Below are 71,203 nucleotides of genomic sequence, written 5' to 3' on the forward strand. Positions count from 1 at the left end.
CAAAAGGTGAAGTCACGCGGGATCAGGGGTGAACTGGCAAGGTGGATACAGAACTGGCTAGGCCATAGAAGGCAGAGGGTAGCAATGGAGGGATGCTTTTCTAATTGGAGGGCTGTGACCAGTGGTGTTCCACAGGGATCAGTGCTGGGACCTTTGCTCTTTGTAGTATATATAAATGATTTGGAGGAAAATGTAACTGGTCTGATTAGTAAGTTTGCAGACGACACAAAGGTTGGTGGAATTGCGGATAGCGATGAGGACTGTCTGAGGATACAGCAGGATTTAGATTGTCTGGAGACTTGGGCGGAGAGATGGCAGATGGAGTTTAACCTGGACAAATGTGAGGTAATGCATTTTGGAAGGGCTAATGCAGGTAGGGAATATACAGTGAATGGTAGAACCCTCAAGAGTATTGAAAGTCAAAGAGATCTAGGAGTACAGGTCCACAGATCACTGAAAGGGGCTACACAGGTGGAGAAGGTAGTCAAGAAGGCATACGGCATGCTTGCCTTCATTGGCCGGGGCATTGAGTATAAGAATTGGCAAGTCATGTTGCAGCTGTATAGAACCTTAGTTAGGCCACACTTGGAGTATAGTGTTCAATTCTGGTCGCCACACTACCAGAAGGATGTGGAGGCTTTAGAGAGGGTGCAGAAGAGATTTACCAGAATGTTGCCTGGTATGAAGGGCATAAGCTATGAGGAGCGATTGAATAAACTCGGTTTGTTCTCACTGGAACGAAGGAGGTTGAGGGGCGACCTGATAGAGGTATACAAAATTATGAGGGGCATAGACAGAGTGGATAGTCAGAGGCTTTTCCCCAGGGTAGAGGGGTCAATTACTAGGGGGCATAGGTTTAAGGTGAGAGGGGCAAAGTTTAGAGTAGATGCACGAGGCAAGTTTTTTACGCAGAGGGTAGTGGGTGCCTGGAACTCACTACCGGAGGAGGTAGTGGAGGCAGGGACGATAGGGACATTTAAGGGGCATCTTGACAAATATATGAATAGGATGGGAATAGAAGGATACGGACCCAGGAAGTGTAGAAGATTGTAGTTTAGTCGGGCAGTATGGTCGGCACGGGCTTGGAGGGCCGAAGGGCCTGTTCCTGTGCTGTACATTTCTTTGTTCTTTGTTGTTCTTTGAATATCTGGATGGCGTGACTGGCGAGGAGCTAAAATGTGGAGGCATTGCATTCTTAGTTAAGGAGTCAGTTACTGTGCATAGAAGAGGTGATATATTGGGGGTGGGGCATCACATTAAACATTGTGGGGCGTGTTTAGGAATAATAAAAAGGTGCAGCGACATTGCGAGGTGTTTATAAAATACCTCCAAATGTGCAGCGGGATTCTGAGGAACAAATATGTGCACAATTCACGATGGGGCGGGCGGGGGGGGGGGGGGTTGTAAAAAACAACAATATTAAGGGACTTGAACTTTTCCAACATTAATTTGGATAATCATAGTGTTAAGGGCCTTGGCGGGTTGATTTCTGAAATGGTACACAGGACAGTCTTTTAGGTCAATATGCGGAGAATCCAACAGGGGGTCTGGAAAAGCTGGACTAATTCTTCGGAATGAAACTGGACAGGTAGTTATGGTGCATCATAATTATAGCGACCGCTATATGGTACAATTTGATTTTTTTAGGGACAAAGAAATAAACAAGTTGCTAAAATAAGTTTTGGTTTGGGGAAGAGGGAATTTTAGTAAAGTATGGTAGGATCTGGCCAAAGTAGACCGAAAATAGCGTCTTTTGAGGAAATCTAGAGAAGAGGAATCGGGGCGTGGGTGATATGTATCCAAAAATGAAATTGAGCGGGTACAGGGACAAACTACTCCCTGCCGCATTATAGGAGGGGCTAACAAGCCCAGAGAACCATGTATGACTAGAGATATTCAGGAGATATCGCGAGGGAATAGATAAGCTTTTAGTGAGTACAAGGGTTGAAAATCAGCGGCGGCATTAGTGGAGTACAGCAAGCGCAGGGTGGAGCTTAAGAAAGCAATTAGGAGAGCAAAGAGGGTATATGAGAATGTCCTGGCTGGTAAAAGTAGGGAAAATCTCAAGATATTTTGTGAGTTCATCAATGGGAAGAGGATAATCAGGGAAGTAGGAGGGGCTATTAGGGCCGAACGGAAAAACCTGTGGGTGGGGCCAGTTGACATTGATAGGATGAACGAATACTTCGCACACGTTTTCATCCAAGATGATGAGGATATAGATATGGATCTCACGGACCGAGACTGCGAGAGCCTTGAGCAAATCGACACAGGGACTGACAAGAAATTGGAGGTGTTGACAGGCTTAAAAGTGAACATATCTCTAGGACCGGATGAATTGTCCTAGGCTCCTGTGGGAGTCGAGGGAGGAGGTTTCAGTGACTCTGACCCCAAATTGTAATGCCTCACTGGCCACGGAGAGGTGCCAGAGGATTAGTGAACAGCGAATGTGGTTCCATTTGTTAAAGAACAAAGACGAAAGAACAATGCAGCACAGGAACAGGCCCTTCGGGCCTCCAAGCTTGTACCAGTCATGATACCAACCTTGGCCAAAACCCTGAGCAGTTCCTTGTGCCATATTCCTCTATACCCATCCTATCGATAAATTTGTCAAGATGCCTTTTGAACGCCGTTTAGGTATCTTCTTCCACAACCTCCCCTGGCAACACGTTCTAGGCACTTGCCACCCTCTGCGTAAAATACCCGCTTCTCACATTTCCACTAAACTTTGCCCCACGTACCTTAAACCTATGTACCCCATGGTGACTGACCCCTCCACCTTTGGAAAGAGTGCCTGCCCATCCACTCTATCCATGCCCCTCATAATCTTGTAAACTTCTATTAGGTCACCCCTCAACCTCCGTCTTTCCAATGGAAACAGTCCAAGCCTATGCAGCCTCTCCACATAGCTAACACCCTCCAGACCAGGCAACATCCCGGTAAACCTCTTCTGCAATGTCTTCAAAGCTTCCACATCCTTCTGGTAGTGTAGCGACCAGAATATGTGCGCAATATTCCAAGTGCGGTCTTACCAAGGTTCAATAGAACTGTACCATAACTTACCAGTTTTTATACACATTCTGTGTGCTTTCATGACTGCCTTGTCCACTTGTGTTGACACTTTCAAAGATCTGTGGACCTGCACGCCCAGATCTCTCTGACTTTCTAGATTCTTAAGAATTTTGGCATTTACGGTATATTTTCCCCTATGTTAGCCCTACCAAAGTGCATTACCTCCATTTTCCAATCTCTGCCCAAGTCTCCAACCTATCTATGTCCTGCTGTATCCTGTGACAGTCTTCAACATTATCTGCCACTCCACCAACCTTGGTATCATCCGCGAACTTACTAATCAGACCAGCCAACTTTTTCTCCAAATTGTTCATGTATACTACAAACAACAGAGGCCCCAGCACAGATCCCTGTGGAACACCACTAGTCACTACCTTCCATTCAGAATAACACCCTTCGTAACTACCCTTTGCCTTCTGTGACCGAGCCAGTTCTGTATCACCCTTACCACCTCAGCTCTGGTCCCCGTGTCTGCACCTTTTGTACCAGTCTACCATGAAGCACCTTGTCAAAGGCTTTACTGAAGTCCATGTAAACATCCACCGCCCTCCCCTCATCAATCATCCTTGACACCTCCTCAAAAAACTGCGTCAAGTTAGTGAGGTACGATCTCCCCTTCACAAAACCCTGCTGGCTTTCGCTAATCAGTCAATTTATTTCAAAATTGGTGTAAGTCCTGCCCCTGAGAATTCCCTCCAATAATTTACCTACGACCGACGTGAGGCTCACCAGCCTATAGTTCCCAGAATAGTTAAGAAGACTTGTGGGGATAAGCCAGGAACTACAGGCCACTGATTCTCACGTCAGTTATAGTGAAACCATTGAAGAAAATTCTGAAGTAGAGAATCAATCTCTACTTAAGAGGCAATGTTTCATCAGGGATACAGTAAGACGTCTTACAACACCAGGTTAAAGTCCAACAGGTTTGTTTCAAATCACTAGCTTTCGGAGCACTGCTCCTTCCTCAGGTGAATTCCCTGAGGAAGGAGCAGTGGTCCGAAAGCTAGTGATTTGAAGCAAACCTGTTGGACTTTAACCTGGTGTTGTAAGACTTCTTAGTGTGCTCACCCCAGTCCAACGCCGGCATCTCCACATCATGGCTATCATCAGGGATAATCAGCATGGCTTCCTCAGAGGGAGGTCATGCCTAACACAGAGGACTGAACATTTTCAGGTGACCAGGTGTGTAAAAGAGGGTATTGCAGTTGGGTAGTTTACATGGATTTCAGCACACCTTTGACAAGGTCCGACATGGGAGACTTATAAAGAAGGAAAGTGCAGATGTGATACAGGGTAATTTTATCAGGTTGATTAAAAATTTGATTAGTTCTGGGAGACAACGCGTGATAATACCGCAGAGCAAGAGTTATATCTGGGGGAAAGGCAATTATGATGCGATGAGGCAAGACTTAGGATACATCGGATACATTGGATGGAGGGGAAAACTGCAGGGGATGGGCACAATGGAAATGTGGAGCTTGTTCAAGGAACAGCTACTGCGTGTCCTTGATAAGTATGTACCTGTCAGGCAGGGAGGAAGTGGTCGAGTGAGGAAACCGTGGTTTACTAAAGCAGTCGAAACACTTGTCAAGAGGAAGGAGGAGATTTATGTAAAGATGAGGCATGAAGGTTCAGTTAGGGCGCTCGAGAGTTACAAGTTAGCTAGGAAGGACGTAAAGAGAGAGTTAAGAAGAGCCAGGAGGAGACATGAGAAGTCTTTGGCAGGTAGGATCAAGGATAACCCTAAAGCTTTCTACAGATATGTCAGGAATAAAAGGATGACTAGAGTAAGAGTAGAGCCAGTCAAGGACAGGAGTGGGAAGTTGTGCTTGGAGTCCGAGGAGATAGGAGAGGTGCTAAATGAATATTTTTCGTCAGTATTCACACAGGAAAAAGACAATGTTGTCGAGGAGAATACTGATTCAGGCTAGACTAGAAGGGATTGACGTTCATAAGGAGGAGGTGTTAGCAATTCTGGAAAGTGTGAAAATAGTTAAGTCACCTGGGCCGGATGGGATTTATCCTAGGATTCTCTGGGATGCTAGGGAGGAGATTGCTGAGCCTTTGGCCTTGATCTTTAAGGCATCTTTGTCTACAGGAATAGTGCCAGAAGACTGGAGGATAGCAAATGTTGTCGCCTTGTTCAAGAAGGGGAGTAGAGGTAACCCTGGTAACTATAGACCAGTGAGCCTTACTTCTGTTGTGGAAAAAAGCTTGGAAAGGTTTATAAGAGATAGGATGTTTAATCATCTGGAAAGGAATAATTTGATTGGAGATAGTCAACACGGTTTTGTGAAGGGTAGGTCGTGCCTCACAAACCTTACAGAGTTATTTGAGAAGGTGACCAAACAGGTGGATGAGGGTAAAGCAGTTGATGTGGTGTATATGGATTTCAGTAAAGCGTTTGATAAGGTTCCCCATGGTAGGCTACTGCAGAAAATACGGAGGAATGGGATTCAGGGTGATTTAGCAGTTTGGATCAGAAATTGGCAAGCTGGAAGAAGACAAAGGGTGGTGGTTGATGGAAAATGTTCAGACTGGAGTCCAGTTACTAGTGGTAGACCACAAGGATCTGTTTTGGGGCCACTGCTGTTTGTCATTTTTATAAATGACCTGGAGGAGGGCATAGAAGGATGGGTGAGTAAATTTGCAGATGACACTAAAGTCGGTGGAGTTGTGGACAGTGCGGAAGGATGTTACAAGTTACAGAGGGACATAGAGGGACATTTGATAAGGTTCCCCACGGTAGGCTATTGCAAAAAATACGGAGGCTGGGGATTAAGGGTGATTTAGAGATGTGGATCAGAAATTGGCTAGCTGAAAGAAGACAGAGGGTGGTGGTTGATGGGAAATGTTCAGAATGGAGTACAGTCACAAGTGGAGTACCACAAGGATCTGTTCTGGGGCCGTTGCTGTTTGTCATTTTTATCAATGACCTAGAGGAAGGCACAGAAGGGTGGGTGAGTAAATTTGCAGATGATACTAAAGTCGGTGGTGTTGTCGATAGTGTGGAAGGATGTAGCAGGTTACAGAGGGATATAGATAAGCTGCAGAGCTGGGCTGAGAGGTGGCAAATGGAGTTTAATGTAGAGAAGTGTGAGGTGATTCACTTTGGAAGGAATAACAGGAATGCGGAATATTTGGCTAATGGTAAAGTTCTTGAAAGTATGGCTGAGCAGAGGGATCTAGGTGTCCATGTACATAGATCCCTGAAAGTTGCCACCCAGTTTGATAGGGTTGTGAAGAAGGCCTATGGAGTGTTGGCCTTTATTGGTAGAGGGATTGAGTTCCGGAGTCGGGAGGTCATGTTGCAGCTGTACAGAACTCTGGTCCGGCCGCATTTGGAGTATTGCGTACAGTTCTGGTCACCGCATTATAGGAAGGACGTGGAGGCTTTGGAGCGGGTGCAGAGGAGATTTACCAGGATGTTGCCTGGTATGGAGGGAAAATCTTATGAGGAAAGGCTGACGGACTTGAGGTTGTTTTCGTTGGAGAGAAGAAGGTTAAGAGGAGACTTAATAGAGGCATACAAAATGATCAGGGGGTTGGATAGGGTGGACAGTGAGAGCCTTCTCCCGCGGATGGATATGGCTGGCACGAGGGGACATAACTTTAAACTGAGGGGTAATAGATATAGGACAGAGGTCAGAGGTAGGTTCTTTACGCAAAGAGTAGTGAGGCCGTGGAATGCCCTACCTGCTACAGTAGTGAACTCGCCAACATTGAGGGCATTTAAAAGTTTATTGGATAAACATATGGATGATAATGGCATAGTGTAGGTTAGATGGCTTTTGTTTTGGTGCAACATCGTGGGCCGAAGGGCCTGTACTGCGCTGTATTGTTCTATGTTCTATGTTCTATGTTCTAGATAAGCGGCAGCGCTGGGCTGAAATGAAAATGAAATGAAACTGAAATGAAATGAAATGAAAATGAAAATGAAATGAAATTAATGAATGAAATGACAATGAAAAATAAAAATGAAATTAAATGAAAGGTGGCAAATGGAGTTTAATGCAGAAAAGTGTGAGGTGATTCATTTTGGAAGGAATAACAGGAAGGCTGAGTACTGGGCTAATGGTAAGATTCTTGGCAGTGTGGATGAGCAGAGAGATCTCGGTGTCCATGTACATAGATCCCTGAAAGTTGCCACCCAGGCTGAGAGGGTTGTTAAGAAGGCGTACGGTGTGTTAGCTTTTATTGGTAGAGGGATTGAGTTTAGGAGCCATGAGGTTATGTTGCAGCTATACAACACTCTGGTGCGGCCGCATTTGGAGTATTGCGTGCAATTCTGGTCGCCGCATTATAGGAAGGATGTGGAAGCATTGGAAAGGGTGCAGAGGAGATTTACCAGAATGTTGCCTGGTATGGAGGGAAGATCTTATGAGGAAAGGCTGAGGGACTTGAGGCTGTTTTCGTCAGAGAGAAGGTTAAGAGGTGACTTAATTGAGGCATACAAGATGATCAGAGGATTGGATACGGTGGACAGAATGAGCCTTTTTCCTCGGATGGTGATGTCTCGCACGAGGGGACATACCTTTAAATTGAGGGGAGATAGATATAAGACAGATGTCAGAGGTAGGTTCTTTACTCAGACAGTAGTAAGGGCGTGGAATGCCCTGTCTGCAACAGTAGTGGACTCGCCAACACTACGGACATTCAAATGGTCATTGGATAGACATATGGACAATAAGGGAATAGTGTTGATGGGCTTTAGAGTGGTTTCACAGGTCGGTGCAACATCGACGGCCGAAGGGCCTGTACTGCGTTGTAATGTTCTATGTTCTACGTTCTATAACAGACATCTGCTTTAGTGACTGGGATTCACTGTCCCTTGATATAATACAGGGATCTGTGCTGGGTCCCCGATTTGTCATATGTATAATAGACATAGATGATTATGTCAGGGGTAGGATCAATAAGTTTGCAGATGACACAAAGAATGACCACATAATTAACAGTGAGGTTGATTGTCTTGGGTTACAGGAAGAAATAGACAGGATGATCGAAGGGGCAAATAAGTGGCAGATGGAATTTAACCCTGAACAGTTTGAGGCAATACCCGTGGGAATGAGTAATTTGATCAGGCCGCATTCAATGAATGGCATGACACTAGGTAGTTGTGAGAAACAAAGGGACCTTGCCGTATGTGTCCATAGATCCCTGAAGGTGGAACAGCAAGTGCCTTTATCAATCGACACATAGATTACAAAGGAAGATAGGTCATGTTGGAGTTGTACAGAACTTTGCTGAGGCCACAGCTGGAGCACTGTTTGCAATTATGGCTGTGACGTTACTGGTATAAGATTCACCAGAATGTTCTCTGGAAAATGTAAGTTATGTCGAAAGGTTAGATAGGCCTGGGTTATTTTCGAGCACAAAAGACTGAGGAGCAACATGATCGGCATGTAGAATATTATGAGAGGCATTGCCAGGGAGGATAGAAAACCTGTTCCCTGAGTTGAGCGGTTAGATTCACGAGGGGACACAGCTTTAAAGGGCAGAATGTAAGGGGAGGGGGGATGGTTGTGAGGATTTCTTTTTTTACCCAGATAGTGGTGATGATGTGGAATATAGCGCATGGGCGAGTGGTAGATGTGGGTTGCCTCACTTACATTACAAAGTCTGGGGATGAGCACGTCATAATATTCAAGGCTATGGACCAAGTGCTCGTAAATGGGATTAGTTAGGTAGGTCGGGTGTGCCCATGTCGGTGCAGACTCGATGGGCGAGGCGTCTCTTTTGCTGTGTGATTAGATGATTCTTGAATGTGTCGTCTGGTCAATATCGACTGTGATGCTGAAAGAAAGTTTTTTTTTTTAAATATTTTTATTAAGGTTTTGCAGAATGTTTCAGAATAAAACAATAGTAACAATAATAACAAAACAAACTAGAGTGAACATTTACATAGTGCAAAAAGAGAATATACAATAACAATTAAATAGACATAACCCCGCGTCACTCAGCCTTCCCCCACCATCCCAATGAAGCACTCACCCCATCCCCGACCCAGCCCCCTCTACGGATTGCTGCTGCTGCTGACATTTTAATTTTCCCTGAGGAAGTCGACGAACGGCTTGCCACCTCCGAGAGAACCTTAACGTGAACCCTCTTAAGGCAAACTTTATTTTCTCGAGGCCATGTAATTAACCCAAGTCTCTACACTCGGGGGCTTCGAGTCCCTCCATATTAATAAAATCCGTGTCCGGGCTACTAGGGAGGCAAAGGCCAAGATGTCGGCCTCTTTCGCCCCCTGAACCCCCGGGTCTTCTGACACTCCAAAGATCTCTATCTCTGCACTCGGCTCCACCCGTGTGTTAAGCACCTTGGACATTGCCCTCGCGAACCCTTTCCAGAACTCTCTAAGCTCTAGGCATGTCCAAAACATGTGGACATGGTTTCCAGGGCTGTCCTTGTACCTCATACAACTGTCTTCTACCCAAAAAAACTTGCTTATTGACGCTGCCGTCATGTGTGCCCAGTGGACCACCTTAAATTGAATTAGACTGAGCCTGGCACATGATGAAGAGGAATGAACCCTGCCCAGGACCTCTGCCCAAGGACCCGCTTCCAACGCCTCACCTAGCTCCTCCTCCCACTTGCCCTTGAGCTCCTCCACCGGGATTTCCTCCGCCTCCTGTAAGGTAAATGTGAGGTCATGCATTTTGGAATGTCTAATGCAGGTAGGGAATATACAGTGAATGGTAGAACGCTCAAGAGTATTGAAAGTCAAAGATATCTAGGAGTACAGGTCCACAGGTCACTGAAAGGGGCAACACAGGTGGAGAAGGTAGCCAAGAAGGCATACGGCATGCTTGCCTTCATTGGCCGGGGCATTGAGTATAAGAATTGGCAAGTCATGTTGCAGCTGTACAGAACCTTAGTTAGGCCACACTTGGAGTATAGTGTTCAATTCTGGTCGCCACACTACCAGAAGGATGTGGAGGCTTTAGAGAGGGTGCAGAAGAGATTTACCAGCATGTTGCCTGGTATGGAGGGCATTAGCTATGAGGACCGGTTGAATAAACTCGGTTTGTTCTCACTGGAACGAAGGAGGTTGGGGGGCGACCTGATAGAGGTCTACAAAATTATGAGGGGCATAGACAGAGTGGATAGTCAGAGGCTTTTCCCCGGGGTAGAGGGGTCAATTACTAGGGGGCATAGTTTTAAGGTGAGAGGGGCAAGGTTTAGAGTAGATGTACGAGGCAAGTTTTTTACGCAGAGGGTAGTGGGTGCCTGGAACTCGCTACCGGAGGAGGTGGTGGAAACAGGGACGATAGTGATATTTAAGGGGCATCTTGACAAATACATGAATAGGATGGGAATAGAGGGATACGGACCCAGGAAGTGTAGAAGATTGTAGTTTAGTCGGGCAGCATGGTCGGCACGGGCTTGGAGGGCCGAAGGGCCTGTTCCTGTGCTGTACATTTCTTTGTTCTTTGTTCTTTGTCCTGGTAGATATCCGACACATCCAGGTGCCGGAGACCACCCTGTCATGTATCCTCAGTGGCGGCAGCGTCGGAAAGGCCACGACCTGTTTTTTCAGGAAGGCTCGTACTTGCAGATATTTAAAGGCATTTATAGAATATATAGAACAGTACAGCACAGAACAGGCCCTTCGGCCCTCGATGTTGTGTCGAGCATTATCCGAAACCAAGATCAAGCTATCCCACTCCCTGTCATTCTGGTGTGCTCCATGTGCCTATCCAATAACCGCTTGAAAGTTCCTAAAGTGTCCAACTCCACTATCACAGCAGGCAGTCCAAACCTTTATTGGCGGCAGATTAAATTTGTCCTCTAGCGCCTTCAAACTGGGAAAGCTTCGGTCTATGAACAGATCTCCCATCCTTCTGATGCCTGCCCTCTGCCAGCCCTCGAAGCCACCCTCCATCCTACCCGGGACAAACCTGTGGTTGTTACATATCGGGATCCAAACGAACGCTCACTCCACCTTCTTGTACATCCTCCACTGTCCCCAGATCCGCAGTGTCGCCACTGGACCTGTGGAGTAACGGGTTGGTGAGAACTGCAAAGGAGCCGCTATCAAAGCTCCCAGATTAGTATCTTCACATGACGCCGCCTCCAGCTGCTCCCACGCCACCCCGCCCCCCCCCCCCCCCACCCCATCGGCCACTTCCTAATCATAGCTGTATTGGCCGCCCAGTAGTAGTTGCGAACGTTCGGCAGAGCAGACCCCCCCCCCCCCCCCCCACCCCGACTGCGCTCCAACAGCGATCTCCTTACTCACAGGGTCTTATTCGCCCACACAAAGCCCAAAATGATTCGCCCGCTTAAAAAAGGCCTTAGGGATGAAGATGGGGAGGCACTGAAAGACAAACATAAATCTCGGGAGGACAGTCATTTTCACGGTCTGCACCCTCCCTGCCAGTGACAGCGGGAGCATGTCCCACCTTTTAAAATCCCCTTCCATTTGCTCCACCAACCGGGTCAGGTTGAGCCTGTGCAGGGCATCCCATTTCCTGGCTACCTATATACGCAGGTAACAAAAACTTTCAAAGAACAAAGAACAAAGAAATGTACAGCACAGGAACAGGCCCTTCGGCCCTCCAAGCCCGTGCCGACCATACTGCCCGACTAAACTACAATCTTCTACACTTCCTGGGTCCGTATCCTTCTATTCCCATCCTATTCATATATTTGTCAAGATGCCCCTTAAATGTCCCTATCGTCCCTGCCTCCACTACCTCCTCCGGTAGTGAGTTCCAGGCACCCACTACCCTCTGCGTAAAAAACTTGCCTCGTACATCTACTCTAAACTTTGCCCCTCTCACCTTAAACCTATGCCCCCTAGTAATTGACCCCTCTACCCTGGGGAAAAGCCTCTGACTATCCACTCTGTCTATGCCCCTCATAATTTTGTATACCTCTATCAGGTCGCCCCTCAACCTCCTTCGTTCCAGTGAGAACAAACCGAGTTTATTCAATCGCTCCTCATAGCTTATGCCCTCCATACCAGGCAACATTCTGGTAAATCTCTTCTGCACCCTCTCTAAAGCCTCCACATCCTTCTGGTAGTGTGGCGACCAGAATTGAACACTATACTCCAAGTGTGGCCTAACTAAGGTTCTATACAGCTGCAACATGACTTGCCAATTCTTATACTCAATGCCCCGGCCAATGAAGGCAAGCATGCCGTATGCCTTCTTGACTACCTTCTCCACCTGTGTAGCCCCTTTCAGTGATCTGTGGACCTGTGCTCCTCTACCATCCTGAGCAGCAGCTCCTTCAGTCTCTCCTCCTATCTCTTGGCCTGGATCAGAAACAACTCGCTCTTTCCCATGTTCGGTTTGTACCCAGAAAAACTACCAAAATCTCTCAGGATCCGTAGAACCACCCCCATCCCCTGCACAGGGACCGAAATGTACAGGAGCAAATCATCCGCGTATAGGGAGACCCGATGTTCCACCCCCCCTTCCGAACCAGTCCCCGCCAGTTCCTCGAGGCTCTCAGCGCCATAGCTAGCTGTGCTTTCACTAGGGCAAATAGTAATGGGCAAAGGGGACACACCTGCCTCATTCCCCGGTGAAGCTCGAAGTACCACGACCTCAGCCGGTTTGTACATACACTTGCTACAGGCGCCTGGTACAGCAATTTCACCCAGCCAGTAAAGCCCTCACCAAACCCGAACCTCCCCAGCGTTTCCCACAAGTACTCCCGCTCCACCCGGTCAAAGGCTTTCTCTGCGTCCATCGCTGTTACCACCTCTGCCTCCCCTCAATCTGAGGGCATCATAAAAATATTCAAAAATATCCGGACATTAGTATTGAGTTGTCTGCCTTTAACAAACCCAGTCTGGTCTTCCTCTATCACCCTTGGGATGCAATCCTCAAGTCTTGTGGCCAGAATCTTGGCTAGCAATTTGGCATCCACGTTTAAAAGCAAAATCTGCCTGTATGACCCGCAATGTTCCGGGTCCTTCCCTCATTTAAGAATGAGTGAGATCAACGCCTGTGACATTGTTGGGGGGGGGGTCCTTTTTCTCTAGCCTCATTGAAGGTCCTCATCAGGAGTGGGTTCAGTATTTCCGAACATTTCTTGTAGAATTCTACCTGGTAACCGTCTGGCCCCGGGGCTTTGCCCAATTGCATGCCCTCTATACCCTTGACAATCTCCTCCAATTCAATCGGGGCCCCCAGCACCTCCACCAGGTCCTCTTCCACCTTTGGAAACCTCAACTGTTCCAAAACTTGCCTCATCCCATCCGCTCCCGTCAGGGGCTCCGACACGTATAGTTTACTATAGAAATCCTTAAAGACACCGTTCACCACCACCCCCCTCCCCGGATCCAAGACCACGTTACTCTCCTTATTCTTTACTGCCCCGATTTCCCTGGCCGCGTCCCTCTTTTGTAGTTGCTGTGCCAGCATTCTACTCGCTTTCTCCCTGTACTCATAGACTGCCCCCCTTGCCTTCCTCAGCTGTGCTACCACTTTCCCTGTGGTCAGCAGTTCAAACTCATAGACTTTACAGTGCATAAGGAGGCCATTCGGCCCATCGAGTCTGCACCAGCTCTTGGAAAGAGCACCCTAACCAAGGTCAACACCTCCACCCTATCCCCATAACCCAGTAACCCCACCCAACAATAAGGTCAATTTTGGACACTAAGGGCCATTTATCATGGCCAATTCACCTAACCTGCACATCTTTGGACTGTGGGAGGAAACCGGAGCACCTGGAGGAAACCCACGCAGACACAGGGAGGTTGTGCAGACTCCGCACAGACAGTGACCCAAGCCGCAATCGAACCTGGGACCCTGGAGCTGTGAAGCAATTGTGCTATCCACAATGCTACCATGCTGCAGACTCCACCGCTCCCTCAGTAGACCCGCCTCGGGCGCCTCCGCATATCTCCTGTCCACTCGGAGTATCTCCTCCACCAGTCTCTCCCTCTCCGCTCTTTCTCTCTTTTCCCTATGGGATCGAATTGAGATGAGCTCCCCTCTGACAACTGCCTTCAGAGCCTCCCAGACCGTTGCCGCTGCTGCCTCACCCGTATCGTTTGTTTCCAGGTAATCCTGGAGGTTCCTGCTAATCCGCCCACAAATCCCTTCTTCCGCCAGCAGCCCCACATCCAGTCTCCAGAGTGGGCGCTGCCCTCGCTCCTCACTAAGCCGCAGGTGCGGGACATGGTCCGACACTGTGATTGCTGAGTTTCCTGGCCCCACCACCTTTGGGATTAACACCCTGCTCAAGACCAAGAAGTCTATGTGGGAATAAACCTTATGAACATGGGAGAAAAAAGAGAACTCCTTCGCTCTCGGCCATGCGAACCTCCAGGGATCCATCCCCCCCCCCTCCCCCCCCCCCCCCTGCCCATCTGCTCCCTAAAACCTTTCAGGTCCTTAGCCGCTGCCAGTCGCTTCCCTGTCCTGAACTTCGACCGGTCCAGCTCGGGGTCAATGACTGTGTTAAAGTCTCCCCCCATGATCAGGTTGTGTGAGTCTAAGTCCGGCATTTTGCCTAGCATGCGTCTCGTAAGTTCCACATCATCCCAATTCGGAGCGTAGATGTTCACAAACACCACCCGGACTCCCTCCCACTTTCCACTCACCATTATATACCTGCCCCCCTTATCTGCCACAATTCTCCCAGCCACAAATGCCACACCCTTACTGATCAGAATTACTACCCCACTAGTCTTCGAATCCAGCCCTGAATGGAACACCTGGCGTACCCATCCCTTTCTCAATCTCGTGTGATCTGCGAGCTTTAAGTGTGTCTCCTGGAGCATTGCTACGTCTGTCTTTAACCCCTTTAGATGCGCGAACGCACACGCTCTTTGGACCGGCCCATTCAAACCCCTCACATTCCACGTGATCAGCCTGGACGGGGGGGCTAACCCCGCCCCTCCCCCTCCTCCACCCCCCCCCCCCCCACACCCCCACCGCCGACTAGCCACCGCCCTTTTTTGGCCAAACTCGAGCCCACGCCCTTCGCTTTCTCGAGCGCCCCACAGGGAGGCACCGCCCCCGACCCTCAATTGGTACCCCGAAATTGATACTTCCTCTGTCAGCAAAGCAGCATCCCCCCTCCCCTCCCCCCCCCCCAACAGCCTAACGGCCCAAGAAACCCCGCTAAGCACCAGCTGAGCACTTACTCCCCCCCCTCCCCCACTATGCTCCCGAGAGCCAGCTGACCCATGCTGACCCGGCCGCTCCCGCCCCTGGCGCCGATCAGACTGTCGCCTCATTGTCCGGACCCCTCTCCCCAAATGAATAAACCAATTAAACTACCTCTCCAGCCTCTGTGAGTAAGTAGTAGTACGAAACGAAAAAATCTCCAGAAGATACTAACATTGCCCCAGGAGGAGACGCTTCTTGAACCAAGGTCCAACTTGCCGAAAAATCATACTAAGTACAGGGCCACCTCCCCTCTCCATATCTCAACTTTGCCGAAAACACTGCACCCTCCAGCCACCACCACAGCTCTTACATGCACTCAACATTGTATACAATCTTATAGTAGAAACGGTACCGTGTTACCCAGCCCCCACCACCGCATTCCACCAAAGCTTAACTCTCCTTTGATTCGAGTCAAGCTTTTCTTGTTTGACGAATGACCACGTCTCGTCCGGTATCTCAAAATAGTGATGCCGTTCCTTGTACGTGACCCATAGCCTCACTGGGTGTAGCATCCCAAATTTCACCCCCTTGCTGAAGAGGGTCGCCTTCACCTGGTTGAATCCAGCACGGCTCTTCGCCAGCTCCACACCCAGGTCCTGGTAGAAGCGTATCACGCTGTTCTCCCTCCTGCTGCTCCTTTCATTTTTTGCCCACCGCAAGACAAGTTCCTTGTCCGAGAAGCGATGAAATCTCACCACCATGGCTCTCGGGGGTTCATTCGCCTTGGGCTTCCTTGCGAGGGCTCTGTGCTCCAGCTCCAGGGGTCGAGGGAATACCCCCGTCCCTATCAGCGTCTCCAGCATCTTGGACAAAAATGCTCCCACATCCGAACCCTCCACACCTTCGGGGAGGCCCACAATTCTCAAGTTCTGTCTCCTGGACCTGTTTGCTAGGTCCTCCAGCCTCTCCTGCCACTTCTTGTGGATCTCATCCTCACTTTAAGGGCCAATACGACCAACTCATCCTCATGGTCAGGTAGCTTTTTCTCCATCTCCTTAATCGCTTTCTCTTGTGTCACCTGAGTTGCGATCATTTGGTCTATTGATGCTTTTATCGGGGCCAGCATGTCCTTTATAAGATCAGCAAAGCAGCCCCTAAGGAACTCCTGTTGCTCCTGTGACCACTGCGCCCATGCACCCTGGCGTACACCGACCTCGGCACCTGCTCGATACGCTTATGTCTGTTGGGACTTAAACGCTTCACCCGGCCACTCCTGGTCCAGTGATCCATACAACAGAGAGCAAAACCTTTTGGCAGTGTTCGCTTCACCAACGTGCCCCAAAAAGTCCGTGAAAACACGTGATAAAAGGTCCGAGAGTCGGCTCCAGGCGGGAGCTGCCGAATGCGCGACCTACTCCTCCAGGGCCGCCACCAGAAGTCATGCTGAAAGAAAGTTATGTGATAGGTCAGCCTCCCAGCGTTCAGTAAACATATTGGGTCCACATTTTGCCATCATTTGATTAGTGCGTAACGAAACAACAAAGTAATTGCAAACGATTGTAAACGTTAAACTTTCCTGCAAGTTCCAGATGCGAATACAATCTTTCTAATCAAGCATTAACAAATCACGAATAACCAGGTCTTTCAAAACCCAATCACATTCTTGCTCGTAAACAATGAGCGGCCACTAAATCACACACAAATCAACTAAACCTATTATCTTTTCGATCCATCTATTTCTGGGGACAGTATTTTGATAATTGAATTGCTTTGTGACTCCCGGCCTGTGCGCTGTGGAGCTTGTTGGGCTTGACTTACTTTCTGTGTCAATTGACACTCAAGTACCTTCAAATATTTCCTTTTAGATCCCGATTTGCTACCCTTGCCATTTGCGGAGACAATAAATGAGAGTATTCCAAAATAATTTTTAAAACTTTATTGTCTTAAATAAACGTTATAATACCAATGTGAATTAAAGTTAAACCATTATAATTTGTAAATTAATGAATCTTATTCTTCCTCTTCGCCCTTTCTGTCCAGTGAGGAAGAATCGACGCCCACTTCTTCATAATCCTTCTCAAGTGAAGCCATGTCCTCTCGTGCATCCTGGAACTCCCCTTCCTCCAGCCCCTCCCCCACATACCAGTGGACAAAGGCCCGCTTGGCGTACATCTTATCAAATTTGAGGTTCAGGCGGGTCCAAGCCAAGGAAATTGCGGTGGTGTTACTCAGCATACACAGGGCCCGTTGCACCTTTGCCAGATCACCCCCTGGCACCACCGTCGGGGGTTGGTAGTTGATGCCAACCTATTGGAGAGAAGAAAACATGTTCGAATTCAATTGCTTACCATGCAGTTCAACATCAGGTTGCACAACCTCCCATCACTTTTCTGAATGTTTCATTTAGTGTTAATGCTTTTTCACTATTTAAACAGCGAGGTCTGGCCATTCCCTGGGTGATTCCCCTACATCAAGGCTCCAGTATAAATGGAGTATTGATATGCAAATTAGTTTACATTCAAAAGCAAATGAACTATTTTATAAGTGTAATTGCAGAAAGGTCTTGAGTGTCAGCAAGCTTTTTCCCTGCTCAAGGAAGGACTCCTGCTCGAGCATTCTGGTTTGAATTCAACGGTCAGGGAATTGGAAATCCAGCCCCACTTTGAGAGTTTCAATTGTTGCAGGAATGGGACAGTCTGTTCCGGTTTTCTGCCTCTGTAGAAAGACACCTTTGAAACGAAATGAAGTGAACACTGTTGATATGATTTATCGGAGTTTCACATTCTATGATTCCCTGTACCGCGTGGATTGGTCACAAACACTTACCTTGAACCCAGTGGGACACCAATCAACAAACGCGATCGAGCGCTTAGTCTTGATGGTGGCAATGGCGGCGTTGACATCCTTCGGCACCACGTCTCCTCGGTACAGCATGCAACACGCCATGTACTTGCCCTGGCGGGGGTCACACTTCACCATCTGGTTGGCTGGTTCAAAACATGAATTGGTGAGCTCCGACACCGAGAGTTGCTCGTGGTAAGCTTTCTCGGCCGAAATGAGAGGGGCGAAGGTTGCTAGAGGGAAGTGAATGCGGGGATAGGGAACCAGGTTGGTCTGAAACTCAGTCAGGTCCACATTGAGGGCACCGTCGAACCGGAGTGAGGCCGTGATGGACGATACTACCTGTCCAATGAGACGGTTGAGGTTGGTGTAAGTTGGTCTCTCAATGTCAAGGTTCCGCCGACATACATCATAAATGGCCTCATTGTCCACCATGAAGGCACAGTCAGAGTGCTCCAGGGTGCAGTGGGTCACCAGCACAGAGTTGTACGGCTCAACCACCGCGGTGGAAATCTGGGGAGCAGGGTAAACGGAAAACTCCAGCTTGGCTTTCTTCCCGTAGTCGACGGAGAGTCTCTCCATCAGGAGGGAAGTAAAACCCGAGCCCGTGCCACCTCCAAAACTGTGGAAGATGAGGAAACCCTGTAACCCTGTGCAGAGATCAGCCTGTGGGTAAAAACACAGAAAACATATTAAAGAGGAAACAGAGAATGGAATCTCTCCTGAAAAGGACAGAGGAATCTAACATGACGTAATGTCCCCAGAGTCCCTCCCGTGATGGCGCACTGGGAGCTGCTGAGATTGAGCTGTAGGAGCTTGGGGGAATGATTAATGGACATTGCGGAGGCGACAGAGTTGTGCCATGGTGAAACAGCTGGGAGAGAATCGATGGAAGAGACGTTGTGGTAATATTGGTAGTTACAAATTCATCAGAAGTAATCTCACTATTGTCATGATTGGAGGAAATGTTGTCTAGATTGTATTGCATATGTATATATATATATTGCAGTAATGCTATTAAATGCTCGCGTTTGTTAATATGTCTGTTGTCGTAATATTAAAAAGAACCCGAGTTGAATATCCAGAAATAAATTTTGACTGCCAAACGTGCGATTAAGAACGAGTGAAAGTGAAGGAATCATTAATTGCAACCATGTTTTTAAAGAGACACCTCTTGGAACTTTGTTCTCATTGCAGGAGATTCCCTGACGAGTAGAAAACGTGACACATTGTGTTTAGCACATTTAAGCCGGTTATGGATCTCTGAGTATGATAAGAATGGAAGGAACCACGCCCCCCTGCTGTTTCGCAGTTTGGGACAGGTTTAGCAATCTGCGAGGAGTTTTGCAGCATTGCTTAAAGGAGATATAACGTGCGGTATGATCTGAAATCCAACGGGCTAACTTTGAACTCATTGTCAACAAGTTATAAAGCAATTGGCCATTTTCTAACAGTTGGCTTTACTGGGCTTTCTACGTTCTCGTGTATAATTAAAGGAGGATTTTGATGGAGAGATATGTTGAGTGAACGATTTAGGTAAAGGGAGGTGGAGACAGAGAGATATCTACAGGAACCTGTGGAGAGCTGATGGTTTCACATGTTATCTACCTGCTCAGCACCGTCACTTCGGGTCTTTGTCTGAGAAGCGTGGTGAGAATTCCATTGAATTGTTAAAGTTAAGCTTCTTCTCCTGAAGGATCATTACTGTTAATTACACTAAATTGTCACTTTACTTTCAATCTTTCATACTTGTTTCCTTTATAATGGTCGATATACTTTCTGAATTCATCATTCAAAATCACGGTAGCATTGTGGATAGCACAATTGCTTCACGGTTCCAGGGTCCCAGGTTCGATTGCGGCTTGGGTCACTGTCTGTGCGGAGTCTGCACGTCCTCCCCGTGTCTGCGTGGGTTTCCTCCGGGTGCTCTGGTTTCCTCCCACAGTCCAAAGATGTGCGGGTTAGGTGAATTGGCCAATGATAAATTGCCCATAATGTCCAAATTGCCCTTGGTGCTGGGTGGAAGTGTTGAGTTTGGGTAGGGTGCTCTTTCCAAGAGCCGGTGCAGACTCAAAGGGCCAAATGGCCTCCTTCTGCACTGTAAATTCAATGTTAATCTATGATTAATCTAGGACAAAGGTTCGGCACAACATCGTGGGCTGAAGGGCCTGTTCTGTGCTGTGTTTTTCTATGTTCTATGTTCTAAAATGTTCTTCGTCATTTGGTTACTTAAATTAACCTGCTGGTAGTTATGATTGGTGTTATTGCAAACAAGTGAACTTTATGAATATTCATTCAAATCAGTCAATGTTTCACAGTGGGATGAGGGGGGAGGGTCACCCAGGGCCAGAAATTCAGAATGCGCTGAAATGCGCTTTGATCTTTTAACCTAATTTTAAAATAGGATGGATACATACACTGTTTTTCCACAAATTGCATTCATAGGTTTGAAGGAATATGGGCTTGAGGTATATTCGTGGGTCCGACAGGTATATTGATGCTTGGAAATTAACTGACTGGGTAAAAGTAAGGAGGGTTCCAGAAAAAACAGGAATCAGAGCATCGGCAATTCATCGAACTGTTGCCCCCATGGTTTTGGCCCCTTTGCGGGACTGTGATTGGCCTGAAACAACCCGTATAATTTTGCTGGGCAGCATAGGAGGAAAACTTCGCGCTCAAAACTGATCACGCTGATGGTGGTGGAATCACTGGCACCGTCTTTCTCAGGGAATGTGAGCAGGAACACGAGGCAGGAATGCAGAACATCAAAGTGAGTCAACCTACCACCTTTCGGACACGATCCAGGACCAGATCCACAATCTCCTTGCCCACCGAGCAATGGCCCCGGGCGTAGTTATTCGCCGCATCCTCCTTACCGGTGATGAGCTGCTCGGGGTGAAAGAGCTGTCGGTAGGTACCGGTTCGGACCTCATCTGGGGACAGGGAACGGACACTTGAGACCAGGAACACAGAGGCTGAAGGAAATATTGCAATGCGTTTAGTGAAACTCTGGCTGACCAACCCATCATCAATTTCTTCAGGGGCAGCACGGTAGCATTGTGGATAGCACAATTGCTTCACAGCTCCAGGGTCCCAGGTTCGATTCCCAAGATGTGCAGGTTAGGTGGATTGGCCATGATAAATTGCCCTTAGTGTCCAAAATTGCCCTTAGTGTTGGGTGGGGTTACTGGGTTATGGGGATTGGGTGGAGGTCTTGACCTTGGGTAGGGTGCTCTTTCCAAGAGCCTGTGCAGACTCGATGGGCCGAATGGCCTCCTTCTGCACTGTACATTCTATGTAAATTCTATGTAAATTTCTCCTCTTACCAATCACAGTGGGCTCCAGATCTACGAACACGGCCCGGGGAATGTGTTTCCCCGCCCCTGTCTCACTGAAGAAGGTATTGAAGGAATCGTCACCACCTCCGATGGTCTTGTCACTGGGCATCTGCCCATCGGGTTGGATGCCATGCTCCAGACAATACAGCTCCCAGCAAGCGTTACCGATCTGCACACCCGCCTGACCAATGTGGAGTGAAAGACACTCACGCTAATGAGAGGAAAAAAGGTGGTTACTTCCACATGATTGAGACAAACACTTTACAGATTCAATATGATGGATGGAGAACAGGCTGAGGGGCAGCAAACATTCAGTTCCTGTACATCCCCGATTCCGCCAACACCCAATCGACACTCCATTGTATCCCTGTCCTCTGCCATGCAGATTCCTGCAAATCTGTATCACTGTCAGCCCACTCTGCGACTTCCCCGTGTCTCTGCAGCACCGCAAGAATATACACAACCATCCCTGTTACAATGACCGCGACTCATGTACACCCTGAGCAACTCCCGTTTAACTGTGGACCTCAGTCCTAGTGAGATTCCCGCTCCGTGTGAACCTTCCGTTCCCAGTAAATTCATGTTCTCCCTGATATCTTCTTGTTCCCTTTGCAATGCCGCCCATCCGTCGATTTTGCGGATCTCTCTCCTTCCTTAGGAATTGCGGCTGTCCCTGTGTTTCTAGACCATTCTGACTCCATATTGGATCCTGCAATGTTTCACAGATCCTCTACTCTCCCTATAGATCCTCTCTCCGAGTGAACATGTGATACTGCGGTACACATCCCATTCGCTCTTGACTCAATCTGACCTACCATGATTTCCTGTTATGTTCACAGCTCCTCTCAATGTGTTGCGAGTCTTCCCGCTCGCGCTATTTATACCGAATTCTATGAAGCAAACACGAGTTCCGATTGGTCATCGAGAACAATGCGACGCGGTTGCTCGGGGAAACGTTAACATAAAATGGAACGCCGGTTCACGCCGCTGATTGGTTGGAATCAATACAAGAAGAAACCATGTCGTAGTCACAGTCGATCATGAGAGGAGCTTTGCACAAAAGCGAGATAGGTCTCTTCTGTCAATCGCCAAAACGTCGCTTTGAGTCCAGATAATTATACCCCATCCACCAGAGCCTCGACAATTAGTCCCGATCAGTTAAAACCAGTTCCCTCGAAGAGGCGTCGCCTGTCAGACCCGATATATCAGACCAGACCAGATCAATCGGATTATTATCTATTTGACTCGCTGACATGTGAATTCCATTATTAAAATCAATATCTATCGAAGTGTATTCATCAGACACCATCCGGTAGACCAGTAAATATTAGAGCCCATCCAACAGACGCAATCCATTAATCCAGACATTCTCAGACCCCATCAATCAGGCAGCATCCATTTTAGCAGAATCCACAAGACACCACCTTTCAGGTGTCATCAAATATATCAGAATCCATCAGAGCCATATCATGGAATCATATAATTTACAGTGGAGAGGTGACCGTTCGATCAATCGAGTATGCACCGGCCCTTGGAAAGAGTACCCTACTTAATCAAACACTTCCACCCTATCCACGAAACCCAGTATCCCCACCTAAAATTTTTGGACACTAAGGGCAATTTAGCATTGCCCATCAACCTAAGCTGTACATCTTTGGACTGTGGGAGGAAGCCAGAGCACCCGGACGAAATTCATGCAGAGAACGTGCAGACTCCTCACAGACAGTGACCCACTACGGGAATCGAATCTGGGACCTGGAGCGATGAATCAACAGTGCTAATAAGCACTGTGCTACCGTGCCCCCCATATGTGAGGTACCATCCATTGAATCACAATCTATTAGACCCATCGAAGAGACAACATCCATTAAATCAGAACTTATCCGCCTCCATCAAAAATACACCATCCATTCAATCAGAATATATCTGACACCTTCCATCAGGCAAAATCCTTTGACTCAGAATATATCAGAGCCTGTCCTTCAGACACAATCAATTACATCAGAATAAAATCAGAGAATCATAGACATCTATCGCACAAAAAAGACCTTTCGGCCCACCTATGCATTCTGGTCCCATTTTCCCGCACTTGGCCAATAGTCACAGAGTCATGGATGTGACAGCATGAAAAAAGTCCGTCGGCCCAAGTTGTTCGCCGCTCAGTTTTAACCAGTAAACAAATCCAATTGTACCTATTTGGCCCATGTCCCTCTCCACCCATGTTACCCATATAACTGTCTAAATGTGTTTTCAAAGACAGAATTGCACCGCATCTGCTACTGCCTCTGGCAGCTCATTCCCAACACTCACCACTCTCAGTGTGAACGAGTTGCCCTTTCTGGAGCCTTTTGTATCTCCGCCCCCTCTCACCCTAAATCTGTGCCCTCTATTTTTAGATTCCCCTACCTTTGAGAAAATATATTGACTATGTACCTTATCTATGACCCTCATGATGTCATAGACCTCTATAAGATCACGCTAAGCCTCCTGTGCTCCCGGAAAAAATGTCCCAGTCTATCCAGCTTCTCCTTATAACTCAAGCCATCAAGTCCCGGTAGCATCACAGCAAATCTGTTCTGCACGCTTTCTAGTTAAATAATTTCCGTCCTGTAATATGGTGACCTCAACTGTACACTGTTTTCCAAGTGTGGCCTTACTAATGTCTTGTAGACTTCCGGTGGCGGCGATGTGCTGAGCGGACGCACATCAGGTGGCTCTCCTCCTAATCGGACCCAACATAGTCAATTTATTGGAAATTTCGGCCTACAAAACCCACCAAAACCCACCCGAATACAAAGGACACTGGAGAAGAACATTCCTGGCAACAATAGACCGGGGGACGGCGAGATATCAGGAGTATCAGTGAAGGAAAGGGTCAGAGCAGCGAGCGAGCAGACAGGTGACCACACAAGGCGACTCAAGATCCAATCCTTTCCTCCCTATCTTTTTGCGATTTGAAAGTGACTATTTCCCCTCTAAATACGGCCTTTAGCGCTTCCCAAAACGTAGAGGGTGAGACCTCTCCGTTTTGGTTGTTTTCCGTATACTGGATTGGATTGGATTTGTTAATTGTCACGTGGAGTTGTGGACAGTGCGGAAGGATATTACAAGTTACAGAGGGACATAGATAAGCTGCAGCGCTGGGCTGAGAGGTGGCAAATGGAGTTTAATGCAGAAAAGTGCGAGGTGATTCAGTTTGGAAGGAATAACAGGAAGACAGAGTACTGGGCTAATGGTAAGATTCTTGGCAATGTGGATGAGCAGAGAGATCTCGGTGTCCATGTACATAGATCCCTGAAAGTTGACACTCAGGTTGAGAGGGTTGTTAAGAAGGCGTACGGTGTGTTAGCTTTTATTGGTAGAGGGATTGAGTTTCGGAGCCTTGAGGTCATGTTGCAGCTGTACAAAACTCTGGTGCGGCCGCATTTGGAGTATTGCGTGCAATTCTGGACGCCGCATTATAGGAAGGATGTGGAAGCATTGGAAAGGGTGCAGAGGAGATTTACCACAATGTTGCCTGGTATGGAGGGATGATCTTATGAGGAAAGGCTGAGGGACTTGAGGCTGTTTTCGTTAGAGAGAAGAAGGTTGAGAGGTGACTTAATTGAGGCATACAAGATGATCAGAGGATTGGATAGGGTGGAAAGTGAGAGCCTTTTTCCTCGGATGGTGATGTCTAGCACGAGGGGACATAGCTTTAAATTGAGGGGAGATAGATTTAAGGCAGATGTCAGAGGTAGATTCTTTACTCAGAGAGTAGTAAGGGCGTGGAATGCCCTGCCTGCAAGAGTAGTGGACTCGCCAACACTAAGGGCATGCAAATAGTCATTGGATAGACATATGGACGATAACGGAATAGTGTAGATGGGCTTTAGAGTGGTTTCACAGGTCGGCGCAACATCGAGGGCCGAAGGTCCTGTACTGCGCTGTAATGTTCTATGTTCTATGTACCACTCTAAAATTATTTTTCTGCGAGCAGCTCAACAGATCAATAAGTACATGGGAAGAAAAGGTAATTAAAGAAAATACATAATAGGGCAACACAAGGTATACAATGTAACTACATAAGCACCTGCATCGGATGAAACATACAGGGTGTAGTGTTAATGAGGTCAGTCCGTAAGAGGGCAATTTAGGAGTCTGGTAACAGCGCAGAAGAAGCTGTTTTTGAGTCTGTTCGTGCGTGTTCTCAGACTTCTGTATCTCCTGCTCAATGAAAGAAGTTGGAAGAGTGAGTAAGCCGGGTGGGAGGGGTCTTTGATTATGCTGCCCGTTTTCCCCAGGCAGTGGGAGGTGTAGATGGAGTAAATGGATGAGAGGCAGGTTCGTGTGATGGACTGGTCGATGTTCTGAAGTTTCTCTCTGAAGTTTCTTGCGGTCCTGGGCCGAGCAGTTACCATGCCATGCTGTGATGCAGCCAGATAGGATGCTTTCTACAGTGCATCTGTAAAAGTTGGTAAGGGTGAATGTGGACATGCCGAATTGCCTTAGTTTCCTGTTGAGCTTTCTTGGTGGTAGCGTCGACGTGGGTGGACCAGGACAGTTTTTTGGAGATGTGCACCCCTAGGAATTTTCTAACCATCTCCACCTCGGCCCCGTTGATGCTGACAGGAGTGTGTACAGTACTTTGCTTCCTGAAGTCAATGACCAGTCTCTTTAGTTTTGCTGGCATTGAGTGAGAGATTGTTGTTGCTGCACCACTCCACTATGTTCTCTATCTCTCTCCTGTCTTCTGACTCGTCGTTATTCCAGATCCAGCCCACTATGTTCGTATCGTCAGCAAACTTGTAGATGGACTTGGAATCAAATTTTGCCACCCAGTCGTCTGTGTACAGGGAGTAGAGTAGGGGGCTAAGTATGCAGACTTGCGGGGCCCCGGTATTGAGGACTATTGTGACGGAGGTGTTGTTGTTCATATTTATAGATTGTGGTCTGTTGGTCAGAAAATCGAGGATCCAGTTGCAGAGTGGGGAGCCAAGTCCTAGGTTTTGGACCTTTGATATGAGCTTGGCTGGGATTATGCTGTTGAAGGCGGAGCTGTAGTCAATAAATAGGAGTCTGATGTAGGAGTCCTTGGTGTCAAGATGCTCTAGGGATGAGTGTAGCACCAGGGAAATGGCGCCTGCTGTGGATGGGTTGCAACGGTTTGCGAATTGCAGTGGATCAAGGCGTTCTGGGAGTATGGAGTTGATGCGCTTCATGGTCAACCTTTCAAAGCACTTCATTATGACTGAAGTCAGGGCCACCGGGTGGTAGTCAATGAGGCATGTTGCCTGGTTCTTCTTTGGCACCGGTATGATGGTAGTCTTCTTGAAGCAGGTGGGGACCTCGGAGTGGAGAAGGGACAGGTTAAAGATGTCCGCGAACACCTCTGCCAGCTGGTCCACGCAGGCTCTGAGTGCACGACCAGGGATCCCATCCGGGCCCGTCGCCTTCCGAGGGTTCACTTTCAGGAAGGCGGATCTGACTTCGGAAATTGTGATGGTGGGTATGGGTGAGTTACCGGCTGCTGGGGCACTCGACAGTGGACTGTTGGGTACCTGATAAAACCGAGCATAGCATGCATTGAGCATGCGCTGCTACCGGAGATAGTGCTCGGCTTTGCTTTGTAGCCCGTTATGTTATCTAGTGCTTGCCACAACCGCCGAGAGTTTGTATGTGACTCGAGCTTGGTTTGATATTCTCTCTTGGCATCTCGGATGGCTTTGCGGAAGTCGTACCTGGATTTCTTGTATAGGTCAGGGTCGTCTGACTTGAACACCATGGATCTTTCCTTCAGTAGGGAGTCAATCTCGTGATTGAGCCATGGTTTCCGGTTGGGGAACGTACCTATTACTTTCTTTGGCATGCAGTCGTCCACACATTTGCTGATGAAGTCTGTGACGGTGGTGGCATTCTCATTTAAGATGGTTGCTGAGTTCTTAAATATGGACCAGTCCACTGTCTCTAAGCAGTCATGTAAGAGCTCTTCTGTTTCGTCGGACCAGCACTGCATGACCTTCTTAGCTGGATTCTCCCGCTTGTATGCCAGGAGAAGGAGCACCGTCTTATGGTCTGATTTCCCAAAGTGCAGTCGGGGGATGGAATGGTAGGCGTCCTTGACTGTTGAGTAGCAGTGGTCAAGAGTGTTGTCGCCCCTAGTGGGACAGGAGATGTGCTGGTGGAAGTTTGGCAGTACACTCTTGAGCTTGGCCTTGTTGAAGTCTCCGGTCACGATGAACAAGGCTTCCGGGTGTTCTGTTTCGTAATTGCTTACAACTGTGTACAGTTCGTCCAGCACCTTCCTTACTTCTGCCTGGGGTGGGATATAGACCGCTGTGATAATGGCTGAAGTGAACTCAGGTGGAAGATAGTAAGGGCGGCACTTCACGGTCAGGTATTCCAGTACCGGGGAGCAGTAGGTCGCCAGGTTCACCACATCTAAGCACCAGGAGGTGTTGATGAGGAGGCAAACCCCTTCACCCTTTGCTTTGCCTGATGATGCTGTGCGGTCCACCCATTGAATTGAGAAGCCTTCAGGTTGTATGGCATAGTGGGTGAGGCAGTAAAACAGAGCACACTGCAGTCTCTTACTTCCCTCTGAGAGGTAAGTCTGGCGTTAAGTTCATGCAGCTTGTTTTCGATCGCTTCGACGTTTGCCAGGAGAATGCTGGGGAGAGGGGTCTTGAAACCACGTTGCTTCAGTCTAAACTGCAGACCACCGTGTTTCCCTCGCTTCCTCCATCGGCGGCTGCGGCTGGATGATCCTGGTATACGATGGGAAATTTTGACCTTGTGGAACGTAGGTGGTTGCGTCTGGCGGGGTCCAGGGCGCTGCCGGGGACCAGGGTGCTGGTTTCGTTTCGGGGTCGCATCTGGCAGGGTCCCGGGCGCTGGTTGAGGTAGAGGGTTTGCTAGGGGCGCATATTTGTGATCCGGATGTGGCCCGGCGTTCTGCGGGCATCTGAATACCTTGCAGCACGTTCGGGTCCTCGTGCGGGGTCTCCGCCATTTCGGGGGTCCTGCGTCGTGGGCAGAGGCTTCCTGAGGCAGGTTGGGCTGAGTCCCGTGGTCTGTTCCGTCCCTGGGCGCTCCTGAGGTCCGGTCTTGCAGTAGGTCCGGTCGGGCCTCCACGTGGATTTTTCTTTCTCCGGGTGTAAGGTCGGGTTTTTGGGCTGGCCTCTCTGGGTCGGATCGCCGGTCGGGTCGCTCGGGGTCGAGTTGGGCAGGGTCTCGTCATCGGTGGTCAGGTCGGGAGCTCCGTGGACTGGGCCTCGCGATCCGGGTCTGGCGTTGGTTGTTTGACCGGTTTGGGAGCTCCGAGGTCCGTGTCGGCTCCAAATCGAGGTTGGGGCTTCACTTCCGGTTTGGACCCGATCCACTTCCAGGTCGTGGAGGTCAGGTCGGGTGAGGTCAAAAGGACTCCACTGGCCTCGGAGGAAGTTCAAGCCTGCAAGAAATGATAAAAGAGAGAGGTTAGTAATAATGTTAGTCTAAGAATTAAATTTTAAAAGATTAGAAAGAGTACAAGTTAAGTAAAAAGTGGATCTGTAGGGGGGAGCTCGCAGAGAGTCGCCTCGCTCCGGCACCATCTTATGGCCTGTGATACCTTTTTTGTTGACAGCCTTGTCGGCTTGTACGGCAGTGTCCAACCTCAGTGTAGGGCATTGGGCCCTGCCCGTCGCCAACCTCATGTCCATATAATGTGGAGCATGGTCGGAAACCCCAATTGCGGAATATTCCGCTTTGATGAGCCCTGGAAGAACTGTTTTTCCCACTAAAAAGAAGTTAATTCTGGTACATACGTTGTGTTCTGGGGAGAAGGATAACTCCTTTTCTCCTGGGTGGGTGAACCTCCAGGGGTCCACTGCCCCCTTCGGCTCCATAAGAAGACCAGGTTCCTTTGCCATGATTGTGTTCTTTCCTGTTTTGGGTTTGATCTGTCAGTCATTGGGTCCTGCACCACCCCCCCCCCCACCCCCCCCACCCCCCCCCCCCCCCCCACCACCCCCACCCACCACCCCCGAATGATAAGTCGGTGCGTCACTATGTCAGGTTCTTCTGCCATGATCTTTTTAATGAATTTTGTGTCATCCCTGTTGGGAGCGTACACATTAACTAGAGGTACAGCTGCCCCACCCAGGGCTGCTGTTGTACCAGCCCCCTGGGTCCGTAACCGTCTTTGTCATCCTAAACATCGTCATCTCACTGATCAGTATTGCCACCCCCTGGCTCTCGTCATGTATCAGGAATGTAGGTCTGTCCCACCCAGCCCTTCCTTATCCACAGTTGGTCCTGCTCTCTAAGGTGCGTTTCTTGGAGGAAGACTATGTCGGTTTTCATGTTAGGTGGGTGAGGACTCTGGATCTTTTCACTGGGCCGTTGAGTCCTCTTACTTTCCAGGTGACTATCCTTGTGGGGGGCTTCTGTCCCCCCGTTCCTGTGGGATTAACCATACTTACCTGTTGGATGCGCACCTGCACTCCAGGGTTTCCCTTTGTTAGGGGTACAGCTAAGATGGCTGCTGTCACTGCTCTCCCCATGCAGTAGGTCTCTGCGCTCCAGGGCTTGCCTTTCTCCAGGGGGCACCCAACATGTACGCCCACGTTGTGTCCGCCATGTGGGTCTGCCCCTGCACTCCTGGGTTTCCCTTGGGCCAGAGGCACTCAGCATGGCTGCCCACTGTACGGCTGACACCTGTGTAGGCCTCTGCACACCGGGGTCTCCCTTCGCCCTGAGACCATACGGGGTGGTTGCTTGCAGTGCTTTCATGTTCTAAGCCTCTGGTTGTCGCCCTTTGTAGCCTATTGCTCTCGTTCTACCCTGTTTTTCCCTCCCTCCCTGTGCACCCCCGATCCCCCCCCTTCCCCCCCCCCCTTATCTCCCCCTCCCATTTACCCGTCTATTGTCCTTCTTTCCCCCAGTCCTATCCCTGTTTGCTCCCCCCACCCCTGTTGTGTGGTCCCCCCGCCCCCCCCTCCCCCGGCCTGGAGCCGTCCTCCTTGTTAGGGGGGGGGGGGGGGGGGGGTTGTGGCCCTGCTCTGTCGCATATACCATCCCCTGAATAACAGACGTGTTCGGCCCATAAAGGAAAAGCTTTATACGGACAACACTTAATACCTGGTGACGAATCCGGGACAACAGATGCACAATAGAGACAGACCGAGAAATTGTCAACAAAACCTTCGAGGCCAACTCCCAAGGGCTGTACACCTCAGAGCCCCCAGCAGGGGAGTCAGGAATGAAACGGTTCCTCGATGGACTGGACATGCCAGTCGTGGGGGAGGACAGGAAATGGGGCTTGGACCCACCACTAGCATTGTGTGAGATCATGGAAAGTATTAGCTCCATGAAGCGGACCGATTGGAAGAGTTCCCGACCAACTTCTATAAATAATTTGCGACAGCACTGGCCTCAAACCTCAGACTCCTGCTGAACGTGATAATGACCCCATCATGGGAGACAACGCCAGAGGTGATTGTCTCCATGGACGCAGAAAAGGCCTTCGACAGAGTCGAGTGGAAGTACCTCATAGAGGTCTCGCTATGCAGATGACCTGCTCCTCTACATTTCAGACCCAGAAAGCAGCATGGAAGGAATCATCACGCTCCTTAAAGAGTTTAGTGCCTTTTCGGGCTATATGCTCAACTTGTGCAAAAGCGAGTCCTCCTCCCGGTACACCCACAAGGGGGAGCGGCAGCACTAGTGGGACTGCCATTCAAACAAGCCAAACATAAATTCCGCTACCTGGGGATCCAAATCGCGCATGACTGGAAGGGGATTCACAAATGGAACCTGACCAAACTGACAGAGGAAGTCAAAAAGGACCTGAGAAGATGGAATGTACTCCCACTCTCCCTCGCGGGGAGACTGCAATCAAAATGACCATACTGTCCAGTTACCTCATCCTACTTAGACCTATCCCGATCTATATCCCCAAGGCCTTTTTCAAATCACTAGACAAACTAATCATTGCGTTCCTAATGGTGGGGTGGGGGAAGAATGCAAGGATCCCAAAGAAGGTCTTACAAAAAACAAAGTCCAAGGGAGGGCTACAATTCTACAACTGGCCAGCGATAGCCAAATAAGTAAGGGGATGGATCAAAGAGCCAGAAGCCGAGTGGGTGCACGTGGAGGAGGCCTCCTGCAAGGGGACCTCTCTCCTGGCCCTCGCCACAGCGGCACTCCCATCCACACGCAAAAAACATCCAGCAGCCCAGTGGTGGTAGCCACCCCCCAGACTGACGGAGAGATTTCAGCTAGCTAGGGGGAACGAACTAAGGTACCTTCAACTTAAACACGTTCTACGGATGGAGTGGGGGGAAGAAGGATGGGAGTGTGCAAAGAACAAAAAGGGGAACCAGAGGGGGGTGGCGGGAAGACGAGGAAGGAGAGCACAGGAAAAGACAACCACGGCAAACACAGTAACAGAAAGTAATGAAATACAGGAGGAAGAAATGACGAACGACCGAAGCAGAGGTGAACGCACAACAACAACGGCAGCAAAGGCCGACAGGGAGAAGCAAGCAACAACACCCCCCTACCTACCGAGATCCATTGTTGTATTGCCGGGATTGTGATCACTCTCTCTGTACTGGAGAAAACAAAATGTATAAAAATGATAGAATGCACAAGATGGGCGTACAGATGTACTGTAATTGTCCCCCCAGTACCTCGATGTATCTATAGGGGCTGGTTCAGCACAGGGCTAAATCGCTGGCTTTTCAAGCAGACCGAGGCAGGCCTGCAGCATGGATCAATTCCCGTACCAGCCTCCTCGAACAGGCGATGGAATGTGGCGACTCGGGGCTTTTCGCAGTAACTTCATTTGAAGTGTACTTGTGACAATACTCGATTTTCATTTATCATTTCAATTCATTTCATATACCTTCCCAGTCCGCCCCCCTCCCCGCACCCCCCCCCCCCCCACACCTACCTACATGTTTTTTGTTACCTATTAGTCACCTGACCCTGGCGTGCTTGTGCCTGTTTAGTTAGCCACCTTACTATAAGCCATATCCTCCCCCCCCCCCACCCCCCACCTCCACTATCTCAAGTTCCTGAAGTCACTACAAATCCTGTTCCACTTGCAGTTATTGGTAAAGTAAAACACAAAAGATCCATTCTGCTTGGGACAGAGTGATTAACTAATCAGAATATACTTGACTATTCAAAACTTAACGTTTGTAATTCCCAAATAAAATTACTTTATTGGAGTTCCAAAGCCAGAGCTCAGAGTGTGGACAAAGGAAAACCCTGAACCCAGCTCCTTGCCTGCTCCAAAAACCAATTCAAATTGAATCCAATTCAAGAGAGATATACCAGATCCATTAACAAGCAAGGACCAATTCTCTGCTGGTTTGAAAAGGGGTGGAGTAAGAGTTCTCCACCAGACGTCATTTTGCCACCACCCTTCTTTTGTTTAAACGAGAAACATGATCATGAACCTATTTTATTTACCCATCTGTCCTTTACTCTTCGTTCTACAATCTCAGAATTATTCCTTTTGCGTTGTGTCAGGGAAGTTTTAACTCTCGACTCATCCAATACCGGATTGGTCATGTGCATTTCAACTGTCCCAACTTCCAATGAACCCTATCAAACTAATACTTTCTTATTCTTACATACGTGAATTTGTATCCTGATTTACATTCTCCGTGCGCCAAAACTACCCTGGAATCGTCAGTAAACATGGATCTTGGTTGATAACGGTTGAAATGAAAGGTTTGTTAATTACATTTCAGTTTGTTATCGGTTTGACTCAAACCACTCAAACTATGATCTCGAAATCACAATATCAGACGACACACAAATATCACCACACTCAAAGGAACCTAGCACTTCAGTGCTTTGACCAAAATTAATTAGGTAAACGTCCTTTTGTTCCTGTTCTAAACTTCCAAATTATAAACTCACGGTTACTTCTCAGAAGATAAATCTTAACAGAGATATATGAACACCCACAAACCAAACACATACATTCTCACAGCTCGCAAATATCACAGTTAACTCTTCCCCTTCTCTCGTGGCGACAGATTGTCAAAGAGACAGCAATTTCACAATCCTTTAATTCAAATACTGAACAAGATCCTCCATTGGCCTTCATCATAAAACTTTATTTATTGTATTCCATTTAAGTCAATTTCCAATGATTGATTTGATAGGCATTAGCTAATCTCAGAGACGTATATTTTTTTGGACGATTTAGAACAGATCAACTGGCCGTTGCAGGGGAATTTGCATACGTCCGTGTGCTCACCCTAACTTGGAGGTGTACCTGAACAAGAGACCCTAGCTGTTCAAGTGAAGATAAGCATCCAGCAGAGGGCAGTAGAGCGGAGCTGCTGATTGGCCGTTGCAGGGGAAATTTGCATACGTCCGTGTGCGCACCCTAACTTGGAGGTGTACCTGAACAAGAGACCCTAACTGTTCAAGTGAAGACAAGCATCCAGAAGAGGGAAGTAGAGCGGAGCTGCTGATTGGCCGTTGCAGGGGACATTTGCATACGTCCGTGTGCTCACCCTAACTTGGAAGTGGTTTGTGGAGGAGCTCTTGTCAAGTGACACTTAAACCCGAAACACTTCTTCAGTGTTTCCCTCCCTACCCCCTACTGTAACAAAAAAAACAACCGCTGTAAGGATCAAGAGGAAGGCTCGAGGGCAGGTAGAAGTGGAAAGTTGAACCGTGACGTCACAGCCTGCAGGTAATGGATTGGCTGGTGACTGGTAAGTAGTTTTTATTTATTTTCCCTCAGGTGTTATCGTGCACAGGTTGCTGAGTGAGTGCTTGCTGAGAAGGGGAGTGAATAAGCGGTGAGCTCTTTCTTTCTTTTTTATTATCCAGAGGGGATGACAGGGAAGGTAGTGCAATGTTCTTCCTGCAGAATGTTTGAGGTGAGGGACGACATCATTGTCCCTGCTGATTTCATCTGTGGGAAGTGCACCCATCTCCAGCTCCTCAGAAACCGCGTTAGGGAGCTGGAGTTAGATAAACTTCGGATCATTCGGGAGGCAGAGTTGGTCATAGATAGAAGCTTCAGGGATGTAGTTACTCCGAAGAATAAAGATAGATGGGTGACGGTGAGGGGGGCTGGGAGGAAGCAGTCAGTACAGGGATGCCCTGTGGCCGTTCCCCTTAGAAACAGGTATACCACTTTGAATACTATTGGGGGGACTTACCAGGGTTAAGCAGTGGGGTACAGGTCTCTGGCACAGAGTCTGTCCCTGTTGCTCAGAAGGGAAGGGGGGAGGAGTAGAGCATTAGACATTGGAGACTCCATAGTTAGGGGGATAGATAGGAGATTCTATGGGAACGAGAGAGACCCACGGTTGGTGTGTTGCCTCCCATGTGCCAGGGTGTGTGATGTCTCAGATCGTGTTTTCGGGATCCTTAAGGGGGAGGGGGAGCAGCCCCAAGTCGTGGTCCACATAGGTACCAACGACATAGGTAGGAAAAGGGATGGGGATGTAAGGCAAGAATTCAGGGAGCTAGGGTGGAAACTTAGGTCTAGGACAAACAGAGTTATTATCTCTCGGTTGTTACCAGTGCCACGTGATAGTGAGACGAGGAATAGGGAGAGAGGAGTTGAACACGTGGCTACAGGGATGGTGCAGGAGGGAGGGTCTCAGATTTCTGGATAATTGGGGCTCATTCTGGGGTCGGTGGGACCTCTACAAACGGGATGGTCTGCACCTGGACAAGAGGGGTACCAATATCCTGGGGGGGGGGGGGGGGGGGGGAAATTTGCTAATGCTCTTCGGGAGGGTTTAAACTAGTTCAGCAGGGGCTTGGGAACCTGAATTGTAGCTCCAGTATACAGGAGGTTGAGAGTAGTGAGGTCATGAGTAGGGTTTCAAAGTTGCTGGAGTATACCGGCAGGCAGGAAGGTGGTTTAAAGTGTGTCTTCTTCAATGCCAGGAGCATCCGGAATAAGGTTGGTGAACTTGCTGCATGGGTTGGTACCTGGGACTTCGATGTGGTGGCCATTTCGGAGACATGGATAGAGCAGGGACAGGAATGGTTGTTGCAGGTGCCGGGATTTCGATATTTCAGTAAGCTCAGGGGAGGTGGTAAAAGAGGGGGAGGGGTGGCATTGTTAGTCAAGGACAGTATTATGGTGGCAGAAAGGACGTTTGATGAGGACTCGTCTACTGAGGTAGTATGGGCTGAGGTTAGAAACAGGAAAGGAGAGGTCACCCTGTTAGGGGTTTTCTATAGGCCTCCGAAAAGTTCCAGAGATGTAGAGGAGAGGATTGCAAAGATGATTCTGGATAGGAGCGAAAGCTATGGGGAACTTTAACTTTCCAAATATTGACTGGAAACACTATAGTTCGAGTACATTAGATGGGTCCGTTTTTGTCCAATGTGTGCAGGAGGGTTTCCTGACACAGTATGTAGATAGGCCAACGAGAGGCGAGGCCATATTGGATTTGCTACTGGGTAATGAACCAGGACAGGTGTTAGATTTGGAGGTAGGTGAGCACTTTGGTGATAGTGACCACTATTCGATTACGTTTACTTTAGTGATGGAAAGGGATAGGTATATACCGCAGGGCAAGAGTTATATCTGGGAGAAAGGCAATTACGATGCGATGAGGCAAGACTTAGGATACATCGGATGGAGAGGGAAACTGCAGGGGATGGGCACAATAGAAATGTGGAGCTTGTTCAAGGAACAGCTACTCGTGTCCTTGATAAGTATGTACCTGCCAGGCAGGGAGGAAGTGGTCGAGTGAGGGAACCGTGGTTTACTAAAGCAATCGAAACACTTGTCAAGAGGAAGAAGGAGACTTATGTAAAGATGAGACCTGAAGGTTCAGTTAGGGCGCTCGAGAGTTACAAGTTAGCTAGGAAGGACATAAAGAGAGAGCTAAGAAGACCCAGGAGGGGATATGAGAAGTATTTGGCAGGTAGGATCAAGGATAACCCGAAAGCTTTCTATAGATATGTCAGGAATAAAAGAATGACTAGGCTGAGAGTAGGGCCAGTCAAGGACAGTCGTGGGAAGTTGTGCTTGGAGTCCGATGAGATAGGAGAGGTGCGAAATGAATATTTTTCGTCAGTATTCACACAGGAAAAAGACAATGTTGTCGAGGAGAATACTGAGATTCAGGCTACTAGACTAGAAGGGCTTGAGGTTCATAAGGAGGAGGTGTTATCAATTCTGGAAAGTGTGAAAATAGATAAGTCACCTGGGCCGGATGGGATTTACCCTAGGATTCTCTGGGAAGCAGGGGAGGAGATTGCTGAGCCTTTGGCCTTGAACTTTAAGTCATCTTTGTCTACAGGAATAGTGCCAGAAGACGGGAGGATAGCAAATGTTGTCCCCTTATTCAAGAAGGGTAGTAGAGATAACCCCGGTAACTATAGACTAGTGAGCCTTACTTCTGTTGTGGGAAAAATCTTGGAAAGGTTTGTAAGAGATAGGATGTATAATCATCTGGAAAGGAATAATTTGATTAGAGATAGTCAACACGGTTTTGTGAAGGGTAGGTCGTGCCTCACAAACCTTATAGAGTTCTTTGAGAAGGTGACCAAACAGGTGGATGAAGGTAAAGCAGTTGATGTGGTGTATATGGATTTCAGTAAAGCGTTTGATAAGGTTCCCCATGGTAGGCTACTGCAGAAAATACGGAGGCATGGGATTCAGGGTGATTTAGCAGTTTGGATCAGAAATTGGCTAGCTGGAAGAACGCAAAGGGTGGTGGTTGATGGGAAATGTTCAGACTGGAGTCCAGTTACTAGTGGTGTACCACAAGGATCTGTTTTGGGGCCACTGCTGTTTGTCATTTTTATAAATGACCTGGAGGAGGGCGTAGAAGGATGGGTGAGTAAATTTGCAGATGACACTAAAGTCAGTGGAGTTGTGGACAGTGCGGAAGGATGTTACAAGTTACAGAGGGACATAGATACGCTGCAGCGCTGGGCTGAGAGGTGGCAAATGGAGTTAATGCAGAAAAGTGTGAGGTGATTCATTTTGGAAGGAATAACAGGAAGACTGAGTACAGGGCTAATGGTAAGATTCTTGGCAGTGTGGATGAGCAGAGAGATCTCGATGTCCATGTACATAGATCCCTGAAAGTTCCCACCCAGGTTGAGAGGGTTGTTAAGAAGGCGTACGGTGTGTCATCTTTTATTGGTAGAGGGATTGAGTTTCGGAGCCATGAAGTCATGTTGCAACTATACAACACTCTGGTGCGGCCGCATTTGGATTATTGCGTGCAATTCTGGTCGCCGCATTATAGGAAGCATGTGGAAGCATTGGAAAGGGTGCAGAGGAGATTTACCAGAATGTTGCCTGGTATGGAGGGAAGATCTTATGAGGAAAGGCTGAGGGACTTGAGGCTCTTTTCGTTCGAGAGAAGAAGGTTAAGAGGTGACTTAATTGAGGCATACAAGATGATCAGAGGATTGGATATGGTGGACAGTGAGAGCCTTTTTCCTCGGATGGTGATGTCTAGCACGAGAGGACATAGCTTTAAATTGAGGGGAGATAGATATAAGACAGATGTCAGAGGTAGGTTCTTTACTCAGAGAGTAGTAAGGGCGTGGAATGCCCTGCCTGCAACAGTAGTGGACTCGCCAACACTAAGGACATTCAAATGGTCATTGGATAGACATATGGACAATAAGGGAATAGTGTAGATGGGCTTTTGAGTGGTTTCACAGGTCGGCGCAACATCGAGGACCGAAGGGCCTGCACTGCGCTGTAATGTTCTATGTTCTATGTTTCAACTGTCTGCTGAAATGGTTAATTTTCCTCCAGAACCTAACGGGGCGGAGAGTGGGCGGATAACTTGGAACGCAATTGCGTCCCTTCACATAATCTAAAACTTATGTTATAATCTTTAATTTTACTCAAGTGTTTTTCTTGTTCTTTAAACTGATTTCAATTTCCAATATTTACTATTTACCCAGTGTTTGAAAGAAATCGTACTGTGTTTTTCTCAAATGAATTGGCTTACTGCCGAGTTTATCCCGGAGGCACTGGCCTGGGTGGCTTGAATGGCTTAATCTGAAACTCAAGTCTGATCTTGAAAATTTGAAACAATCTGAATTTATTTTAGACACGACCCCAGTTGTTACGTTTCTAACTTTAATCTTCTATTTCCTTTACTCCTTTTTTTTTGTTCTGGGAGGGGGTCAGCTGCGGTGTCCAGCACGTGGCCCGGGGATTTGTCATCCCCAGATATTTCTGGAAAAAAAGCTTATGAGCTTTCCAGCCCTTTTTACTGTGCAGCAGTGTGTCTATTGAAATCCACCTGGCTTCCACATTTTATCAATTAGTTTACAATACTTCTGGGCGAGGAAAAGAGGTGTTGTACCTTCCGGTCCTCATTTCTCAATGAGCCCGAGGTCTGCATTTTGGATTTAGTTTCATTTGATTTTTTTTTCTTTTTATTTGGCATGTCTTTTTAATCTAAATAGTGATTGAACATCTAAACCTTGAGTGAATTCGGGGCCTCACCCTTGCAGGAAACCTCACCATACAATAAAGTTCAAATTGGATTTAAGCATCTTATCGCTAAACTTTTGTTTTGGTTTCCATATGGCACACAGGGGACCACTCCTGTCCCCACGCGAACTCTATCGTTTTACTTGTCATGATTGCGTGGGACTAGACCCATCAGGAATCTACTCTCAGAGGTCGGCTTTTACTGGAGTGTAACTTGCAGTCGACAAATTTCTTGGCTTTTTGTCGTATCACAAGTTAGTCACTTACATTTTCCACACCTATAAGCACTTTCAGACAATACCCTATAACGAACTACCCACCGCCGTTTGACTGCTGGTCAGATCCTGTTCACAGGTTCTGAATTCGTCAGCCGCCAAATTCTGTCCAGTCTCCGGGATAAGTTTACATGTATAATGAGTAAATGTACTCACTCGGGTCTCTGACGATATCGGTCGACTGAAGAATCCGAGTCACTGCACCAAACAGTTAGCGGGAGAGGATCGCAAAGAAATCACCCAACGCCCAGGGCTGCTGGTCCTCGCATCAAATGGTTTATTTCGTCGGCGGGGTGTTGGCGTCTGGTAAAGTCTCAGACCACCTCTCCACCGAACAAAGGAAAACATCTATTCTTATACATTTTTCTAAACAGCTGCACAGCCCATTTCAGCTAAACCTTGTCCAATGATATTGATTATAGATTAGATATATTAGTTATATATCCAATTAAATTTGATATTATGAAATGTGGGTTGGTATCTTACCAGCCCCTGACTTCATGAAGAAGTCACTCATACTAGTTGTTAAAGTTATCTCTCCTACCTGCGTCGGCGACCTTGGGCTGGCGAGGATGAACCATGCTCCTTGTATTTCTCTGTGCATGTCTCCCTTGCCTCCCTAGAATCTCCCGTGTTTGTTTCCTATTTAATGCTTTAATATCACTCATCTTTGCCTCCCTGACTATCTCTGCTGTCTGTAATTAAATGATGTCATTTATACCAGTTTGCTACTTGACCCGGCTAATAGTTGCTCAGCAATGTGGTTAATTCAGCTAAAGGCCATTTTGTGTCTTTAGAATTGCTAACTCAGCAATTCATTTTGTCTAACTTATTGTAATTGTATATCTGCCCTTTCTGATGTTAGTAATTCTTAGGTTATAAAAATCACACGCATTGTTTATCCACTATCTATTCCTCCAAGAAGCCTCTTATACAGGCATCGAAGTCAGGGTACCTTTATCCAAAATCTTCTTTCTAAATCTTATTTCAACACCAGCCTCCCAGGATTCAGTATCATATTTGGTCGACATATGCGAGCATTTGACTAGTGCGATGGCGAAACTACAAAGTAATTGCAAACGATTGTAAATGTTAAACTTCCTTGCAAGTTCCAAATACGAAGACAATCTCACTGATCAAAAATTTACAAATCACAAATAACCAGCTTGTTCAGAATTCAGTCGCATTCCTGCTCGTTACCCAAATCAAGCAGCGGCCACTAACTAAGGCACAAATCAATGAACCCCATTACATCTTCGATCCACCTATTCCAGAGGACAGTGTTTCGATTATTTAATTGCTCTGTGACTCTTGGCCTGCGCGCTGTGGGGCTTGTTGGACTTGACCTACTTTCTGTGTCCATTGAGACTGTTGTACCTTCAAATATTTCCCTTCAGATCCCGATTTGCAACCCCTGCCCGTTACGGAGACAATTAATGAGAGTATTCGAAAGAAAATTTAAATACTTTATTGTCTTAAATAAACTTTATAATACCAATGTGAATTAAAGTTAAACCTTTCTATATTACGAATTGTAAATGAATGGATCTTATTCTTCCTCTTCGCCCTTTCTGTCCAGTGAGGAAGAATCGACGCCCACTTCTTCATAATCCTTCTCGAGTGAGGCCATGTCCTCTCGTGCATCCTGGAACTCCCCTTCCTCCAGCCCCTCCCCCACATACCAGTGGACAAAGGCCCGCTTGGCGTACATCTTATCGAATTTGAGGTTCAGGCGGGTCCAAGCCAAGGAAATTGCGGTGGTGTTACTCAGCATACACAGGGCCCGTTGCACCTTTGCCAGATCACCCCCTGGCACCACCGTCGGGGGTTGGTAGTTGATGCCAACCTATTGGAGGAAAGAAAATATGTTCGATTTCAATTGCTAACGATGCAGATCAACCTCCCATCACTTTTCCGAAAGTTGCATTTAGTGTTAATGTTTTTTTCCCTATTTAAGGATCGAGGTCTGGCCATTCCCTGGGTTCTTCCCCTACATCAAAGCTCGAGGATCAACGGAGTACCGATGCGCAAATTAGATTACATTCAAAGGCAAATGTACGCTTTAAAAGTCTAATTACAGAACGGCCTTGAGTCTCAGCAAGATTTTCCCCTGTTCAAGGAAGGACTCCTGCTTGAGCATTCAGGTTTGAGAGTTTCCCATTGTTGCAGGAATGGGAACAGTCTGTTGCGGTTTTCTGCCTGTGTAGAAAGACACCTTTGTATCGAAATAAAGTGAACAGTTTTGTAATGTGTTCTCAGAGTTTCACAATCCATGATTCCCTGTGTCGCATGGAAAGGTCGCACACACTCACCTTGAAGCCAGTGGGACACCAGTCAACAAACGCGATCGAGCGCTTGGTCTTGATGGTGGCGATGGCGGCGTTGACATCCTTCGGAACCACGTCTCCTCGGTACAGCATGCAGCACGCCATGTACTTGCCCTGGCGGGGGTCACACTTCACCAGCTGGTTGGCTGGTTCAAAACATGAGTTGGTGAGCTCCGACACCGAGAGTTGCTCGTGGTAAGCTTTCTCGGCCGAAATGAGAGGGGAAAAGGTCGCCAGAGGGAAGTGAATGCGGGGATAGGGGACCAGGTTGGTTTGAAACTCAGTCAGGTCCACATTGAGGGCACCGTCGAACCGGAGTGAGGCGGTGATGGACGACAGTACCTGTGCAATAAGTCTGTTGAGGTTGGTGTAAGTTGGCCTCTCAATGTCAAGGTTACGCCGACAGACATCGTAAATGGCCTCATTGTCCACCATGAAGGCACAGTCAGAGTGCTCCAGGGTGCAGTGGGTCACCAGCACAGAGTTGTACGGCTCAACCACTGCGGTGGAAATCTGGGGAGCAGGGTAAACGGAAAACTCCAGCTTGGCTTTCTTCCCGTAGTCGACGGAGAGTCTCTCCATCAGGAGGGAAGTAAAACCCGAGCCCGTGCCACCTCCAAAACTGTGGAAGATGAGGAAACCCTGTAACCCTGTGCAGAGATCAGCCTGTGGGTAAAAACACAGAAAACATATTAAAGAGGAAACAAAGAATGGAATCTCTCCTGAAAACGACAGAGGAATCTAACATAATGAAATGTCCCCAGAGTCCCTCCCGTGACTATGATTTAGTGGCCATTACTGAAACATGGTTAAAGGATGGCCACAACTGGGAGTTTAATATCCGAGGGTATCAAACTATTCGGAAGGACAGAGTGGATGGTAAGGGAAGTGGTGTAGCTCTGGTATTTAAGGATGACGTCGGGGCAACAGTACGGGATGACATCGGTGCTATGGAGGATAAGGTTGAATCCATTTGGGTGGAAATCAGGAATTGTAAGGCGAAAAAGTCACTGATAGGAGTAGTCTATAGGCCACCAAATAGTAACATTATGGTGGGGCAGGCAATAAACAAAGAAATAACTGATGCATGTAGAAATGGTACAGCAGTTATCATGGGAGATTTGAATCTACATGTCGATTGGTTTAACCAGGTCGGTCAAAGCAGCCTTGAGGAGGAGTTTATAGAATGTATCCGCGATAGTTTCCTACAACAGTATGTAATGGAACCTACGAGGGAACAAGCGGTGCTAGGTCTGGTCCTGTGTAATGAGACAGGATTGATTCAGGATCTCATAGTTAGGGATCCTCTAGGAAGGAGCAATCATAATATGGTGGAATATAAAATACAGATGGAGGGTGAGAAGGTAAAATCAAGCACTAGTGTTTTGTGCTTAAGCAAATGAGATTACAATGCGATGAGAGAAGAACTAACTAAGGTAGACTGGGAGCAAAGACTTCATGGTCAAACAGTTGAGGAACAGTGGAGAACCTTCCAAGCGATTTTTCACAGTGCTCAGCAAAGGTTTATACCAACAAAAAGGAAGGATGGTAGAAAGAGAGAAAATCGACGATGGATTTCTATGGAAATAAGGGAGAGTATCAAATTGAAGGAAAAAGCATACAAAGTAGCAAAGATCAGTGGGAGACTAGAGGACTGGGAAATCTTTAGGGGGCAACAGAAAGCTACTAAAAAGGTATAAAGAAGAGTAACATAGATTATGAGAGTAAACTTGCTCAGAATATAAAAACAGATGGTAAAAGTTTCTACAAATATATAAAACAAAAAAGAATGGCTAAGGTAAATATTGGTCCTTTAGAGGATGAGAAGGGAGATTTAATAATGGGAGATGAGGAAATGGCTGAGGAACTGAACAGGTTTTTTGGGTCGGTCTTCACAGTGGAAAACACCAATAACATGCCAGTGACTGATGGAAATGAGGCTATGACTGGTGAGGACCTTGAGAGGATTGTTATCATCAAGAAGGTAGCGATGGGCAAGCTAATGGGGCTAAAGGTAGACAAGTCTCCTGGCCCTGATAGAATGCATCCCAGAGTGCTAAAAGAGATGGCTAGGGAAATTGCACTAGTGATAATTTACCAAAACTCACTAGACTCTGGGGTGGTCCCGGCGGATTGGAAATTAGCAAACGTGACACCACTTTTTAAAAAAGGAGGTAGGTAGAAAGCCGGTAGTTATAGGCCAATGAGCTTAACTCCGGTAGTAGGGAAGATGCTGGGATCATCAAGGAAGAAATAGCGAGGCATCTGGATGGAAATTGTCCCATTGGGCAGATGCCTAACTAATTTAGTGGACTTTTTTGAGGACATTACCAGTGCGGTAGATAACGGGGAGCCAATGGATGTGGTATATCTGGATTTCCAGAAAGCCTTTGACAAGGTGACACACCAAAGGTTGCTACCTAAGATAAAGACGCATGGCATTAAGGGGAATGTAGTAGCATGGATAGACAGTGGTTAATTAATAGAAAGCAAAGAGTGGGGATTAATGGGTGTTTCTCTGGTTGGCAATCAGTAGCGAGTGGTGTCCCTCAGGGATCAGTGCTGGGCCCACAACTGTTCACAACTTACATAGATGATTTGGAGTTGGGGACAAAAAGCAATGTGTCCAAGTTTACAGACGACACTAAGATAAGTGGTAAAGCAAAAAGTGCAGAGGACACTGGAAGTCTGCAGAGGGATTTGGATGGGCTAAGTGAATGGGCTAGGGTCTGGCAAATGGAATACAATGTTGACAAATGTGAGGTTATCCATTTTGGTAGGAATAACAGCAAAAGGGATTATTATTTAAATGATAAAATATTAAAACATGCTGCTGTGCAGAGAGACCTGTGTGTACTAGTGCATGAGTCGCAAAAAGTTGGTTTACAGTTGCAACAGGTGATTAAGAAGGCAAATGGAATTTTGTCCTTCATTGCTAGAAGGATGGAGTTCAAAACTAGGGAGGTTATGCTGCAATTGTAAGAGGTGTTAGTGAGGCCACACCTGGAGTATTGTGTTCAGTTTTGGTCTCCTTACTTGAGAAAGGACGTACTGGCACTGGAGGGTGTGCAGAGGAGATTCACTAGGTTAATCCCAGAGCTGAAGGGGTTGGATTACAAAGAACAAAGAACAAAGAAATGTACAGCACAGGAACAGGCCCTTCGGCTCTCCAAGCCCGTGCCGACCATGCTGCCCGACTAAACTACAATATTCTACACTTCCTGGGTCCGTATCCCTTTATTCCCATCCTATTCATGTATTTGTCAAGATGCCCCTTAAATGTCACTATCGTCCCTGCTTCCACCACCTCCTCCGGTAGCGAGTTCCAGGCACCCACTACCCTCTGTGTAAAAAACATGCCTCGTACATCTACTCTAAACCTTGCCCCTCTCACCTTAAACGTATGCCCCCTAATAATTGACCCCTCTACCTTGGGGAAAAGCCTCTGACTATCCACTCTGTCTATGTCCCTCATAATTTTGTAGACCTCTATCAGGTCGCCCCTCAACCTCCGTCGTTCCAGTGAGAACAAACCGAGTTTATTCAACCGCTCCTCATAGCTAATGCCCTCCATACCAGTCAACATTCTGGTAAATCTCTTCTGCACCCTCTCTAAAGCCTCCACATCCTTCTGGTAGTGTGGCGACCAGAATTGAACACTATGCTCCAAGTGTGGCCTAACTAAGGTTCTATACAGCTGCAACATGACTTGCCAATTCTTATACTCAATGCCCCGGCCAATGAAGGCAAGCATGCCGTATGCCTTCTTGACTACCTTCTGCACCTGTGTTGCCCCTTTCAGTGCCCTGTGGACCTGTACTCCTAGATCTCTCTGACTTTCAATACTCTTGAGGGTTCTACCATTCACTGTATATTCCCCACCTGCATTAGACATTCCAAAATGCATTACCTCACATTTGTCCGGATTAAACTCCATCTGCCATCTCTCCGCCCAAGTCTCCAAACAATCTAAATCCTGCTGTATCCTCTGACAGTCCTCATCGCTATCCGCAATTCCACCAACCTTTGTGTCGTCTGCAAACTTACTAATCAGACCAGTTACATTTTCCTCCAAATTATTTATATATACTGCAAACAGCAAAGGTCCCAGCACTGATCCCTGCGGAACACCACTGGTCACAGCTCTCCAATTAGAAAAGCATCCTTCCATTGCTACTCTCTGCCTTCGATGACCTAGCCAGTTCTGTATCCACCCTGCCAGCTCACCCCTGATCCCATGTGACTTCACCTTTTGTACTAGTCTACCATGAGGGACCTTGTCAAAGGCCTTACTGAAGTCCATTTGGAAACATCGACTGCCCTACCTGCATCAATCATCTTTGTGACCTCCTCGAAAAACTCTATCAAGTTAGTGAGACACGACCTCCCCTTCACAAAACCATGCTGCCTCTCACTAATACGTCCATTTGCTTCCAAATGGGAGTAGATCCTGTCTCGAAGAATTCTCTCTAGTAATTTCCCTACTACTGAAGTAAGGCTCACCGGCCTGTTCCCTGGATTATCCTTGCTACCCTTCTTAAACAGAGGAACAACATTGGCTATTCTCCAGTCCTCTGGGACATCACCTGAAGACAGTGAGGATCCAAATATTTCTGTCAAGGCCTCAGTAATTTCCTCTCCAGCCTCCGTCAGTATTCTGGGGTAGATCCCATTAGGCCCTGGGGACTTATCTACCTTAATATCTTTTAAGACGCCCAACACCTCGTCTTTTTGGATCTCAATGTGACCCAAGCTATCTCCACACCCTTCTCCAGACTCAACATCTACCAATTTCTTCTCGTTGGTGAATACTGATGCAAAGTATTCATTTAGTACCTCGCCCATTCCCTCTGGCTCCACACATAGATTCCCTTGCCTATCCTTCAGTGGGCCCACCCTTTCCCTGGCTACCCTCTTGCTTTTTATGTACGTGTAAAAAGCCTTGGGATTTTCCTTAACTCTATTTGCCAATGACCTTTCGTGACCCCTTCTAGGCCTCCTGACTCCTTGCTTAAGTTCCTTCCTACTTTCCTTATATTCCACACAGGCTTCGTCTGTTCTAAGCCTCTTAGCACTGACAAATGCCTCCTTTTTCTTTTTGACGAGGCCTACAATATCTCTCGTTATCCAACGTTCCCGAAAATTGCCGTATTTATCCTTCTTCCTCACAGGAACATGCCGGTCCTGAATTCCTTTCAACTGACACTTGAAAGCCTCTCACATGTCGGATGTTGATTTGCCCTCAAACATCCGCCCCCAATCTAGGTTCTTCAGTTCCCGCCTAATATTGTTATAATTAGCCTTCCCCCAATTTATCACATTCATCCTAGGAACATTCTTATCCTTGTCCACCAGCACTTTAATACTTACTGAATTATGGTCACTGTTCCCGAAATGCTCCCCTTCTGAAACTTCTACCACCTGGCCGGGCTCATTCCCCAATACCAGGTCCAGTACCGCCCCTCCCCTAGTTAGACTGTCTACATATTGTTTCAAGAAGCCCTCCTGGATGCTCCTTACAAACTCTGCCCCGTCTAAGCCCCTGGCACTATGTGAGTCCCAGTCAATATTGGGGAAGCTAAAGTCTCCCATCACCACAACCCTGTTGTTTTTACTCTTTTCCAAAATCTGTCTACCTATCTGCTCCTCTATCTCCCGCTGGCTGTTGGGAGGCCTGTCGTAAACCCCCAACATTGTGACTGCACCCTTCTTATTCCTGATCTCTACCCATATAGCCTCACTGCCCTCTGAGGTGTCCTCCCGTAGTACAGCTGTGATGTGAGGAGGCGAGGAGAGGTTGAGTAGACTGGGACTGTACTCGTTGGAATTTTGAAGGATGAGGGGGGGATCTTATAGAAACATATAAAATTATGAAGGGAATAGATAGGATAGATGCGGGCAGGTTGTTTCCACTGGCGGGTGAAAGCAGAAGTAGGGGGAATAGCCTCAAAATAAGGGGAAGTGGATTTAGGACTGAGTTTAGGAGGAACTTCTTCACCGCCCAAAGGGTTGTGAATCTATGGAATTCCTTGCCCAGTGAATCAGTAGAGGCTCCTTCATTAAATGTTTTTAAGATAAAGATAAATCGTTTTTTTGAAGAATAAAGGGATTAAGGGTTATGATGTTCGGGACAGAAAGTGGAGCTGAGTCCACAAAAGATCAGCCATGATCTCATTGAATGGTGGAGCAGGGTCGAGGGGCCAGGTGGCCTACTCCTGCTCCTAGTTCTTATGTTCTTATGTGATGGCTCACTGGGAGCTGCTGAGATTGAGCTATAGGAGCTTGGGGAGGACATTGTAGGACATTGCAAGACATTGCGGAGGAGACAGCATGGTGCCATGGTGAAACAGCTGGGAGAGGATCGATGTAAGAGACATTGTGCTAATGTTGGTAGTTACAAATTCATCAGGAGTAATCTCACTATTGTCATGCATGTAGGAAGTTTTGCATAGATTCTATTGCATATGTATATATATATATATATATATATATTGCAGTAGTGCTCTTAAATGTCCGCGTTTGTTGTACATATATTTGTTGCCGTAATAGATTTGTTGCCGTAATAGATTTTTTTTTTAACTGGTAGGACAGCCAGACAGAAAGTCTGTCTGACAAAGGTGCAAATAAAAAGGAGTAAAAGTGAGAGAATCATTCATTCCAACAATGTTTTCAAAGGGATGCCTGATGGAACTGTGTTCTGATTGCAGGAGATTCCCTGATGAGGAGACAACGTGACACATTGTGTCCAACTAAGCCGGTTATGGATCTCTGAGTATGATAAGAATGGAAGGAGCCACGTCTCTCTGCTGCTTCGTATTTTGGTACAGGTTCGGCAATCTGCAAGGAGTTTTCAAACATTGCTTAAAGGTGATATAACGTGTAGTCATTACCTGAAATCCAACGGGCTAACACTGATTTAATTGTCAACAAGTTTAAAGCCATTGGCCATTTTCCAACAATTGGCTTAACCGGGCTTTCTAGTGTATAATTAAAGGTGGATTTTCATGGAGTGAGATGTGGGGAGACATGTTGAATGGGCGATTAGGTAAAGAGAGCTGGAGACAGAGAGATGTTTACAGAAACCTGCGGAGAGCTGATGGTTTTACATGTTATCCACCTGCTCAGCACCGTCACTTGACGTCTTTACCTGAGAAGCGTGGTGAGAATTCCGTTGAATTGTTCAAATTAAACTTCTTCTCCTAACGGATCATTACTGTTAATTACTCAAAATTGTCACTTTATTTTCAATCTTTCATACATTTTGCCTTTATAATGGTTGAAATCAGGCGGGTTCTAGAAACAACTGGAATCAGAGCACCGCTAATTCAACGAATTGTTGCCCCCATGGTTTTGGCCCCTTTACCGAACCGCGATTGGCAGGAAAAAAACCGGCATAGTTTTGCTAGGAATGAGAGGAGGGAAAACTTCGCGCACTGATGAAATTCATGGTGATGTAATCACTGCCACCTCCTTTCTCAGCAAATGTGAGCGGATACGTGAGGCAGAAATGCAGAACATCAAAGTGAGGCAACCTACCACCTTCCGGACACGATCCAGGACCAGATCCACAATCTCCTTGCCCACCGAGCAATGGCCCCGGGCGTAGTTATTCGCCGCATCCTCCTTACCGGTGATGAGCTGCTCGGGGTGAAAGAGCTGTCGGTAGGTACCGGTGCGAACCTCATCTGGGGACAGGGAACAGAGACTTGAGACCAGGAACACAGAGGCTGAAGCAAATATTGTAATTCGTTCTGTAAAACACTTACTGACCAACTCATCAACAATCTCTCCTCTTACCAATCACAGTCGGCTCCAGATCTACGAACACGGCCCGGGGAATGTGTTTCCCCGCCCCTGTCTCACTGAAGAAGGTGTTGAAGGAATCGTCACCACCTCCGATGGTCTTGTCACTGGGCATCTGCCCATCCGGTTGGATGCCATGCTCCAGACAATACAGCTCCCAGCAAGCGTTACCGATCTGCACACCCGCCTGACCAATGTGGAGTGAAAGACACTCACGCTAATGAGAGAAGAGGTGATTATTTAAGAATAATATTTTACAGATTCAATAGGATGATGGATGGAGAATGGGCTGAGGGGCAGCAAACATTCCGCCCCTGTTCATCCCCGATTCCGCCAAAACCTAATGGACCCTCCATTCTATCCCAGACCTCTACTGAGGAGATTTCTCCAGATCCTGGATCACTGTGAGCCCACTCTGCGACTTCCAAGTGTCTCTGCAGCACCGGAAGAATATACACAACCATCCCTTTTCCAATGACCGCGACTCATGTACACCCTGAGCAACTCCTGTTTCCCTGTGGACCTCAGTCCTGGTCAGATTCCCGCTCCGTGTTCTCCCTGATATCTTCTTGTTCCCTTTGCAATGCCGCCCATCCATATGTATTTTGCGGATCTCTATCTTTCCTTGGGAACTGCGGCGTCACTGTGCATGTCCCGTCTTTCGAGAACATTCTGACTCCCCATTGGATCCTACAATGTTTCACAGATCCTCTACTCTCCCTCTAGATCCTCTCTCCGAGTGAATGTGATACTGCGGTACACATCCCATTCGCTCTTGATTCAACGCTGGCCTACCATGATTTCCTGTTATGTTCACAGCTCCTCTCAATGTGTTGTGTGTCTTCCCGCACGCGCTATTTATACCGAATTCTATGAAGCAAACACGAGTTCCGATTGGACAACGAGAACAATGCGACGTGGTTGCTTGGGGAAACGGTAACATAAAATGGAACGCCGGTTCGCGCCGTTGATTGGTTGGAATCTGTAGAAGTGGATCACAGTCGATCATGAGAGGAGCTTTGGACAACAAGCGAGACTGGCCTCTTCTATCAGTCACCAAAACATCGCATTGATAGTGATACCTATCCACCAGAGCCTCGACAATTCGGCCCGATCAGTTAAAACCAGAATAGACGTCGCCTGTCAGACCCGATATATCAGAGCAGAGCAGACCAGATCAATCAGACAATTATCTATTTGACTCGCTGACACCTGAATTCCATTTTTAAAATTAATAAATCAATATCTATCGGAGTGCATTCATCAGACACCATCCGGTAAACCAGTAAATATTAAAGCCCATCCAATAGATACAATCCATTAAACCAGAACCTATTAGACCCCATCAAGCAGGCACCATCAATTATATCAGAACCTACAAGACCACATCCTTCAGGTATCATCCAATATATTAGAATGCATTCGATTCCATATATCAGACACCATCCATTAAATCAGAAATATATCAGGGCTCTTTGTAACCACAGTGTGTGACTGTACCCCGTGTGTTGGACAAATGATCACAGAAGTATTCAGTTCAATCACAATCTATTTATTGGACACAATGTTAGTATATACTGAAGAAATCACTCGCTCATATACTCTAAGACTATGACAATCGATTTGAACGACCTTGACTTAACTTCCAAATAACCGGCTCGGTGCAGAGTACATAGAACATGGGAAATACAGCACAGAACAGGCCCTTCGGCCCATGATGTTGTGCCGAACGTTTGTCGTAGATTAAGAACAATTCAATCTACACCCCAGCATTCTACCGTAATCCATGTACCTATCCAATAGCCGCTTGAAGGTCCCTAATGTTTCCGACTCAACTACTTCCACAGGCAGTGCATTCCATGCCCCCACTACTCTCTGGGGAAAGAACCTACCTAGAACATAGAACATAGAACATAGAACAATACAGCGCAGTACAGGCCCTTCGGCCCACGATGTTGCACCGAAACAAAAGCCATCTAACCTACACTATTCCATTATCATCTATATGTTTATCCAATAAACTTTTAAATGCCCTCAATGTTGGCGAGTTCACTACTGTAGCAGGTAGGGCATTCCACGGCCTCACTACTCTTTGCGTAAAGAACCTACCTCTGACCTCTGTCCTATATCTATTACCCCTCAGTTTAAAGTTATGTCCCTCGTGCCAGCCATTTCCATCTGCGGGAGAAGGCTCTCACTGTCCACCCTATCCAACCCCCTGATCATTTTGTATGCCTCTATTAAGTCTCCTCTTAACCTTCTTCTCTCCAACGAAAACAACCTCAAGTCCATCAGCCTTTCCTCATAAGATTTTCCCTCCATACCAGGCAACATCCTGGTAAATCTCCTCTGCACCCGCCCCAAAGCCTCCACGTCCTTCCTATAATGCGGTGACCAGAACTGTATGCAATACTCCAAATGCGGCCGTACCAGAGTTCTGTACAGCTGCAACATGACCTCCCGACTCCGGAACTCAATCCCTCTACCAATAAAGGCCAACACTCCATAGGCCTTCTTCACAACCCTATCAACCTGGGTGGCAACTTTCAGGGATCTATGTACATGGACACCTAGATCCCTCTGCTCATCCACACTTTCAAGAACTTTACCATTAGCCAAATATGCCGCATTCCTGTTATTCCTTCCAAAGTGAATCACCTCCCACTTCTCCACATTAAACTCCATTTGCCACCTCTCAGCCCAGCTCTGCAGCTTATCTATATCCCTCTGTAACCTGCTACATCCTTCCACACTATCGACAACACCACCGACTTTAGTATCGTCTGCAAATTTACTCACCCACCCTCCTGCGTCTTCCTCTCGGTCATTGATAAAAATGACAAACAGCAACGGCCCCAGAACAGATCCTTGTGGTACTCCACTTGTGACTGAACTCCATTCTGAACATTTCCCATCAACCACCACCCTCTGTCTTCTTTCAGCTAGCCAATTTCTGATCCACATCTCTAAATCACCCTCAATCCCCAGCCTCCGTATTTTCTGCAATAGCCTACCGTGGGAACCTTATCAAACGCTTTGCTGAAATCCATATACACCACATCAACTGCTCTACCCTCATCTACCTGTTCAGTCACCTTCTCAAAGAACTCAATAAGGTTTTTGAGGCATGACCTACCCTTCACAAAGCCATGCTGACTATCCCTGATCATATTATTCCTATCTAGATGATTATAAATCTTGTCTCTTATAATCCCCTCCAAGACTTTACCCACTACAGACGTGAGGCTCACCGGTCTATAGATGCCGGGGTTGTCTCTGCTCCCCTTTTTGAACAAAGGGACCACATTTGCTGTCCTCCAGTCCTCTGGCACTATTCCTGTAGCCAATGATGACATAAAAATCAAAGCCAAAGGTCCAGCAATCTCTTCCCTGGCCTCCCAGAGAATCCTAGGATAAATCCCATCAGGTCCCGGGGACTTATCTATTTTCAGCCTGTCCAGAATTGCCAACACCTCTTCCCTACGTACCTCAATGCCATCTATTCTATTAGCCTGGGGCTCAGCATTCTCCTCCACAACATTATCTTTTTCCTGAGTGAATACTGACGAAAAATATTCATTTAGTATCTCGCCTATCTCTTCGGACTCCACACACAATTTCCTATCCCTGTCCTTGACTGGTCCTACTCTTTCTCTAGTCAGTTCCCTTTTCTTCAGTTCCCTCCTGGCTACCTTGTATCCCTCCAGTGCCCTGTCTGAACCTTGTTTCCTCAGCCTTACATAAGTGTCCTTCTTCCTCTTAACAAGACATTCAACCTTTCTTGTCAACCATGGTTCCCTCACTCGACCATCTGTTCCCTGTCTGACAGGGACAGACATATCAAGGATATGTAGTGTCTGTTCCTTGAACAAGTTCCACATTTTAATTGTGTCCTTCCCTGACATCCTATGTTCCCAACTTATGCACTTCAGTTCTTGTCTGACAGCATCGTATTTACCCTTCCCCCAATTGTAAACCTTGCCCTCTTGCACCTATCCCGCTCCATTACTAAAGTGAAGGTCACAGAATTGTGGTCACTATCTCCAAAATGCTCCCCCACTAATAAATCTATTACTTGCCCTGGTTCATTACCAAGTACCACATCCAATATGGCCTCCACTCTGGTCGGACAATCTACATACTGTGTTAGAAAAGCTTCCTGGACACACTGCACAAACACCACCCCATCCAAACTATTTGATCTGAAGATTTTCCACTCAATATTTGGGAAGTTGAAGTCACCCAAGACTACTACCCTGTGACTTCTGCACCTTTCCAAAATCTGTTTCCCAATCTGTTCCTCCACATCTCTGCTGCTATTGGGGGGACTATAGAAAACTCCCAACAAGGTGACTGCTCCTTTCCTATTTCTGACTTCAACCCATACTACCTCAGTAGGCAGATCCTCCTCGAACTGCCTTTCTGCAGCTGTTATACTATCTCTAATTAACAATGCCACCCGACCTCATTTACCACCCTCCCTAATCTTATTGAAACAGCTGTAACCAGGAACTACCAACAACCATTTCTGCACCTCTTTTATCCAGGTTTCCGTGATGGCCACCACATCGTAGCCCCAAGTACCGATCCATGCCTTAAATTCACCCACCTTATGCTTCTTGCGTTGAAGTATACACTCTTCAACCCATCTCCATGCCTGCAAGTTCTCTCCTTTGCAGTGTTCCCTTCCCCACTGCCTCACTACACGCTCTGGCATCCTGAACATCGGCTACCTTAGTTGCTGGACCACAAATCCGGTTCCCATTCCCCTGCCAAATTAGTTTAAACCCTCCCGAAGAGTACTAGAAAACCTCCCTCCCAGGTGCCCCTCTGGTTCAGATGCAACCCATCCTGCTTGTACAGGTCCTGCCTTCCCCAGAATGCGCTCCAATTATCCAAATACCTGACGTCCTCCCTCCTACACCATTCCTGCAGCCACGTGTTCAACTGCACACTCTCCCGATTCCTAGCCTCGCTATCACGTGGCACTGGCAACAAACCAGAGATGACAACTCTGTCTGGCCTGGCTTTTAACTTCCAGCATAATTCTCCAAACTCGTGTTTTACATCCACACCCCTTTTCCTACCTACGTCATTAGTATAAATGTGCACCACGACTTCTGGCTGCTCCCCCTCCCCCTTAAGGATCTTGAAGATACGACCCGAGACGTCATTGACCCTGGCACCCGGGAGGCAACAAACCATCCGAGAGCCTCGCCCGTGCCCACAAAACCGCCTGTCTGTACCTCTAACTATTGAGTCCCCTATAACTGGTGATCTCCCAATCTCCCCCTTCCCTTCTGAGCCCCAGAGCCGGACCTCGTACCAGAGACCCCGTCACTGCAGCCTACCCCTGCTAGGTAATCCCCCCCCCCCCCAACAGTATCCACAGCGGTATACGTATTGTTGAGAGGAAGAACCACAGGGGATCCCTGCACTGACTGCTTCCTCCTCTTCCCACCTCTAACTGTTTCCCAGCTACCTTTGTTCTCAGTTGTAACTATGTCCTTGTAGCTTCTATCTATCACCCCCTCAGCTTCCCGGATGATCCTCAGTTCATTCAGCTCCAGCTCCAGTTCCCTAACAGGGTCTGTGAGGAGCTGGAGATGGCTGCACTTCCCGCAGATGAAGTCAGCAAGGACTCCGGTGGTCTTACTTACCTCAAAAATTCTGCAGGAGGAACATTCCACTGCCCTAGCTGCCATCACCTCCACTTCGTCTCGCAGTAAAAAAAAAATTTTTAATAGCTCACCTGCTCACAGCACTGAGTCTTTGTTTTAGGTTAGAGGAGGAGGGAGGGTGGGAGACACTACACGTGTAGTTCCTCAGGGTTCCACCCTCTGATTGGTCGCATCCAATCAGGGGCTGCCACATCACTTTTGGGGTGGGCACTCAATGGCCAATCTTGGGCAGGCTCCGACCAGGAGCTCGGTGCCGCCTTGTCTGGAAGATAATTTAATGGACCTGATGGTGCCATTATTACTTCAATCGCCTTGAATGGCCCATTTGCAGGTGTCAGTTGGTGCATATGTCTGAGTGGTTGTTTGAAACCCCACAAGCTGCAGCATGTCTGTGTCCCAAAGCTGTCCACATTACCCATCATCCACTGCGATCGGATATTTTAGATGGCCACATATCCATCCTCTTGATCCTGAACGCGAAGTGTGTTGGATCACAGACTCGAACCAATTCCTGCCCTGCATCTCCAGTCACCTGTCGGCCAATCAAGGTCCTACTCTACTCTAATGAAAATACATTACTCAATATTACCTAATTCATTATTAAATACAGTTCAATTGAAAGGTTAATTCATGATTAACTACAATTCATTTTCAAATTAAATTCATTTCCAAAGACAGTTCATTACCAAATTAAATTAATCTCATACAGCTTGCTTATATTCAAACTTATTTACAACACATAAATTTAAAGCAGCAACATCACCTTACATGCTATTTATCCTAAATATTAACACAAGGAGTCCAAATGACCCATTTAGCAGCAGTTGCTTGTAAACTTTGATAATTGGCACAGAGGTATAAATTCCAGGTTATCCTTTAACGCACTCCAAGAAAGGGAGCTCGGATTGTGAATATAGGTGGCTGGGTGACTCTGGCTTTCCACCTACAGAACCGAAATGTGAGGACGCAAATATATATTGCTGCAAACAGGATGAGGACTTGAAAGAGGTGGAAGATGAGTCATATTAGGTGATGGTTTTGAAGGCTGGGGCTCCAATCTCAGGCATCGTCCCACCAAGTGGTGATCTCGATTTCTGCCGTTTGTGAGTATCCCGGGGCATTTTTGCCCAATTCCTAATCCTTTCTCACGGCTTTTTGCTAAACATCCAATTTCAGGACACCCTTCACTTGAAAATCCCCACCAATTCCCTTTTTCGGCGGTGCGAATATAGCAACCTGATGAGGTCCCATTGGGCTTTTTGTACATTGCCCTTTGATTGTTACATCGAAATAGGATGCTTCTGTTGGTGTTTATCTATTATATACCATACTCACATTCCCCTGCACTAGGTGGGGCAAACCATAGATACCCTGAGTACAGCAATTTCATATTGTCCTGTGGTCTGAGTCCAGTGACTGTAATAGAACATAGAGCATAGAACAATACAGCGCAGTACAGGCCCTTCGGCCCACGATGTTGCACCGAAACAAAAGCCAGCTAACCTACACTATGCCATTATCATCCATATGTTTATCCAATAAACTTTTAAATGCCCTCAATGTTGGCGAGTTCACTACTGTAGCAGTAGGCATTCCACGGCCTCACTACTCTTTGCGTAAAGAACCTACCTCTGACCTCTGTCCGATATCTATTACCCCTCAGTTTAAAGCTATGACCCCTCATGCCAGCCATTTCCATCCGCGGGAGAAGGCTCTCACTGTCCACCCTATCCAACCCCCTGATCATTTTGTATGCCTCTATTAAGTCTCCTCTTAACCTTCTTCTCTCCAACGAAAACAACCTCAAGTCCATCAGCCTTTCCTCATAAGATTTTCCCTCCATACCAGGCAACATCCTGGTAAATCTCCTCTGCACCCGCTCCAAAGCCTCGACGTCCTTCCTATAATGCGGTGGCCAGAACTGTACGCAATACTCTAAATGCGGCTGTACCAGAGTTCTGTACAGCTGCAACATGACCTCCTGACTCCGGAACTCAATCCCTCTAACAATAAAGGCCAACACTCCATAGGCCTTCTTCACAACCCTATCAACCTGGGTGGCAACTTTCAGGGATCTATGTACATGGACACCTAGATCCCTCTGCTCATCCACACTTTCAAGAAATTTACCATTAGCCAAATATTCCGCATTTCTGTCATTCCTTCCAAAGTGAATCACCTCACACTTCTCTACATTAAACTCCATTTGCCACCTCTCAGCCCAGCTCTGCAGCTTATCTATATCCCTCTGTAACCTGCTACATCCTTCCACACTATCGACAACACCACCGACTTTAGTATCGTCAGCAAATTTACTCACCCACCCTTCTGCGCCTTCCTCTAGGTCATTGATAAAAATGACAAACAGAAACGGCCCCAGAATAGATCCTTGTGGTACTCCACTTGTGACTGAGCTCCATTCTGAACATTTCCCATCAACCACCACCCTCCGTCTTCTTTCAGCTAGCCAATTTCTGATCCACATCTCTAAATCACCCTCAATCCCCAGCCTCCGTATTTTCTGCAATAGCCTACCGTGGGGAACCTTATCAAACGCTTTGCTGAAATCCATATACACCACATCAACTGCTCTACCCTCGTCTACCTGTTCAGTCACCTTCTCAAAGAACTCGATAAGGTTTGTGAGGCATGACCTACCCTTCACAAAGCCATGCTGACTATCCCTGATCATATTATTCCTATCTAGATGATTATAAATCTTGTCTCTTATAATCCCCTCCAAGATTTTTCCCACTACAGACGTGAGGCTCACCGGTCTATAGTTGCCGGGGTTGTCTCTGCTCCCCTTTTTGAACAAAGGGACCACATTTGCTATCCTCCAGTCCTCTGGCACTATTCCTGTAGCCAATGATGACATAAAAATCAAAGCCAAAGGTCCAGCAATCTCTTCCCTGGCCTCCCAGAGAATCCTAGGATAAATCGCATCAGGTCCCGGGGACTTATCTATTTTCAGCCTGTCCAGAATTGCCAACACCTCTTCCATACGTACCTCAATGCCATCTAATCTATTAGCCTGGGGCTCAGCACTCTCCTCCACAACATTATCTTTTTCCTGAGTGAATACTGACGAAAAATATTCATTTAGCATCTCGCCTATCTCTTCAGACTCCACACACAACTTCCCATCCCTGTCCTTGACTGGTCCTACTCTTTCCCTAGTCATTCGCTTATTCCTGACATACCTATAGAAAGCTTTTGGGTTTTCCTTGATCCTTCCTGCCAAATACTTCTCATGTCCCCTCCTTGCTCGTCTTAGCTCTCTCTTTAGATCCTTCCTCGCTACCTTGTAACTATCCATCGCCCCAACTGAAACTTCACACCTCATCTTCACATAGGCCTCCTTCTTCCTCTTAACAAGAGATTCCACTTCTTTGGTAAACCATGGTTCCCTCGCTCGGCGCCTTCCTCCCTGCCTGACCGGTACATACTTATCAAGAACATGCAGTAGCTGATCCTTGAACAAGCTCCACTTATCCAGTGTGCCCAACACTTGCAGCCTACTTCTCCACCTTATCCCCCCAAGTCACGTCTAATGGCATCATAATTGCCCTTCCCCCAGCTATAACTCTTGTCCTGCGGTGTATACTTATCCCTTTCCATCATTAACGTAAACGTCACCGAATTGTGGTCACTGTCCCCAAAGTGCTCTCCTACCTCCAAATCCAACACCTGGCCTGGTTCATTACCCAAAACTAAATCCAACGTGGCCTCACCTCTTGTTGGCCTGTCAACAAACTGTGCCAGGAAACCCTCCTGCACACACTGTACAAAACACGACCCATCTAATGTACTCGAACTATATCTTTTCAAGTCAATATTTGGAAAGTTAAAGTATCCCATAATAACTACCCTGTTACTTTCGCTCTTATCCAGGATCATCCTCGCCATCCTTTCATCTACATCCCTAGAACTATTTGGAGGCCTATAGAAGACTCCCAACAGTGTGACCTCTCCTTTCATGTTTCTAACCTCAGCCCATACTACCTCGGAAGATGAGTCCCCATCTAGCATCCTCTCAGCCACCGTAATACTGCTCTTGACTAGCAGCGCCACACCTCCCCCTCTTTTGCCACCTTCTCTGACAGATGTTGACGACGAGGATGGTTCCTGGATTCATCTGTGGCTGTGTCTGTCATCGGTGGTTGTTCGAGGGGATCAAGAATAGTGTCTTTTAAAATTTCTATTTTATTAATCTTCCTCTTTAAATTCCAATTATCCTTTATAATTATATTGGTTGTTGATTGTGACTCCACCATGTTGTTTTAAATAAATTTATGAGTGGGACAAGAAATGCAAATGGGAGTGAAGGGGAAAATAAAATTAAGTATCCGTGTTTCTCACAGCCTATCTGGTCGAGGCTTGGAGTGGTTGGACACTGGCTTCGACCAATCTCCATCTTGAGCACAACTATATCTGGTTGAGGTTTTGCTTAACCAGCCGAATTTTAGGGCGGCCAGTTTTATAGATTTTCGGCCCGGGAGCACAGAGGGTTTTATTTTGACACAGAACATCTGACTTAAAAAGGGCCGAATTTTAGGGCAGCTCTTGTTTCATAGGAGTAGTGATCACACTTAGGGCAGCACGGTAGCATTGTGGTTAGCACAATTGCCTCACAGCTCCAGGGTCCCAGGTTCGAATCCGGCTTGGGTCAATGTCTGTGCGGAGTCTGCACATTCTCCCCGTGTGTGCGTGGGTTTCCTCCGGGTACTCAGGTTTCCTCCCACAGTCCAAAGATGTGGTGGTTAGGTGAATTGGCCATGCTAAATTGCCCTTAGTGTCCAAAATTGCCCTTAGTGTTGGGGTGAGGTTACTGGGTTATGAGGATAGGGTGGAGGTGTGGACCTTGCGTAGGGTGCTCTTTCCAAGAGCCAGTGCAGACTCGATGGGCCGAATGGCCTCCTTCTGCACTGTAAATTATATGAAAAATAACTGGTGTTTAAGTGTAAAGAGAATGTGGGAACGGCCCAATGGGGCCTGAAATGAAGGGTGAAAGAAGCAACGGTTTAGAGTGGGAAGTCTGGTGTGGAAATACATTCTGCATCCCACAAACAACTGGAAAGTTTAAACAGAGTTGAAGAGAAGATTAAGACCTGCCCTGCTGTGGAGATGCCGGTGTTGGACTGGGGTGAGCACAGTAAGAAGTCTTACAACACCAGGTTGCAGTCCAGCAGGTTTGTTTCAAATCACTAGTTTTCGGAGCACTGCTCCTTCCTCAGGTGAGGAACTTTAACCTGGTGTTGTAAGGCTTCTTACTGGTCTATACAGGGTGCAGAGAGATATTCCATCGTTTCCAAGGTGGTAGAGGAGAAGAACTGGAGCGTGCGTGGAGCACAGAGGATGGGTAGGCTCCATCAGAAATCGTACACCTTAATTATTTAGAGGTGTCCTCTTTTCATCATCTGAATGCCTCGAATAACCGGAGAACAGTGCGTGCCTCAGCTGTTCTACTAATATCCCCAGAAGAGGCTCATCCACTGAACCATCTGCGTCCCCCGGTTGCCCGATTCGCCCTTGCAGATTCACACAACATTAATCGGGTTGTTAGCTGTGTGGTTCTCCAATAGATCGGTTCTAACAAGTCTCCCAGCGCGATCACGTTCCCACAGTGGCGTATTGGAGGATAGGCGGAGTTTAGGGCGGTCACGATCTGGGTTCAGGTTGGCTGAAGCAATGCTATTAGGGGAGTGAGTGAGAGCTGGTAGGGTGCACCGGTCAGTCAGTGGGTCTAAATCAATTAAGTCACTATATTCAGAAAGATCAAGCAGGTCTTCTATATCAAGCAGGCTGCTAGGTCCGCTAAAGTCAAGCCGGTCATGTGAATCAGATAGAAGTGTGGCGCCAGAAGGTGTGGGCGGGGCAAATAGGAGGGAGGCGTCATGAGGGGGGAGTGGTTGGTCGATGGTTGGGGCATCGTCATGTCCCATTGCCAAAGTGACGTGGTGGGCGTGGTTATATTGGGCTCCATAGGCTTTGGGTTGACTGATGTGGAACCAACAAGTCTTGCAGTTAGGGTACGCTGTTTTGTAAACGGAGAGGCTTACTTTATCTGAAATTATGTAGCGACCAGCAAACTTTGGGAATAGGAAGGAGCTTAGCTTGTACAACGAGATCATAACTTGCTGCCCAACTGTATATTCTATGGGGTGGACCTTTTTACCTAAGTAGGCTTTAGAACAAAGAACAAACAAAATTACAGCACAGGAAGAGGCCCTTCGGCCCTCCCAGCCTGCGCCGATCCAGATCCTTTATCTAAACCTGTCGCCTAATTTCCAAGGATCTACTTCGCTCTGTTCCCCGCCCATTCATATATCTGTCTAGATGCATCTTCAATTATGCTATCGGGCCAGCCTCTACTACCTCCGCTGGCAAAGCGTTCCAGGCACCCACCACCCTCTGCGTAAAAACCTTTCCACGCATCTCCCTTAAACTTTCCCCCTCTCACCTTGAAATCATGACCCCCCTTGTAATTGACACCTCCACTCTTGGAAAAAGCTTGTTGCAATCCACCCTGTCCATACCTCTCATAATTTTGTAGACCTCAATCAGGTCCCCCTCAAACTCCGTCTTTCCAACGAAAACAATCCTAATCTACTCAACCTTTCTTCACAGCTAGCACCCTCCATACCAGGCAACATCCTGGTGAACCTCCTCTGCACCCTCTCTAAAGCATCCACATCCTTCTGGTAATGTGGCGACCAGAACTGCATGCAGTATTCCAAATGTGGCCTAACCAAAGTCCGATACAACTGTAACATGACCTGCCGACTCTTGTACTCAATACCCCGCCCGATGAAGGTAAGCATGCTGTACGCCTTCCTGACCATTCTATCTCGACCTGCGTTACCACCTTCAGGGTACAATGGACCTGAACTCCCAGATATCTCTACACATCAATTTTCCCCAGGACTCTTCTACTGACCATACAGTCCACTCTTGAATTAGATCTTCCAAAATGCATCACCTGGCAATTGCCTGGATTGAACTCCGTCTGCCATTTCTCTGCCCAACTCTCCAATCTATCTATATTTTGCTGTATTCTCTTACAATCCTCCTCGCTATCCGCAACTCCACCAATCTTAGTATCATCTGCAAATTTGCTAATCAGACCACCTATACCTTCGTCCATATCATTTATGTATATCAAAGCAACAGTGGTCCGAGCACGGATCCCTGTGGAACACCATTAGCCACCTTTCTCCATTTTGAGACAATCCCTTCCACCAGTACTCTCTGTCTCCTGTTGCCCAGCCAGTTCTTTATCCATCTAGCTAGTACACCCTGAACCCCATATGACTTCACCTTTTCCATCAACCTGCCATGGGAAACTTTATCAAGTGCCTTACTGAAGTCCATGTATATGACATCTACAGCCCTTCCCTCATCAATTAACTTTGTCACTTCCTCAAAGAATTCTATTAGGTTTGTGAGACATGACCTTCCCTGGACAAAACCATGCTGCTTATCACTGATGAGTCTATTTTCTTCCAAATGTGAATAGATCCTATCCCTCAGTATCTTCTCCAACAGTTTGCCTACCAGTGACGTCACGCTCACAGGTTTATAATTCCCTGGATTATTCCTGCTACCCCTCTTAAACAAAGGGGCAACATTAGCAATTCTCCAGTCCTCCGAGACCTCACACGTGCTCAAGAATGCTGCAAAGATATCTGTTAAGGCCCCAATAATTTGGTCCCTCGCTTCCCCCAGTAACCTGGGATAGATCCCATTCGGATCTGGGGACTTGTCCACCTTAACACCTTTTAGAATACCCAAAACTTCCCCCTTCCTTATGCCGACTTGACCTAGAGTATTTAAACATCCATCCCCAGCCTCAACATCCGTCATGTCTTTCTCCTTGGTGAATACCGATGCAAAGTACTCATTTAGAACCTCACCCATTTCCTTTGACTCGACGCATAAATTGCCTCTTTTATCTTTGAGTGGGCCAATCCATTTTCTAGTTACCCTCTTGCTCCTTATATATGAATAAAAGGCTTTTGGATTTTCCTTAACCCTGTTAGCCAAAGATATTTCATGACCCCTTTTAGCCCTCTTTATTGCACGTTTGAGATTTGTCCTACTTTCCCAATATTCCTCCAAAGCTTCATCAGTTTTAAGTCGCCTAGACCTTATGTATGCTTCCTTTTTCACCTGAGCTAGTCTCACAATTCCGCCCATCATCCATGGTTCCCTAATTTTGCCATTTCTATCCCTTTCCTTAAAAGACTCCCATATTTCAAATGTGGATTTACCCTTAAACAGCTGCTCCCAATCCACATTCCCTAGCTCCAGCCGAATTTTGTCATAATTGGCCTTTGCCCAATTTAGCACTCTTCCTCTAGGACCACTCTCGCCTTTGTCCATGAGTATTCAAAAACTTACAGAATTGTGATCGCTATTCCCAAAGTAATCACTGATTGAAACTTCAACCACCTGGCCGGGATCATTCCCCAATACCAGGTCCAGTATGGCCCCCTTCCCGAGTTGGACTATTTACATAGTGCTCTAAAAAAACTCTCCTGGATGCTCCTTACAAATTCTGCTCCATCTACGCCTCCAACACTACATGAGTCCCATTCAATGTTGGGGAAGTTAAAATCTCCCATCACGTCCACCCTATTGCTCCTACATTTTTCTATAATCTGTCTAAATATTTGTACCTCTACTTCACGCTCGCTTTTGGGAGGCCTGTAGTAAAGTCCCAACAATGTTACTGCACCCTTCCTATTTCTTAGCTCTACCCATATCGCCTCAGTGCTCGAATCCTCCATTGCGCCCTCCTTAATCACAGCTGTGATATTATCTCTGACCCCTTTTATCTCCCTCTCTATCCCTCCTGAAGCATCTATACCCTGGGATATTTAGTTTCCAGTCTTGTCCTTCCCTCAACCAAGTCTCAGTAATACCAATAACATCATATTCCCAGGTACTAATCCAAGCCCTAAGTTCATCTGCCTTACCTGCTACACTTCTCGCATTGAAACAAATGCACCTCAGACCACCTGTCCCTTTGCGTTCATCATCTCTTCCTTGTCTACTCTTCCCCTTAGTCACACTGAGTTTATTATCTAGTACCTTACTGGCTTTAGTTGCTGCCTCTTTACTGACCTCTAATTCCTCATCTGGTCTCCAACCCCTCCAACATTAGTTAAAAACCTCCCCAACAGTGTTAGCAAAAGCACGCCCCAGGACATTGGTTACGGTCCTGCCCAGGTAATTGCCATCCGATTTGTAATGGTCCCACTGCCCCCAGAACCGGTTCCAATATCCCAAAAGTCTGAACCCCTCCTTCCTGCACTATCTCTCAAGCCACATATTCATTCTGACTGTTCTTGAATTTCTACTCTGACTGTCTCGTGGCACTGGTAGTAATCCTGAGATTACTACCTTTGAGGTCCTACTTTTTAACTTATCTCCTAACTCCCTTAATTCTGATTGTAGGACCTCATCCCGATTTTTACTTATATTGTTGGTGCCTATATGCACCACGACAACTGGCTGTTCACCCTCCCCCTTCAGTATGTCCTGCAGCCGATCTGAGACATCCCTGACACGTGCACCTGGGAGGCAACATACCATTCGGGTGTCTCGTTTTCGACCACAGAAACGCCTGTCTGCTCCCCTTACGAATTAATCGCCTACGACTATAGCCCTGCCAGTCTTTTTCCCGCCCTTCTGTGCAGCAGAGCCAGCGACGGTGCCATGAGCCTGGCTACGACTGCCTTCCCCTGGTGAGCCATCTCCCCAAAATTATCCACATTGGTATATGTGTTTTGGAGGGAGATGACCGCAGGGGACACCTGCACTGCCTTCCTGCTCGTCTCTGCCTTTTGGGTACCCATTCCCTGTCTCCCTCACCAATCCTAATCTGTGATGTGACCAACTCACTGAACGTGCAATCCACAACTTGCTCAGCAACGCGGATGTTCCAAAGTGAGTCCATCCGCAGCTCCAGAGCCGTCATGTCGATTTCGGCGGCGTGAGAACAGCTGGTGAGTCAGTTTCAGCGGGAGCATTGCGGAAGGAGGTTGCTGGGAGGTAAGTCAACCTTTAAAAGCACTTGTCTTTGCAGGGGCAGGCCAGTCGATTTCGGCGGGAGAACAGCTGGTGAGTCAGATTCAGCGGGAGCATTGCGGAAGGAGGTTGCTGGGAGGTAAGTCAACCTTTAAAATCACTTGTCTTTGCAGGGGCAGGCCAGTCGATTTCTGCGGCGTGAGAACAGCTGGTGAGTCAGTTTCAGCGGGAGCATTGCGGAAGGAGGTTGCTGGGAGGTAAGTCAACCTTTAAAAGCACTTGTCTTTGCAGGGGCAGGCCAGTCGATTTCAGCGGGAGAACAGCTGGTGAGTCAGTTTCAGTGGGAGCATTGCGGAAGGAGGTTGCTGGGAGGTAAGTCAACCTTTAAAAGCACTTGTCTTTGCAGGGGCAGGCCAGTCGATTTCGGCGGCGTGAGAACAGCTGGTGAGTCAGTTTCACCGGGAGCATTGCGGAAGGAGGTTGCTGGGAGGTAAGTCAACCTTTAAAAGCACTTGTCTTTGCAGTGGCAGGCCAGTCGATTTCGGCGGCGTGAGAACAGCTGGCTGGTTAGTCAATTTCAGCAGGAGCTGAGAATTTTTCTTTTTTTTTTAATTAGTTTTTTAGGCGGGAACAGGAAGTCGACCCGCGGACGTCTGGGAAGACCCTCACCAATAAATTCTGGTGGAGAGGAAACCCGAGACACTACACGTGTAGTGTCTACCACCCGCCCTCCTCCTCTAACCTAATAATAAAACCCATTGGTCTGAGGTAAGTACCATATTTTATTATATTATTATTATTTTTTATAAAAATTTAATTTAGTTGTTAGCCAGATCTTGGTAGAAAGTTAGAGGAATGGCAGGGACGGGAGTGCAATGTTCCTCCTGCAGGATGTTTGAGGTGAGGGATACAGTTAGTGTCCCTGCTGATTTTACCTGCAGGAAGTGCTGCCATCTCCAGCTCCTCCAAGACCGAGTTAGGGAACTGGAGCTGGAATTGGAAGAACCTCGGATCATTCGGGAGGCAGAAGGGGTCATAGATAGCAGCTTCAGGGAATTAGTTACACCAAAGATTGGAGATAGGTGGGTAACTGTAAGAGGGACTGGGAAAAAACAGTCAGTGCAGGGATCCCCTGCGGTCGTTCCCCTGAGAAACAAGTATACCGCTTTGGATACTTGTGGGGGGGGGGGACTTCCCAGGGATAAGCCATGGGGTACGGGCCTCTGGCAGGGAGTCTGTCCCTGTTGCTCAGAAGGGAAGGGGGGAGAGGAGCAGAGCATTAGTAATTGGGGACTCTATAGTCAGGGGCACAGATAGGAGATTTTGTGGGAGCGTGAGAGACTCATGTTTGGTATGTTGCCTCCCAGGTGCAAGGGTATGTGATGTCTCGGATCGTGTTTTCCGGGTCCTTAGGGGGGAGGAGGAGCAGCCCCAAGTCGTGGTCCACATTGGCACTAACGACATAGGTAGGAAAGGGGACAAGGATGTCAGGCAGGCTTTCAGGGAGCTAGGATGGAAGCTCAGAACTAGAACAAACAGAGTTGTTATCTCTGGGTTGTTGCCCGTGCCACGTGATAGTGAGATGAGGAATAGGGAGAGAGAGCATTTAAACACGTGGCTACAAGGATGGTGCAGGCGGGAGGGATTCAGATTTTTGGATAACTGGGGCTCTTTCTGGGGAAGGTGGGACCTCTACAGACAGGATGGTCTACATCTGAACCTGAGGGGCACAAATATCCTGGGGGGGGGAGATTTGTTAGTGCTCTTTGGGGGGGGGGGGGTTTAAACTAATGCAGCAGGGGCATGGGAACCTGGATTGTAGTTTTAGGGTAAGGGAGAATGAGAGTATAGAGGTCAGGAGCACAGATTTGACGTCGCAGGAGGGGGCCAGTGTTCAGGTAGGTGGTTTGAAGTGTGTCTACTTCAATGCCAGGAGTATACGAAACAAGGTAGGGGAACTGGCAGCGTGGGTTGGTACCTGGGACTTCGATGTTGTGGCCATTTCGGAGACATGGATAGAGCAGGGACAGGAATGGATGTTGCAGGTTCCGGGGTTTAGGTGTTTTAGTAAGCTCAGAGAAGGAGGCAAAAGAGGGGGAGGTGTGGCGCTGCTAGTCAAGAGCAGCATTACGGTGGCGGAGAGGATGCTAGATGGGGACTCTTCTTCCGAGGTAGTATGGGCTGAAGTTAGAAACAGGAAAGGAGAGGTCACCCTGTTGGGAGTTTTTTATAGGCCTCCTAATAGTTCTAGGGATGTAGAGGAAAGGATGGCGAAGATGATTCTGGATATGAGCGAAAGTAACAGGGTAGTTATTATGGGAGACTTTAACTTTCCAAATATTGACTGGAAAAGATATAGTTCGAGTACAATAGATGGGTCGTTTTTTGGACAGTGTGTGCAGGAGGGTTTCCTGAAACAATATGTTGACAGGCCAACAAGAGGCGAGGCCACGTTGGATTTAGTTTTGGGTAATGAACCAGGACAGGTGTTGGATTTGGAGGTAGGAGAGCACTTTGGGGACAGTGACCACAATTCGGTGACGTTTACGTTAATGATGGAAAGTGATAAGTATACACCGCAGGGCAAGAGTTATAGCTGGGGGAAGGGCAATTATGATGCCATTAGACGTGACTTGGGGGGGGGGGGATAAGGTGGCGAAGTAGGCTGCAAGTGTTGGGCACACTGGATAAGTGGGGCTTGTTTAAGGATCAGCTACTGCGTGTTCTTGATAAGTATGTACCGGTCAGACAGGGAGGAAGGCGTAGAGCGAGGGAACCGTGGTTTACCAAGGAAGTGGAATCTCTTGTTAAGAGGAAGAAGGAGGCCTGTGTGAAGATGAAGTGTGAAGTTTCGGTTGGGGCGATGGATAGTTACAAGGTAGCGAGGAAGGATCTAAAGAGAGAGCTAAGACGAGCAAGGAGGGGACATGAGAAGTATTTGGCAGGAAGGATCAAGGAAAACCCAAAAGCTTTCTATAGGTATGTCAGGAATAAGTGAATGACTAGGGAAAGAGTAGGACCAGTCAAGGACAGGGATGGGAAATTGTGTGTGGAGTCTGAAGAGATAGGCGAGATACTAAATGAATATTTTTCGTCAGTATTCACTCAGGAAAAAGATAATGTTGTGCAGGAGAATGCTGAGCCCCAGGCTAATAGAATAGATGGCATTGAGGTACGTAGGGAAGAGGTGTTGGCAATTCTGGACAGGCTGAAAATAGATAAGTCCCCGGGACCTGATGGGATTTATCCTAGGATTCTATGGGAGGCCAGGGAAGAGATTGCTGGACCTTTGGCTTTGATTTTTATGTCATCATTGGCTACAGGAATAGTGCCAGAGGACTGGAGGACAGCAAATGTGGTCCCTTTGTTCAAAAAGGGGAGTAGAGACAACCCCGGCAACTATAGACCGGTGAGCCTCACGTCTGTAGTGGGTAAAGTCTTGGAGGGGATTATAAGAGACAAGATTTATAATCATCTAGATAGGAATAATATGATCAGGGATAGTCAGCATGGCTTTGTGAAGGGTAGGTCATGCCTCACAAACCTTATTGAGTTCTTTGAGAAGGTGACTGAACAGGTAGACGAGGGTAGAGCAGTTGATGTGGTGTATATGGATTTCAGCAAAGCGTTTGATAAGGTTCCCCACGGTAGGCTATTGCAAAAAATACGGAGGCTGGGGATTGAGGGTGATTTAGAGATGTGGATCAGAAATTGGCTAGCTGAAAGAAGACAGAGGGTGGTGGTTGATGGGAAATGTTCAGAATGGAGTTCTGTCACAAGTGGAGTACCACAAGGATCTGTTCTGGGGCCGTTGCTGTTTGTCATTTTTATCAATGACCTAGAGGAAGGCGCAGAAGGGTGGGTGAGTAAATTTGCAGACTATACTAAAGTCGGTGGTGTTGTCGATAGTGTGGAAGGATGTAGCAGGTTACAGAAGGATATAGATAAGCTGCAGAGCTGGGCTGAGAGGTGGCAAATGGAGTTTAATGTAGAGAAGTGTCAGGTGATTCACTTTGGAAGGAATAACAGGAATGCGGAATATTTGGCTAATGGTAAAGTTCTTGAAAGTGTGGATGAGCAGAGGGATCTAGCTGTCCATGTACATAGATCCCTGAAAGTTGCCACCCAGGTTGATAGGGTTGTGAAGAAGGGCTATGGAGTGTTGGCCTTTATTGGTAGAGGGATTGAGTTCCGGAGTCGGGAGGTCATGTTGCAGCTGTACAGAACTCTGGTACGGCCGCATTTGGAGTATTGCGTACAGTTCTGGTCACCGCATTATAGGAAGGACGTGGAGGCTTTGGAGCGGGTGCAGAGGAGATTTACCAGGGGTAATAGATATAGGACAGAGGTCAGAGGTAGGTTCTTTACACAAAGAGTAGTGAGGCCGTGGAATGCCCTACCTGCTACAGTAGTGAACTCGCCAACATTGAGGGCATTTAAAAGTTTATTGGATAAACATATGGATGATAATGGCATAGTGTAGGTTAGATGGCTTTTGTTTCGGTGCAACATCGTGGGCCGAAGGGCCTGTACTGCGCTGTATTGTTCTATGTTCTATGTTCTATGTTCTATGTGGACTAACAGGACCTGCAGCTGGACACACTTCACGCACATGAAGGAGCCAGGGGCACCGGCCGCGTCCCTGAACTCCCACATTCAGCACGAGGAGCATAACACGGGTCTGGGATCTCCTGCCATTTTTACACTTTACCTTAACTGATTACAAATATAATATCAAATAATCAATAAGTGAAACGAATAAAGATTTTACTTACCAATCACAATACTTACCAACACACGAAGAGTTAAATTTCTCCCAGCTACTGCCAATTGGAGCACTTTCCTTACCAGCCAATCAGGTCACTGCTTTGCTGTAATGTCACTCTTCAAGGTAAGTTTTTAAAGTTTTTAAAGAGATAAACTTACCTTAGATTGCCCTTAATGTCCAAATTGCCCTTGGTGTTGGGTGAAGGTGTTGAGTTTGGGTAGGGTGCTCTTTCCAAGAGCCGGTGCAGACTCAAAGGGCCGAATGGCCTCCTTCTGCACTGTAAATTCAATGATAATCTATGATTAATCTAGGACAAAGGTTCGGCACAACATCGTGGGCCGAAGGGCCTGTTCTGTGCTGTATTTTCTATGTTCTATGTTCTATGTTCGATGTTCCCGACAGACCCCTGGCCACTTCCCCCACCGAAAATCTGAAGGCCGCTTTTCCGGCAGCTGTGTCCCCGCCGCTCTCCTCGCGCTCTTTCACTGAGTCCCCGCGCTCTCTTCGCGCTCTTTCACTGTGTCTCCGCCGCTCGCCTCGTGCTCTTTCACTGTATCCCTGCCGCTCTCCTCGCGCTCTTTCAATGTGTCCATGTGCTCTCCTCGTGCTCTTTCACTGTGTCCCCGCCGCTCCCCTCGCGCTCTTTCAATCTGTCCCCGCCGCTCTCCTCGCGCTCTTTCACTGTCTCCCCGCCACTCTCCTCGCGCTCTTTCACTGTGTCCCCACAGCTCTCCTCGGGCTCTTTCACTGTATCCCCGGCGCTCTCCTCGTGCTCTTTCAATGTGCCCCCACCCCTCTCCACGCATTGTTTTATCCTATGTCTCCGCCACTCTCCTCGCGCTTTCACTGTGTCCCCGACGCTCTCCTTGCGCTCTTTCACTCACTGTGCCCCCGCGGCTCTCCTCGCGCTCTTTTATCCTGTGTCTCGGCCGCTCTCCTCGCGCTCTTTCACTGAGTCCCCGCCGCTCTCCTTGTGCTTTTTTATCCTGTGTCTCCGCCGCTCTCCTTGCGCTCTTTCACTGTGCCCCTGCCGCTCTCCTTGCGCTCTATCACTGTACCCCACCACCCTCCTCGCGCTCTTTTATCCTGTGTCTCCGCCGCTCTCCTCAGCTCTTTCACTGTGTCCCCGCCACTCTCCTCGCTCTGTTTTAGCCTGTGCCGCGCCGCTCTCCTTGCGATCTTTTATCCCGTGTCTCCGCCGCTCTCCTCGCGCTCTTTCACTGTGTCCCCGCCGCTCTCCTCGCGCTCTTTCACTGTGCCCCACCGCTCTCCTCGCGCTCTTTCACTGTGTCCCTGCCGCTCTCCTCGCGCTCTTTCACTGTGTCCCTGCCTCTCTCCTCGCTCTCTTTTATCCTGTGTCTCCACCTCTCTCCTCGCGCTCTTTCCCTGTGTCCCCGCCGTTCTCCTCGCGCTCTTTCACTGTGCCCCGCCGCACTCCTCGCGCTCTTTTATCCTGTGTCTCCGCCGCTCTCCTTGCACTCTTTCACTGTGTCTCCGCCGCTCTCCTCGCGCTCTTTCACTTTGCCCCCGCCACTCTCCTCGCGCTCCA

The 71,203-nt window shown here is 47.5% G+C and overlaps 2 protein-coding genes and 1 long non-coding RNA gene across 6 annotated transcripts; 1 reads left to right on the forward strand and 2 right to left on the reverse strand.

The window, feature by feature from the left end:
• Window positions 1-17,073: 17,073 nt before the first annotated feature.
• On the reverse strand, window positions 17,074-28,647 carry LOC140399010 (tubulin alpha chain-like). 2 transcript variants are annotated; one of them, XM_072488058.1, is made up of 5 exons: window positions 25,404-28,647; window positions 21,320-21,542; window positions 20,778-20,926; window positions 17,979-18,659; window positions 17,074-17,459 (listed from the first exon to the last, which is right to left on the reverse strand). In XM_072488058.1, exons 1-5 carry the CDS (start codon window positions 25,419-25,421, stop codon window positions 17,163-17,165), a joined length of 1,368 nt encoding a protein of 455 aa, XP_072344159.1. In that variant the 5' UTR covers window positions 25,422-28,647; the 3' UTR covers window positions 17,074-17,162. The 2 variants fall into 2 exon arrangements, with proteins under 2 accessions (XP_072344159.1, XP_072344160.1); XM_072488059.1 differs by lacking the exon at window positions 25,404-28,647 and adding an exon at window positions 22,147-22,169.
• An 82-nt stretch (window positions 28,648-28,729) lies between these two features.
• LOC140399012 (uncharacterized) lies at window positions 28,730-48,587 on the forward strand. The gene is made up of 3 exons (XR_011937608.1): window positions 28,730-28,785; window positions 41,300-41,562; window positions 48,075-48,587. It is a non-coding gene; the product is annotated as an uncharacterized lncRNA (long non-coding RNA).
• On the reverse strand, window positions 40,494-54,872 carry LOC140399011 (tubulin alpha chain-like). 3 transcript variants are annotated; one of them, XM_072488062.1, is made up of 5 exons: window positions 54,831-54,872; window positions 49,165-49,387; window positions 48,904-49,052; window positions 41,353-42,033; window positions 40,494-40,886 (listed from the first exon to the last, which is right to left on the reverse strand). In XM_072488062.1, the coding sequence occupies exons 2-5, from the start codon at window positions 49,283-49,285 to the stop codon at window positions 40,590-40,592; spliced, it is 1,248 nt and encodes a 415-aa protein (XP_072344163.1). In that variant the 5' UTR covers window positions 49,286-49,387; window positions 54,831-54,872; the 3' UTR covers window positions 40,494-40,589. The 3 variants fall into 3 exon arrangements, with proteins under 3 accessions (XP_072344163.1, XP_072344161.1, XP_072344162.1); XM_072488060.1 differs by lacking the exon at window positions 54,831-54,872 and adding an exon at window positions 53,780-53,973; XM_072488061.1 differs by lacking the exon at window positions 54,831-54,872 and adding an exon at window positions 49,966-49,988.
• Window positions 54,873-71,203: the final 16,331 nt, after the last annotated feature.

This window comes from Scyliorhinus torazame, chromosome 22 (genome assembly GCF_047496885.1).
Source record: "Scyliorhinus torazame isolate Kashiwa2021f chromosome 22, sScyTor2.1, whole genome shotgun sequence".
Taxonomy (NCBI): domain Eukaryota; kingdom Metazoa; phylum Chordata; class Chondrichthyes; order Carcharhiniformes; family Scyliorhinidae; genus Scyliorhinus; species Scyliorhinus torazame.

Excerpts from the sequence above, each read along its gene's own strand:
- LOC140399010 (XM_072488058.1), bottom strand. Across the intron at positions 20,927-21,319 it reads TCTGGAGCCCACTGTGATTG|ATGAGGTCCGAACCGGTACC; the intron begins GTAAGAGGAGAA and ends CCCTGTCCCCAG. Across the intron at positions 18,660-20,777 it reads TGGATCGTGTCCGAAAGGTG|GCTGATCTCTGCACAGGGTT; the intron begins GTAGGTTGACTC and ends TTTTACCCACAG.
- LOC140399011 (XM_072488060.1), bottom strand. The coding sequence starts at position 53,896 with ATGTTCAGGATGCCAGAGCGTGTAGTGAGGCAGTGGGGAAGGGAACAC. Across the intron at positions 49,053-49,164 it reads TCTGGAGCCGACTGTGATTG|ATGAGGTTCGCACCGGTACC; the intron begins GTAAGAGGAGAG and ends CCCTGTCCCCAG. Across the intron at positions 42,034-48,903 it reads TGGATCGTGTCCGGAAGGTG|GCTGATCTCTGCACAGGGTT; the intron begins GTAGGTTGCCTC and ends TTTTACCCACAG.